The following is a 60,948-nucleotide window of genomic DNA, read 5'->3' on the forward strand; positions in this document are numbered from 1 at the left end:
AAACCCACCCACTTTGTTACACTGAAAAACTAAAGTCTCATGCCTCGACTGTAATAGCAGCAGTTCCCCAAATCTGATTTCCTGACTTGTTTGGATGTCAGGCTATAAAACTCATCAAAAAATGTTAAGACTTTTTTTCATTTTTACCAGGCTATGATGTTCTTCGTGCAGTGGCCAGTGCCTGTAATAATCCAGAAGAGTGAGTTAGGAAAACACACACACACACACACACACACACACACACACACACACACACACACACAGTCTATCTAATATAGCTAATGTAAAGATCTGTTCTGTGAATACACCCATCACTGTGTATGTCTATTTGTGACTGTGGTGTGTTTCTCTGCAGTCTGTCAGCATCAGTACTGCAGGGATTCTCTGTAGCTCAACTCAGACTCTCCCACAGAAGAAAGCCAAAGATCTAGTAAAAGCCTGTAGACCACGTGCAGGCAGAGACAAGGTCGTCCTGACAGAGGCTCAGGTACATACACTCTGATATTTAATCACATTCTGCACACAGAATAAATCAGAGACAGCAAGTAGACCCAAACCTTTACTAGTAAATGAGAAAACACACAATCACACAACACATTCTGTGTTTCAGCTGACCTGCATGTACAACTATGTGCAAGAAGATCTAGTCGAAAGCTTTATGGATGTCCCCTCTGATATGCTTCTGTACTACAGGTGTGGAACATATTCACATACAGAAAATACTGTATTCAAGTATATGATATCAAGAAAAAAAGGTCATATGCTGGCTGTGTGTGTGTGTGTGTGTGTGTGTGTGTGTGTGTGTGTGTGTTGTAGCTACGAGACAATACAGAATGTGAACTGCCAATCATATTTCCGTGCCCTTGGCAGAGCAGATTTCTCAGTTCTTTCTCCTGTCCTTGACAAAACAACCATACTGTTCAACAATGCAAAGGACTGCCTGGTAATACACACACAGTAAAATATTCATAGACCAACACATTCAATATTAGCTCTTAAATCTGCAAATCAGCCATCAAATTATAATCAATTCGTCTCTTATGCAATTCCATTGTTGAAAACAAGTGAAAATAGGAACATGTTCAGGCTTAAACAATAGACACTAAACAGTGGAATCCACACAAGACCCTCCTCATTCTTATAGATTCTGTGTGACTTTTCTTCATGGGTTGTGATGTTGTAGGGTATATCTGGTGTGAGTCTGACCAGGGATCAGGTGGAGGTTCTGGGAAATATGGCCTGCACACTGGACTCCTCCTACATCCAGAACTCTGACCCTTTCATTTTGGAGAAACTGAAGAACTGTGGAGATCTTTCTGATTCTCAGGTCACCGCTGTACAGTCACTGCTCCTCAGTGGAAACACTGCTTATGGGTGAGTCATAGCTTCAAGTGCATTTGTGCACATCTTTCATCTATGTTGTAGAAAATGATTTCATCATTGGTTTTAAAAGGACATAAAACAAATGGAAATGGTGTGTGTCTATAGATTGCATTTGATATTTTTTTGACCTCTGACATTTTTTATTATGAATCAGTAATCCCTCAACATGGAGTGAGCAGACCGTGGAACAACTTGGCATCCTGGTTGTCTATTTCAAATCAGGCCTCTGTGACACAATTGGCTTTGTATGTAAACCGTTTCACCATTGTGTTTGTGATTTATAAACCCAACTTTAAACTTTCTGGACTGATTAAATTTTGTCCCTGTTTGTGCATTGTTGAAGAATGTCAAGAGGAAGTTATTTTCAGTCCTGAGGGAGCAGAAGATCCCACTGATAAAGCTTAGGACATTCTTCACAGAATGCAACTCAGAAAGTACTACAGGTAACGGTATACGACAAGGCAAAACACATCGAGGTACAGCGACACATACTGAGATTGTGTGCTTCACTGAATTCCTTTGTTGTGTGTCTTACAGTGAGCAACATTACAGCAACAACAATTGCAGATGCAGCTTTTCCTTTCGGTTTTAATGCCATCCAGTTTGATCTGTATCTGGACATCACCGTCTTGCAGGAAAACCTGGCAGCTATCACTGAGAAAGTGGTGGACACCAGCCTCCAGACGGTCATTCTTAACAAGTTAAACCAGGTCAGAGACACTAAATACTGGACTGTATAACACAACACACGTGCCTCTCCAGCACGACCGATATCCCATTGATTGGAGGTGTTAATGTTTAACAATAGATAAAATAAAAAAGGGAGGAGAGTAACCATGATTAACTATAAATCATTCTAAAGGTCTAAGCCTTAAGCAGCTATTTTAGATCACTGTTTTTCAATGAAAACGTTTAGAAATGAGTTTATTAGAGGGACAGCGCATGTAGGATGTTTTGGTGACAAGGTGAGGGAGGCGAGATTGAGATGGTTTGGAAATGTGCAGAGGAGGGACATGAATTATATTGGTAGAAGAATGCTGAGGATGGAGCCACCAGGTAGGAGGAAAAGAGGAAGGCCAAGAAGGAGGTTCATGGATGTGGTGAGGGAAGACATGCAGGTAGTTGGTGTAAAAGAGGCAGATGTAGAGGACAGGGTGGTATGGAGACGGATGATCCGCTGTGGCGACCCCTAATGGGAGCAGCCGAATGAAGAAGAAGGAGTTTTTCAATGAAAACGTATAATGAATGTATTTACTGAATTCGTGTAAGCAGCACACAAAAACAACATGCATAAAAAAATGCAGTACTTACACATTTATTGTGAAAAATGAGTCACAAACACATCCACTGCTGCAAATCCTGGTTTATTAGGAAAGAGAACGGTCCACTGAATAATATGCTGTAAAGCATTTTTTGTCCAACCAAACAAGTGTTTATTTATATGGTTATTCTTTTGTTTACATCACCGTACTTTGGGGGTTGTATCATTTGTATTTGTTTCGGAATAACTTTCGCATAAAAAAACACCACCTGGGTGTAAAAAAAAATAATAATATGGCTGGTAGAATATAGTGTTACAAAACAAATAAGCCACCCAATAAAAAAGTCAAGTCAAGTCAAGTTATTTGTATTTGTATAGCGCTTTTCACAACAGACATTGTCTCAAAGCAGCTTTACAGAAATCAACAGTCAAGGTGAATGGTGTGTGTTTATCCCTGATGAGCAGCCATGGCGACTGTGGCAAGGAAAAACTCCCTTAGATGTTATGAGAAAGAAACCTTGAGAGGAACCAGACTCAAAAGGGGAACCCATCCTCCTTTTGGTGACATCAAGAGTTTGATCATAAATCTTTCAACAATACAGAACACCGGAGAGTGAGAACTAACATGAGCACTGGAGTATAAGATTATAAGTAAATGTTCTTTCAACAGTCTTTGGTATAAAAGTAGGAGCTACTGAGCTCAACATTTGTGATCATCACAGATCCAGCATCAGCTTCTCCATGCCAGAGCCTTTAAACACTCCAGGAGGTCCAATGTCAAACTCCACACATGCAGTGGATACAATTGGCACTGGTACGTCTCTAGATGGTTTAGGATGTTTGCGAGTTCGGCATCTACTTCTTTAAAGTCCATAATCTTCATGAGGTGGTACGTTACTGGAGCTGGCCAAACCTCATGATGCCTCAGGATGGGGAGAGAAAGAGAAGCAGTGGAAAGGAATTAGCGTAGCTGCTGTTTATGATATTAACAGCACAAGTTGATAATGTGCAGGTGATCAGATGTTCTGGAGCACAAGGTTATGATGTGATGTGTGTTGTGTGTAGGCTTTGCTAAAAAGATATGTTTTTAATCTACACTTAAACTGGGTGAGTGTGTCTGAGCCCCGAACACTGTCAGGAAGACTATTCCAGAGGTTAGGAGCTAAATGTGAAAATGCTCTACCACCTTTAGTGGACTTTGCTTTTCTAGGAACTACTAGAAGCCCAGAGTTTTTAGATCTCAGGGAGCATGACGGATTGTAGCGTGTTAAAAGACTGGAGAGATTCATGGGAGCCAATCCATTAGACCACATATTTATTAGCTTAGAAATATTTCTAAGGTGAAAGAAGGCTGTTTTTGTAACTTGGTTGATGTGATTTTTGAAAGACAAGTCGCTGTCTAAAATAACTCCCAGGTCTTTTACTGTTGAACTAGTGGTTACAGAGCGTCCGTCTAAATGCAGGTTGAGATGCTGGTGCTACTGTATACTAGTTTTTGGGCCGATGAGCAAAATCTCCGTCTTATCAAAATTTACAAGTAGAAAGTTATGGGTCATCCAATCTCTTATTTCCTTAACACACTCAGTTATCCAAGCTAATTGAGCGTATCGTCTGGTTTAGATGAGATATATAGTTGGGTATCATCAGCATAACAATGGAAGCTAATTCCATGCCTTCTAATAATATTTCCTAAGGGAAGCATGTATATTGTGAACAGCAGGGGTCCTAGAACTGAACCTTGTGGCACGCCATAGTTCACTAGCATTAGCCTGGATAACTCTCCATTTAAATCTATGAAATGGTAACGATCGGACAGGTAGGATTTAAACCAGCTTAATGCCTGTCCCTGAATGCAAATGTAATTCTGTAAGCGATCTAGAAAAGATCATGATCTATAGTGTCGAACGCAGCACTAAGATCTAGTAAAACTAACAGCGAGATGAAGCCTTGGTCTGAAGCTAAAAACAGGTCATTAGTGATTTTAACTAGGGCAGTTTCTGTGCTATGATGGGGCCTAAACCTGACTAAAACTCCTCAAAGATATTGTTCTCTTGCAAGTGGGAACAGAACTGGGCAGCGACAATCTTTTCTAAAATCTTAGACATAAATGGCAGATTTGAAATTGGTCTGTAATTAGATAGAGTGTTTGGATCCAGATCAGGTTTTTTAATGAGGGGCTTAATAACTGCTAGCTTGAGGGATTTAGGGACATGACCTAAAGATAATGAGGAGTTAATAATATTCAGAAGAGACTCACCAGCTGTATATAACACTTCCTTCAGTAATTTAGTAGGAATTGGATCTAACTGACATGTTGTTGATTTAGCTTTGATAATAACATCATACAGCTCTTCCTGTCCTATACATGTAAAACAGTGGAGTTGTGGAGTTGAAGGTAACACTGTCTCAGGAGATGGTCTCAGAGGTTGAACTGCCACAATTGTTTTTCTAATGTTATCTATTTTTTCAGTGAAGAAATTCATAAAGTCTTCACTACTAAATTGTGATGGAACACAATTTTCAGATCCCTGATTTGTAGTTAGTTTAGCTACTGTACTGAAAAGGAACCTGGGATTGTTTTGTTATTTTCTATGAGTTTGCTCAGATGTTCAGCTCTAGCAGCTTTTAGCGCCTGTCTGTAGCTGAGCATACTGTCTTTATACGCAATTCTAAATACCTCCAATTTAGTTTTCCTCCATTTTCTCTCCAGATTACGGGCATGCGTATGACTATTATACCAAGGTGCAGGTGCTTGTTCTCTTTAGTGTGAAATTGAGATAAATCAGGCAGGTTATTTATGAATCTGTCCTTAGTGGTCGGAACAATAGTCCTACCAGGTCGATAACGTGGTGCAACACGGCTAATCCGCTCTACCAGTAGTGTGTACAGTATAAGATAATGGTCTGTGATGTCATCACTCTGAGGTAAAATATCTATATCAGTGACGTCTGCTCCGTGGGATTATTATTAAGTCTAATGTGTGGTTAAAGCGATGAGTTGGTCTGGTGACGTTTTGCTTAACCCCAAAAGAGTTTAATAAATCGACAAATGATAATCCTAGAGCATCGTTTACATCATCTACATGAATATTAAAATCTCCTACAAGCAGCACTTTATCAAAATCAATCAAGAGGTCTGAAAGAAAACAAGCAAACTCTTGGAGAAAATCAGCATAGGGCCCTGGGGGTCTGTACACAGTGACCAGAGCGAGTTTTCTACGTATGTCTGAAAGTACAATTTTAAGGACGAGCACTTCAAATGATTTAAAGCTGAATCCTAATATCTGACTAACATTAAGAGAGGCACTATAAATGGTTCCTACACCCCCCCTATGACCAGTCTGACGGGGCTCATGCTAATAAACATACCTGACGGTGTCGAATGTTTAAACCCATATATTCACCTGGTTTAATCCAGGTCTCAGTGAGACAGAGTGCTGAGAGATTATTATCTGTGATCATCTCATTTACAATCAGTGCTTTGAGTGTGGGTTAGGGTGAGTGATCTAATGTTTAATAGACCAAACTTTAGAACTTTTTTGTGTTTGTTTATCTGGCATTATTCAGTTTTAACTGTAATAAGATTATTTCTGGATCTTGTGTATTTAATTCTTGGTTTTGCTACATGAGGAATAGACACGGTTTCTATAAACTGAGCTGTGTGTGAACTTGTAACTATTTGGTCTGTTGTATTCGTGTTCTCATAGTTGAAGATTTCCTGATGTCTTACCAGTTAGATGGTGTGAAGTATCCTAGAGATGTTATTTGATAGCACTGCTGCTCCAACTCTGCTGGGGTGCAGGCCATCAGGGCGGAAGAACCTAGGACACTCCCAGAAACAGTTCCAGTTATTAATAAAGAGAAGTTTGTGCTCTAGACACCATGACTGTAACCATTCATTTAGAGCTAAAAGTCTACTAAACTTCTCAGCCCCTCGCTGGTAAGTGGGAAGAGGTCCCGACACTATGATCCTCGTTGTGGGCGATGTGCTGCATACCGTCTCCACCAGGATTCTGAAATCCCTCTTTAAGATCTCCGTTTGCTTCAGCCTGGTGTCGTTCGTTCCGGCATGGAGAACAACAGCTCCGAAGTTCTCGTTCAGGATCGCGGGTACCTGCGCAGCGACATCGAGAACACGAGCACCAGGAAAACAGCGAGTGTGCACCTTACCTTTAGCTCCGGTAGCACCGACATGCCAGACGATGGAATCTCTGAGAATCACAGTATCGCGTTTCATTTCGCGGAGAGGGGCCAAGCGGTTCTCGGTCGAGATCTCGAAGGCCGGTGGTGGCGGGGGAGACGTCCTCGACCGGGGCTTGGCTCACGGCTTCCGCTGCTGCCGCATCCAAGGTCCGTGGTGCCCCGGTGCCGGAGTGAAAGATACCTGGGCGGGCCGCCTTGTAGGTGCGCTGGGCCTGGGCAGAGAAACACGCGGAGTTGATGTGCTGGGAGCGTTAGGTTCAACCCGGGAATTTACCTGGGACGAGTGCACGTCCGCCCGGGATGTTTCCAGCGCCGCTTTCCGCTCTCGCAGCTGGGCATGCTTTGCATGCAGCTCGCAAATTTGTTTCTCCAAAGCTTCCATCTCCAACGCCACCGTTTGCAACTCGAAAGAGTCCTTACCTGCGCTCAAAGTCAGACACACAGCCGGCATAGTGCTCATAATCGCAAACAGAGTTAATATACAGAGATATGATAGAGTGAGAGGCAATGTATATAGACAACAACTGTAGTCGAGTTAACTGACTACAGGCACAAGTCAGGAAGACAACAACAATTTAGGATTAAAAGAGAAAAAATGGATGGATAGGTAGGTAGATAGTAAAGTTTGAAAACGCAGAGAGAAATACAAACACGGAACTCACGGCAAACAAGTCAAACACAGGAAACTACGTCACACTAAAACACCATGTGAGAATAAATCTGGCCGAATTAAAAAAAAAAAACAATCAAAGAAAGGTGGAATTTCGGGAGCGTCCACTCTATATGCTATTGCTGTGATGTTTTGTTATGCAGCACCTATAATTTCAAACCTTTTATTTCTAGCCAGTAGCATTGATGGAAAATGTATCCAATGAGTGCAGGATTCTAATGATATATGGGAGGATTTAACCCACGTTGGTGAGTTCTTAGTTTTATTACTCTTTACAAACTCTTAGTGGTCAAAAAGAGGAGCATGTGCACTGTGACCCTACTGGCAGGAAGTGACTGCAGCTCTTGGTTCTCTAATCAAATCAAATCAAATTTAATTTGTCACATACACATACATAGAGAGTACGACATGCAGTGAAATTCTTTTTACGACGGTCCGGCATGAGGGAATGGGATGGGGAGAAAAATAAACCAAGAAAAAAAAAAGGCAGATAAATAAAGTGTATAAACTATATAAAATATAAAATATATAAAGATATATATGAAAAAAAAGTGTATATACAAGTATGCTTATGATAGTAAAAAGTAAAACAGTAAAAATTTAAGATGGTTGGTGTGATTGTCCTTAAAGTGAAGAAGCTCCTCCTCATTCTCTCTGTGTTTGCTTTAAGGGAGCGGAAGTGTTTCCCTGAATGCAACAAAGAAAAGAGTCCATTGTTGGGATGGCTGAGGTCCTTCATAATCTTCCTGGCTCTGGTCCTGCACCGCGTGCTGTAGATGTCCTGCAGGTCAGGGAGCTTGGTGTGGATAGTACGTTCAGATGAACGCACCACCTTCTGGAGGGCTTTCCTGTCCTGCATGGTGCTGTTCCCGAACCAGGAAGTGATGCTACCCGTCAGAACGCTCTCAATGGTGCAAGTGTAAAAAGTCTTTGGCACCTGAGAGGGTAGTTTAAAGTCCCTTAAGCGTGTCAGAGGGTACAGACGCTGCCGGGCTTCTCCACCAGGGTGTCGATGTGACAGGACCAAGACCAATGTGTGATGTGAACACCTAAGTACCGGAAACTGTCCACTCTCTCCACTGGGGTCCTGTTAATGTTTAGCGGTTGGTAGTGGCCACACAGTCATATGTGTACAGTGATTACAGCAGGGGGCTCAGAACACAACCCTGGGGAGCTCCAGTGCTGAGGGTGAAGGTGGATGAGGTGTGTTTGCCCACCCATATGGCTTGTGGTCTGTCTGTCAGGAAGTTAGAGATCCATTGACACAGCGGCAGGACCTTCAACCTCCAACTTTGAGGTTGGCGTTGAGAGAATTATGGTGTTGAATGCTGAACTGTAGTCCACAAACAGCATTCTTGTATAATTCCCTTTTCTGTAGTCCAGGTGGCTCATCGTAGTATGGAGGAGATGAGCAATGGCGTGCGTCCTTAGTAGAACGGTTTGGGCAGTACTCGAACTGTAGAGGGTCCAGTGTGTCTGGTAGTGATGCAGTGATGAAGTCTCTGACCAGTCTCTCAAAGCACTTCATCACTACTGAGGTCAAGGCTACAGGGTGGTAGTCGTAGTCCTGAACGGTGGACGTGATTGTGCCTTGTAGCTGTTCTTAAATGGTGTGTAGCAGTGGTCCAGTGTCCTTTCGCCCCTGGTGGGGCAGGTGATGTGCTGCTGAAAGTTCGGTAGTGCACGCTTGAGGTTGGCACTATAAAAGTCTCCCACCACAATGAGCGCAGGGTCCCGATGCTGTGATTAGTGTAGTGTTGTTGATTCTGCAAAAACAGCTGTTTCCAGCTCATACTAACTGGACTTTATTAAAAAAAAAAAAAAGAAAACAAAGAAAAAATGGACATTCAAAAAGTTGTTTTATTTAAGATGTGCACAAAGCAAAAACCCTGAACAAATCAATAAAAATTTTACTTTTAAGTAAACGTTAAACAACAATTCAAAACAATACGATTTCTTTGCTCTTATGCCATTTTATAAAAAAATAATCTTAAACTTTAAATATTTTTTTAAAATATTTTGCTCTCCATAAAAATATCTCCAGTGAAACACGAGACGTCTCACAGCTTCATCATGCAGCTCTTCAGAAACTCTCCCTCTGTAAATAACTAACTGATGTGACTCTGATTACTCCTCTGCTTTCACACCAGCTTCACTTTGTGATTTTGCTCTGGTGAAAAACATCTGCTGAAATGTCAGATTCTTCTTTAACTCTTCTATTTTCTGTATCTTCTGCTCTGCATTCAGGTTTTTCAGCTTCTGTTTTGTCTTGTAGTTCCATCTTAGATTCAATTCCTTAATTCGCTCCACAAATAAGACACACAGGTTTACCGGCAGTGTCAGTAAACATCTACTCAGAATCCCATCGGTTTTGAAAGGCTTTGTTTTCAGAATCAACTTTTTTTTACCATTGTGAGGGGCTTCACAATTACTGTACAATAGGGTTAAATACATCAACAGAAGCTCGACTTGATTAGCGCTGGAATATTCCCAGGTGATCTAGCGTTCTGTGAAGCGCTGCATTATGGGATCTGTAGTTTGTGTTTATCAGCGCTTCATATCGCCGGGACATTAATAACAATAATAATAAATCTATAGACGTGGCCCGCGAGCCGCAGGCCTTTAGTTTGACACATGTGCCTTACAGTTTTATACGATGTTATACATTTTATTGTCTGTTTGTATTTATAAGAGAAATGCTTGAAATGTGTGTGTGTGTGTATGTGTGTGTATGTGTGTGTGTGTGTGTGTGTGTGTGTGTGTGTGTGTGTGTGTGTGTGTGTGTATGTTGGGATTTAAATGGCCGGACATCAATATGAATGGCCATGACTGTAAAACAATAGCTTGTCTTTCTACTTGGCCATTAATATGAATGCCAAATCAATATCAAAAGCCAAACATGTATAAAAAATAGGTATAAAAACGGTCAGCCATTAATTTGAATAGAGACTGTGTATGAATAGAGTATGAATGGTCACCTGAGTCTAACAGGGGAGGGAAAAAAGGACCAGACATAGTTTCAGATAAATATTTGTAGAAATCTCATTTGTCATGAAAACTTCATAAAATGTGAAATATTTACTTAGGACACATGTTTTGGACAGACCAGGCGTCAGGAACCGGGAGTAAAACAAGGTGTCATTTTTTGATCTTAAATAGGAGAGGGGCGGTACTGAACCTCCTTTTGAGCTCGAGTAAGGCCTTCTCGGTGTCCTGGTTTCACACAACGGTTTTGGTCTTTCCACCCATGAGTGGGATGGTGACCAAACTGAAATTACGAATAAATCACCTATAGAAATTTGAGAATACTAGAAAGCATTAGAGCTCTTTTGTGGAACCTGGACGAGGCCCATCCGTACCCCCAACCGACTGATGCCATACCCCAGGAACTGTACATTGGATAGGTAGAACTCACACTTTTCCAGCTTCAGGTAGTGGTGGTGCTCCCATAATTGTCCTAGGACTTGGTGACGTGACTCCGATGGAGGAACGGTCGAAACACCTCATTCTGGAATACTGCTGGAGAAATCAGTCCTCATCCCCTCTCTCATGGGCCATCTAGAGGAGCTCTAGACTTTCTTGGGAGATGAAATTTCCTGAGGAGCCCGTATCTACTAGGGCCAAAACCAGAAGTGATAGGTCCACGGTACTCTACAACGGGTGTGGGGGTCGGGCAGGACACTGACAAATACAGTGACCAGGATCACCACATCGTCGCGAGGCGATGCTCTCTCTCGTGGTTTAGCCTTCTGGGATTCACAGGCAGCCAGCCAATGGGAGACGCACCTCGAGACCTAGTGCGTCATCATATATCGCCATAGCCATTTTGATGTCTTGGTTAAGCCCCTGACTATATGCGTTGAGTAGGTCAGTTTCATTCCAACTGCTGGTGGCGGCTAGGGTGCGGAAGTGGAGGCTATACTATATAAGGAAGACCCTTGGCACAGACTGAAGAGTTGGTCCGGCGTGGTGAGTGCTATGCTGAACACTTCAGCGAAGTGATGGGACATTTTTTTTGTGATTATTACCATTATTCCAACCCCTTTGGGAGAAATGGTTGAGTCCAAGGGGAGGGGCTTACCCTTTTAAAAAAAAAAACAGTCTCCCACTTCAATTCGGGGTGGGAGTTGTAGGAGTGTTGGTAGTGGAGTTAGTGGAGTCTGAGAGCTATTGAAGTAAATGCACGTTGGTAGGTGCTCCTACTTTGTATATAGTTTTCTTAATTTTCCTCAGATTTTCTATGTTTTCGTTATTTTCCCACTTTTCTTTTCTGGGGATTTGTATATATTTTGGACTTTGCGCTTGAGCATGCTGTAAATAAACGCCGCTTTACACTGAACATCACAGCGAGTATTGCCATCATTTGGGTAGAAGGCGAACCCGTAAGGCCGCTCTACCACATTTGGTGTCAGAAGGAGGATCCAGGAGGCGGGCCTGACACTGAATGTGGCCAAATGTGCGTGGGCCAAGGCTGAGGCCGACTACCTGGGTTACCACTTGGGTGAGGAAGAGCTAAGGCCCCAAGTGGACAAGGTGGAGGCCATTCGCAACAGCCCGAGGCCTACAACTAAGAAGGAGGTCAGGTCATTCTTAGGACTGGTGGGATGGTACCGGCGGTTCATCCCTAATTTCTCCACCACTGCAGGACCGCTGACCACCTGCTGGAAAAGGCAGTGAAGAACCCAATACGGTGGACTGACGACTGTGAGACATCCGTCATCACGCTGAAGGAAAGAATGTGTGCAGAGCCTGTCTTATGCAATCCAGACTTCACAAAGCGGTTCACCGTCCAGGTTGATGCATCTTCGGTGGGCATTGGAGCAGTCTTGATTCTTGAGGGTAAGGAAGGCAACCAGAGGCCAGTTGCCTTCCTGAGTCGGAAACTGCTGCCACATGAAACCCGGTACTCCACCATTAAGAAAAAATGCCTGGCAATCAAATGGGCCCTGGAGAGCCTGAAGTATTACCTGCTAGGAAGAGAATTCACCCTGGAAACAGACCACAGAGCATTAACTTGGATCACAATGCTCGGGTGACCAGGTGGTACCTCTCCTTGCACCACTTCAGAATTGGACATCGTCCAGGGAAACAGAACCTTACCGCTGACTACCTGTCTTGCCACCTGGCAAGCTTGCGGCTTGGAGAGGGGGAAGGTGATGTGACAGAGTGAACCTATTGTCAGCATGACGCTACACACACACACACACTACAATTTTACTTCTCCTCCGTTTCTTGATACTGCACTGTGGGTGCACACACACGCCAGGTAGCACGCCGCTCGCATACACCACTGCATTTGGCCGCCTCCTCAGAATAGAAAGCCGGAACAGACATCAGGCTGGTAGGAGCTGGAGCAAACGCCTCCCAGAGAGCACAGACGAGTTCTTTGACTGGATCCATGATGTGAGCTAGTTGGGGATCCACTGAGGTTAGTTCTTTGCAGTCCGATCTTCTGTCATGGATAGACCAGGCGTCAAGAACCCGGGAGTATTACAAGGTGTCATTTATTGATCTTGAATAGGCAAAACACAAGAGAGTAAGAAATGACAATGCAGGAAACAATAAACTTAACTGAGTTGTGCTTCACCTAAAGCATAGCTAGAAGCATGGGCAACTTAGGCAGTCGTAAGAATGGTAGGTAGTCCGGATGATCTATGGTAAGTAAACTGTAGATCGGATGGCGAGTGAAGGGGAATAGGGACCTTAAAAGGGGTCGAACCAGACATAGGATCAGATAAATGTTTGTGGGAATTTTATTTTTCATGATATCTTCATTCAGTTTGAAATATAATGTATGAGACGTGGCTTTTAACCCATTACCTTTAAATTTAATTCAATTTTATTTGTATATCGCTTTTAACAATGAACATTTGTCTCAAAGCAGCCTTACACAGATAATTTGGTGATAAAAATGAATAAGATGTTTAATTAATTAATAAGAAGTGTAAGTTTGTCCCTGATGAACAAGCCGGTGGCAACTGTGGCAAGGAAAAACTCCCCGAGATGTCATAAGGTAGAAAAATTTGAGAGGAACCAGACTCAAGAGGACAACTCATCCTCATCTGGGTTCCACCGAATGTCTATTTATTACTATGTTGCAGGGTGCAGTGATGGTGATTAGAAGCAAACTGTAGTCCTGTGTCAGTGTAGCAGACTGTTGATATTAACTACAGTCTAAATACATCCTCAAAGCTCACTATCCAGAGGCAGGCCTGGACGAAGTAGGCAGATCCAAAAAGGAAAGAGAGGCAGGAACAGTGGTCACTGGAACCTCAGGAGCATGTTTAACTAGACCAAGAGAAAGAGAGAGAGAGAGAGAGAGAGAGAGAGAGAGACTTTTGACTTTTTTAAAATCTTTGTTTGACACAAGTCATATTAGATGCCAGAGGTCATCAAGTTGACCTGTTAATTTATAATAAATGGAAAATAATTAAATAAATAAAATGATAAATAGATATAAATAAAATCAATGACAGTTTTATGTTGGGGGTGTGTGTGTGATCATTTAGAGTAGTTCTGGTGCAAAGTGCAGTTCTCCCTCTTTTACATAACACGGGGCTTCCCCACAACACCACACAGCCTCAAACACCTTTACATTCCCCACACTCTTAGAAAAATTAAAATCAACCAAAATCCTCGATTTTATTAACTGGGAGAAAATTATGTTAGCATCACAGTCAGTGTTTTGAGCCACTTTCTTCTTTCTGCACAGGTATATTTCCATTTTTGCTTGACCAAAAATAAAATTAATTAGCTGGCACATATACCTGTTTCTCCTAATGTACTTAAAACCAAGAATAAAACACTGTGAGGTAAAAAAAAACATTAAAAACATTAAAAGAACTTGAAATACGTTTTAAAAGCTCAAACAGTGACTGTAACCTGGATCAGTGAGTAAAAGCATGAAAGTCAGTTTCTCTCTGTGAACAGAACGGACCGTCCTGTAAAACATCAGGGTTTAAAATACAAATAAAAGAGTTCACAGAGATTATGCAGTGTATTTAAGAGGCAGAGGCAGCTATTTAAGGTAATGGTGGTTTGTACAGTAACCTCCACTCTGGTTTAAGTAAAGTCAAGTTTATTTCTATAGCGCTTTTCACAACAGACATTGTCTCAAAGCAGCTTTACAGAAATCAACAGTCAAGGTGAATGGTGTGTATTTATCCCTGATGAGCAGCCGTGGCAACTGTGGCAAGGAAAAACACCCTTAGATGTTATGAGGAAGAAACCTTGAGAGGAATCAGACTCAAAAGGGGAACCCATCCTCATTTGGGTGACATCAAGAGTTTGATCATAAATCTTTCAACAATACAGAACACCGGAGAGTGAGAACTAACATGATTACTGGAGTATAAGATTATAAGTAATGTTCTTTCTATGTGACTGAAGCTGGTCAAAACTCAGGATGCCTCGGGATGGGGAGAGAAAGAGAAACAGTGGAGAGAAATTAGCGTAGCTGCTGTTCATGATATTACCAGCACATGATAATTTGCATGTGATCAGATGTTCTGGAGCACAAGGTTATGATGTGAGACGTATGTTATGTGTAGGCTTTGCTAAAAAGACATGTTTTTAATCTGCACTTAAACTGGGAGAGTGTGTCTAAGCCCTGAACACTGTCAGGAAGACTGTTCCAAAGTTTAGGAGCTAAATGTAAGAATGATCTACCACCTTTAGTGGACTTTGCTATTCTAGGAACTACTAGAAGTCCAGAGTCTTGAGATCTCAGGGAGCGTGGCAGATTGTAGCGTGTTAAAAGACTGGATAGATACATGGGAGCCAAACCATTTAGGGCTTTATAAGTGAGAAGCAGTAGTTTGTAGTCCATTCGAACCAGGAAGCCAGTGTAGGGACGATAAGATTGGGGTTATATGATCATATTTTCTTGACCTTGTAAGAACTCTTGCTGCCGCATTCTGAACTAACTGTAGCTTGTTTATTAAAGATGCAGGACATCCACCTAGTAATGCATTACAATAGTCTATTCTGGAGGTCATGAACGCATGGACGAGCTTCTCTGCATCAGATATAGATAACGTTTCTTAGCTTAGAAATATTTCTAAGGTGAAAGAAGGCTGTTTTTGTGACTTGGTTCATATGATTTTTGAAAGACAAGTTGCTCTAAAATAACTCCCAGGTCTTTTACCGTTTACCTAGTGGTTACAGAACATCTGTCTAAATGCAGGTTGAGATGCTAAAGCTTCTGTATACTGGTTTTTGGGCCGATGAGCAATCTCCGTCTTATCAGATTTTAATAGTAGAAAGTTATGAGTCATCCAATCTCTTATTTTTTTAACACACTCAGTTATGCAAGCTAAATCGCCTGGTTTTGTTGAGATATATAGCTGGGTATCATCAGCGTAACAATGGAAGCTAATTCCATGCCTTCTAATAATATTTACAAAGGGAAGCATGTATATTGTAAAGAGCAAGGGTCCTAGAACTAAACCTTGTCGCACGCCATAATTTACTAGCATTAGCCTGGATAGCTTTCCATTTAAGTCTACGAAATGGTAACGATCGGACAGGTAGGATTTAAGCCAGCTTAATGCCTGTCCCTGAATGCTGATGTAATTCTGTAAGCGATCTAGGAAAAGATCATGGTCTATAGTGTCGAATGCAGATCTAGTAAAACTAACAGCAAGATGAAGCCTTAGTCTGAAGCTAAAAACAGGTCATTAGTGATTTTAACTAGAGCAGTTTCTGTGCTATGATGGGGCCTAAAACCTGACTGAAACGCTTCAAAGATATTGTTCTCTTGCAAGTGGGAACAGAACTGGGCAGCGACAATCTTTTCTAAAATCTTAGACATAAATGGGAGATTTAAAATGGGCCTGTAATTCGATAGTGTGTTTGGATCCAGATTAGGTTTTTTAATGAGGGGCTTAATAACTGCTTACTTGAGGGATTTAAGGATGTGACCTAACGATAGTGAAGAGTTCATAATATAACACTTCCTTCAATAGATTAGTTAAAATGGGATCTAACTGACATGTTGTTGATATAGCTTTGGTAATAACATTATACAGCTCTTCCTGTCCTGTACATGTAAAACAGTGTAGATGTGGAGTTGTAGGTAAGATTGGATCAGGAGATGCTGTCAGAGGTTGGACCGCCACAATTGTTTTTCTAATTTTATCAATTTTTTCAGTGAAGAAATTCATAAAGTCCTCACTACTAAACTGTGATGGAACACATTTCTCAGATCCCTGATTTGTAGTTAATTTAGCTACTGTACTGAGAAGGAACCTGGGATTGTTTTTTTTTTGTTTTCTATGAGTTTGCTCAGGTGATCAGCTCTAGCAACTTTTAGCGCCTGTCTGTAGCTGAGCACACTGTCTTTATACGCAATTCTAAATACCTCCAATTTAGTTTTCCTCCATTTTCTCTCCAGATTACGGGCTGTTCTCTTGAGGGCATGCATATGACTATTATACCAAGGTGCAGGTGCTTGTTCTCTAATCTTTTTTAACCGGATGGGGGCAACAGTGTCTGTGTTAATGTCATCATTAAAACCCAAACACTTCTCCATGGGGTGTCCACCCTCCCACTCAGCTTTTTCTTGTTTAAAACCTTAACACAGGCCCTGTCACCCTAACCCTAACCCATCAGTCGAGGTCAGGAGCAATGTCCTCCTCTGTAGCGCCAATCTCACCAACTTTGTAGTCCTTCAGCGGAACATGCTCCTCTGCTTTTAGTGTGGATCACCAAGCAGTGTAGGAGCTGGTTAGCAACGTGCAGGGACCATTGTCCTATACGTGCAGCAAGGTCCTCACCTCGTGACAGGTCTGTCTGCGATGTTCACCAGCTCTCGGAGTGTGAAGATCTTTGAGGAGACTAAAGCTCTGGACAGTGTGGGGGTGGTCGCACCAGAGATGTCCAGCCGACTCCCGTTGACCAGGGGTTCCTCCAGCAGCCAGTGTAATGTTCTGCAGCCCTTAATGCTTTTTTTAAAAAAGTCATTATTTTTAAAAGTCCACAGTAAATCCAGTAACATTCAGTGTGCTACTGACATGTGCAAAAGTCCACTGGCTGCTGTCCTCTATACCAAGTTCATGGGCACGGTTAAGAGTCTCTGGATAAACTAGAGGCGAAAGGCTGCAATTCTGCTGGTGAGATAAACCATCCATGGCCTCCTTCCTCCTTGGGCAGATAGAGGACACTCTGCAGATTTAAGTGCAGACCATCCCAGAAGAAGTCAACGAGCAGGGCCTGGATGTTTGCTAACAGGTTCTGAAAAACTCATTACTCCCCAGGTAGACACCCAAGTATTTAAAACTGCCTTTTTTCCACACCAAGCCTTCTAGGAGTGTCGGCTCCCCACCTCCCCACTCCCCAACTAAAACTGCTTCACTGTTCACTTTCCCCAGTGTTCTTTTGCTGAAGATAAAATTTTGAAGTTTCTTAAAACATCACTTAAAATATTTACATCAAACTGGGATCCCACCATTACTGTCAAGCCGTCTGCATATGCTGACAGGTAAAGTTAAGCATCGGCGTGTGAAATATTAAAACCAGAACGACAACTTCCTAGAATGATTAAAAGAGGTTCAATTGCTAGAGTGTACAGCATTCCTGGCAGTGAACAGCCCTGCCTGATCCCTCTGTACACGCTAACAGGGGCACAAAAAAAGCCATTAACCTCAGTACACTCTCAGCTTCACTGTACAGCACCTTGATCATGGCTATGAAACCAGGGTTGAATCCAAAGCTTTCCAGCACCTTCCACAAACATTCATGCTCAAACCGGTTAAAAGTTTTTTCCTGGTCTAGGAAAATCAAACCAGTTTGAAGCCCAATAGCTTGGAGAGATGTCCAAAATGTCACAAATTAGGTAAGTGTTATCAAAAATCAACCTGGGTCAGGCACACAGTACATCTGGTCATAGTGAATGATCTCCATCACCTTCAACAGTCTCAAGGGCTAAAGCTTTTGACAGCAGCTTGCAGTCAGTGCCCAGTTGTGACACTATGCGCCAGTTTTTCAGGTGGGTCAGGTCTCCCTTTTTGGCAGCAGTGTCAGGACTGCTTTCCTGCAGCATGATGGGAGCTGACCCCCTCTCACACTGTACTGTAGGACCTCTAGCACATCCTGCCCTATAGTTTCCCAGAATGCCTTGAAAAACTCGACAGGGAGACCATCTATATCTGGTGCCCGCCCGTTCTCTATGACTTAGAGAGCCTCCTGAAGCTCAGCTACATTTACATTTACATTTGTGGCATTTAGCAGAAGCCCTTATCCAGAGCGACGTACAAAAGTGCTTTGAGTCTCTAGTAATGAACAAATTTACACTGGTACGCAAGATTACAAACTTAATATAAATATAACTCTTGAATTCTACAAACTTGGAAAGTGCTAATTTAAGTATTTCAGGAAGAGGTAGGTTTGAAGTCGTCACTTGAAGATAGTCCGGGACTCTGCTGTACGGACATCTATAAGTTCATTCCACCACCACGGTGCCAGAACAGAGAAGAGCCTTTAAGTGTACTAACCTCTCATTCTGAGAGAAGGTGGTACCAGTCGAGCAGTGCTGGAGGATTTCAGACAGCGTGGTGCAGTGCGAGATATTATGAGGTCACTGAGGTAAGATGGTGCTGGTCTATTTTTGGCCTTGTAGGCAAGCATCAGTGTTTTAAATCTGATACGTGCAGTTACTGGAAGCCAATGAAGGAAGCGCAGCAGTGGGATGGTGTGGGAGAACTTGGGCAGATTGAACACAAGTCGTGCAGCTGCATTTTGGATCATTTGCCATGGATGAATAGCGTTTAGGGGAAGACCTGCCAGCAGAGAGTTGCAGTAGTCAAGTCTTGAAATGACAAGAGGCTGAACAAGTACCTGGGCAGCCTGTGTGAACAGAAATGGTCAAATCCTTCGGATGTTATAGAGAAGAAATTGACAAGAACGAGCAACATTAGCGACATGTGGAAAGAAGGACAGTTCATTGTCCATAGTTACCCCAAGGTTACGAGCAGTGGCTGAAGGGGAGAGCAGAGAGTCATGAAGTGTTATTTGGAGATCTTGACCTGGAGATGAATCACCTGGGATGACCAGCAGTTCTGTTTAGCTGGGGTTGAGTTTTAGTTGGTGAGCAATCATCCATGAAGATATGTCTGTTAAGCATGCTGAGATCCGAGCGGAAGCTGTGGTATCTGATGGAGGGAAAGAAAAGATGAGTTGAGTGTCATCTGCATAGCAGTGATAAGAAAACCCATGTGAGGATATGACTTCACCTATGGAGTGGGTATAGAGGGAGAAAAGGAGGGGACCAAGTACCGAGCCTTGTGGGACACCAGTGGTGAGTCTGCATGAAGCAGATGTGGATCCCCTCTATGTTACTTGGTATGAGCGACCTTCCAGTTAGGAAGCAAACCTACCCATTCTGTTCCACAGATACCGAGGCTCATGAGGGTTGACAAAAGTGTCTTGTGGTTAACTGTGTCAAATGCTGCTAAAAGGTCCAGGAAGATAAGAACAGATTACAGCTTGGCTGACCGAGCAGCATGCAGTTTCTCAGAAACAGCCAAAAGGGCTGTCTCTGTGGAATGTGCCACCTTTGAATCCAGACTGGTTAGGATCATGGAGGTTGTTCTGTGAGAAAAAGACAGACAGTTGGACAGTGCGTTCCAGAGATTTAGAAAGAAAGGAGAGCTAGTGTCAGCTCCCTGTCCAATTCTCTGGCCACTGACTCTGGGAGCTTAGGCAGGTCTTTGAGGAAGCTCTCCTCCACTACCTGTGCCCCTAAACACTCACTGCTATACAGCTTCGAGAAAAAGCTGACTGTCTGCTTGCGAATTTCATTGGGCTCTGACACAAGATCCCCTGATTTTGTTCACATAGCATGCATGAATCTTTTCTGTTCCATCCATCTCGGTAGCGCATTTAAAGCATGAGCGGACCAGCGCCCCCTGTGCTGTAGTGTCCAGCAGGTCATTTATTTTTTCTTTTTGTGGGCTTCAATATGCCCTCGATGTCCTGTGGCCTCCCAATTCTGGAGTTTAACTAAAATTAGCATATTCTAAAGGTGCGGTAGGCACTCCTAGGTTTTATGTTCTTTTTTCTTATAGAGCACGGAACCACACAGTGATCCGAGATGCCTACTGGAAAAATCAAACACTTTGTAAAAAAAAGTCATTTGATTCTTAAAACAATAAAATAAATTAAGCAATCTAATCTTGCCAAAGAGAGCGTGTTGTCTATGCTGTGGGCCCATGTGTACTGTCTCTGTTTCTTATTTAGATTTCTCCAAATGTCACATAGATTGTGGGCCTCCACCATCCCCCACATGCACTTAAGGAAAGCTAAATGAGGTTCTGCATGGTTACTGTCTAAATTGAGTGCTGTACAATTAAAATCACCTCCCAAAACTAAAAACTCTGCAGTGCTGCAGTTTAAAATTACATTATTGAGTTTGTGTAAAAAACTCTCCACTGCACTGGTGGGAGCATACACACAGATAAAAACAAAAACCTTATTCTCATAAAATGCATTTACTTTCAAAAGCCTCCCATTTAAAAGTTCTTCCACTGTGTAAGAAACAGGAATAAATTTGTGAGTAAAAAGCAAGGCAACACCAAGTGACGTAGCTTAAAATCACCATCCCGTCCCACTCCTTCATCCAATCATCAGCATTACTGCTGTTGCTGTGGATCTCCTGTAGCATAACAACATCTAAATGTTACTGTTTAATAAACTCATATAGTTTTGTTTTTCTTCTGTATTCCCTCGTTTCAATCATGTTAAGGCTCGCAACCTGAAGCCCATTTATTAAAATGAAATACAACCAAAACAAACAAATGCTAAAAAAAGCTCTCAAAGTAAAAACCACCACACTATCAGTCTTCATCAGAGTTCTCCCTATTGACCTTTGTTATCAGCTTTTTTGATCTAACAATTTCTTGGTCTGTAAAAGCCCCTTCTCTTCTAAAATGCTTTATATCATAAACAAACTGTTTCCGGTCTGGGAAAAAATCTTATACTGATACATTCTTTTGCTATTTGGTGGATCTTAAAAACTCTTTAGCGCTATAGAACATGTTCAACGGTTCCTCCAGTGATTCTGACGTCTGACATTGTATCTTTGATGTCTAACTCTATTTCATTACCTTTAACTCTTTTTTAGCTTGCTTTTTTCTTGTCCCTTACCTCGCTTCTTTCTCTTAATAGGTATTTTAAACAGGGGCTCATCTTCCATCTCCACGTCTTCCCCATTTCCTTGAACTGGTGTAATGACCAGTGTCTCCTGGCGACAGCTCTGCACACCTGTGCCTGCCTCTACCAGCGCAGGCAGCTCCAACACTGCTCCAGAGTCCACTGTTAATTTTCCAGTTTCATCTGATTTAACTGGGTCCGGTTCAGACAAGCAGAGCTTCTCTGGGCCAGTTTTAGACGAGCAGGGCTTCTCCCGGTACAATTTGGCCGAGCAGGGATTCTCTGGGGTGTTTATATCATTAGTGGACCTCTGGTATGCAGTGTGAGCTTGGGGCTCACGCTCCCTAGGCCCTGGTGCAGCAGCAGTTACGGGGCTTTCGCCACAAGGGGCTACAGCAAAGCATTACAGTAGTCTTATCTAGATGTAAAAAAAGCATGGACTAGTTTTTCTGCACCCTGTAATGACATCATATTTCAAATTTTAGCAATATTTCTAAGGTGAAAGAAGACAATCCTGGTAATATTATTAAGGAAAGACTCGGGTCAATAATCACACCAAGGTCTTTGACTGTTGTACACACTGAGACAGAAACACCATCAAGAGATGCTACTTAATCAGAAAGTTTACTTCTAGATGCATGTGGTCCTAGTAAAAGTACTTCTGTCTTATCTGAGTTGAGCAGAAGGTAGTTATCAAGCATCCACTGTCTAGTGTCCTTTACACACTTCTCAAAATTGTTAAGCTGATATGCTACATATGTAACCCTTGTTCCCCGAGGGAAAGAGACGCTGCCTAGCAATGCTTTCGGGTACGCCCCTGCGTTGTCCACGCGCTGAACCATGTGTGAAATCTGATCAATAGGCAATTCGTGATGTCATCTGCTGGCGATGTCGCAACAACCAGGAGCTACAAAATGGCTGCGTGGTGGTAGTGTCACTGGCTTCTACAAAGAGAAATCAAATAAAATAAAATAAAATTTTATTTGTCACATACACATACATACAGGGTACAACATGCAGTGAAATGCTTTTTACGACGGTCCGGCATGAGGGAATAAAATGGGGTGAAAAGGAGAATAAAAAAATATATATATAATAACAAAATATAAAAAAAATAATAAGAAAAATAAGGCAGATAAATAAAGTATAAAAAACTATATGAGGATATAAAGATATACATATATATGTGACCGTGTGCGGTCTGGTGTGGTGTAAAGTGTCCATAAGTGTCCGTGTGCAGTAAGGTATGGTGTAAAGTGTCCTTGTGTGGAATGGTGTGGTATAAAAAATAAGAATATAAAAAATATGAAATGTAAAGTGCACTGTGCTGTGCAAGTTCAGTGTCTAAAGTGTCGTAGCACGAAAAGTGTGATATGTGCAGGGAAAAAAGGTCTAATGATGGATGGAGAGAGTGGACCAGTTTTTAGATCCTGGGTGTTTCCTGGTTTAAACTCTGAATGGCCTGCGGGAAGAAGCTCCTCCTCATTCTCTCTGTGTTTGCTTTCAGGGAGCAGAAGCGTTTCCCTGAACGCAACAGAGAAAAGAGTCCATTATTGGGATGGCTAAGGTCCTTCACAATCTTCCTGGCTCTGGTCCGGCACCGCGTGCTGTAGATGTCCTGCAGGTTAGGGAGCTCGGTGTGGATGGTGCGTTCAGCTGAACGCACCACCCTCTGGAGGGCTCGCCTGTCCTGCATGGTGCTGTTCCCGAACCAGGAAGTGATGCTACCCATCAGAACACTCTTAATGGTGCAGGTGTAAAAAGTCTTTAGCACCTGAGAGGGTAGTTTAAAGTCCCTAAAGCATCTCAGGTGGTACAGACGCTGCTGGGCCTTCTTCACCAGGGTGTTGATGTGATAGGACCAAGACAGGTCCTGTGTGATGTAAACACCAAGGTACCGGAAACTCTCCACTCTCTCCACTGGGGTCCCGTTGATGTTTAGCGCTTGGTATGACCGCTCCTGCTTCGTGCTGAAGTCCACGATCAACTCCTTAGTCTTGCTGACGTTTAGGACAAGGTTGTTCGCCTGGCACCATCTCTCCAGGTTTTTAACTTCCTGAAGGTAGGCCGTCTCGTCGTTGTTGGAGATCCGGCCCACCACAACAGTGTCGTCAGCAAACTTGATGATGGTTGTGGATTTGGAAGTGGCCACACAGTCATACATGTACAATGAGTACAGCAGGGGGCTCAGAACACAACCCTGGGGAGCTCCAGTGCTGAGGGTGAGGGTGGATGAGGTGTGTTTTCCCACCCGTACAGCTTGTGGTCTGTCAGTCAGGAAGTTAGAGATCCATTGACACAGCGGCAGGCTGTCCCAGGACCTCCAACTTAGAGGTGAGTGTGGAGGGAATTATAGTGTTAAATGCTGAGCTGTAGTCCACAAACAGCATCTTTGTGTAGTTCCCGTTTCTTTGGTTGTTGACATGACGTCATTGGAGCTGCGCCGAAACATGTCCCAGTCTGCATCATCTAAAGCGTCCTGCAGAGCGGCCACCGATTGGTCAGTACAGCGCACGACCTCCCTCTGAACGGAGCGTCCTGTTTCAGCCTTTGTTTGCAGCATGGTCCGATTTCCCAAACGGTGGACGTGGTTGTGCCTTGTAGCTGTTCTTGAATGTTGTATAGCAGTGGTCCAGTGTTCTTTCGCCCCTGGTGGGGCAGGTGATGTGCTGATAAAAGTTCGGGAATGCGCGCTTGAGGTTGGCACTGTTGAAATCTCCTACCACAATGAGCGCAGCGTCCCGATGCTGTGTTTGGTGTTGCGTTAGTGTCTCATGTAAGTCCAATACTGCAGTGTCCATGTCCGCTTTAGGTGGAATATAAACAGCACTGACTATTACCGAAGTCACAGGGACGCAGGGAGTGTGGCACAGGGATGCAGCCATCCTGTGGAGATAAATGTCACAGCCGGTTCTGCTTCTCCTGGTCGGGGGCTAGGAACGGAGGAGGACAAAACGCCTGCAGCATGACAGGTCGTGCGGGAGCTGTAGGCACCTTAGGTACATACCCAGGTTTCGTGTAAAAAAACACGCTGGTCATGCCAACTCCAGGCGAGACGGACAGACAGAGCCTGTAGATCCCCGATCCTCTTCAGGTAGAAAATCGACATGAGGAAAGCGGTCTTCACCGACAGGTACCTAAAGGCCACCTTGGCCAGGGGCTCGAAGAAGGGCTCGGACAGAGCCGCCAACACAACAGCCAAGTCTATTAAATTAAATTAAAATAAATTCATTTTTATTTGTATAGCGCTTTTAACAATGAACATTGTTTTAAAGCAGCTTTAAACATATAATGTGGTGATTAAAAGTACATTAAAAGGAAAAACTCCCCAAGATGGCATAAGGAAGAAACCTTGAGAGGAACCAGACTCTAGAGGGAACCCATCCTCATCTGGGTTGCACCGAATGTCCATTTGAAGCCGATATATATCTCGGGGAGTTTTTCCTTGCCACAGTTGCTCATCGGGGACAAACATACTTACAAAGAACATATTTACATTTAATGACCACATTATCTGTGTAAAGCTGCTTTGAGACAATGTTCATTGTTAAAAGCGCTATACAAATAAAAATGAATTGAATTGAATTGAATATACAATGTTGCGGGGTACAGTGATGGTGATCAGAAGAAAACTGTAGTCCTGAGTCAGTGTAGGAGACTGTTGGCATTAACTACAGTCCAATCCATCCTCAAAGCACCCATTCTTACTCTGGAATTTCATGGAACCACCCAAAGTGTTGATGAGAAACCGTCCCAAGCTGCACAGAGTGGCCTCCAGTGGAAGAGAACACTATCCAGAGGCAGGCCTGGACGAAGTGGGAAGATCCACGGAGGGGAGAGGAGCAGGAACAATGGTCACTTGAGCCTCAGGAGCAAGTTTAACTCGACAGAGAGAGAGAGAGAGAGAGAGAGAGAGAAGGGGGTGACAGGAAGAGAAGGATATGGATTATTAGGTGTCCTTATTGTTGTATGAAGTTAATGTCACTGTGCAGTTTGGACTCTGGCAAGACTCGCTATGGCAGCATAAATAAAAGGGAGAACCAGAAGGTAACACAGACATGAGGGATCTCTGGGATAAGAGACGACCCACCATACCACCATCAACAAACCTGAGTGAACGTGTGAATGTGAGGGGACGACAGCATACAAATAGCCCAGTTCACCAAACACTCTATATCCATGTTCCCTCCAGATATGAGCCTTTACCTAAGAAAAAAAATCTACTGATTAAAGGTTTGACTGAATAAATGTTTTCAACCTCAACTTGAACACTGAGACTGTGTCTGAGTCCCGAACACTGATTGAAGGTTGTTCCATAACTGTGGGGCTTTATAAGAGAAAGATCTGCCCCCTGCTGTAGTCTTCATTATTTGAGGAACCAACAGATAGCCAGCACCATTTGATCTAAGTAGGCGTGGAGGATCTTACTGGTACAGAAGTTCACTCAGATACTGCGGTGCGAGACCGTTAAGTGCTTTATACGTCAGTAGTAGTATTTTATAATCAATGCAAGATTTGATTGGGAGCCAGTGTAGACTGACTAAAACAGGGGAGATGTGGTCATATTTCCTAGATCTAGTTAGAGGTGGGAAGTAACGGAGTACAAATACTTTGTTACTGTACTTAAGTAGATTTTTCTGGTATCAGTACTTTACTCCACTATTTATTTTCCAGACAACTTTTTACTTTTACTCATTACATTTTTACACAAATATCTGTACTTTTTACTTCTTACATTTTCAAAACCGGCTCGTTACTTTAGTTTTAATCCATTGATTTGGTGAAATTTTTATTATTATTTTTTTCTCACTGCGCGTCGATTTCAGCCGAACAACCAATTTCCTGTTACTGCGCATCTTTTTCAATCCGCTGGTGTATAAAGTCCTGACTCTCACTCACCACAGATGTAGACTAGTTTATGAAGCTTAAAATGAGCAGGCAGAAGGCAGTAAGAAGTTTGGGGTTAACGTGGATGAGACAGAGGGAGTCAGTGATGTAAACATGACTGAGAACAGACACATTCATGATCATCATCATCTTTTCTCTGCTTGTGTTCTATATGTGGATCTTCAGCCTGGATACAACATTTTTATTTGTTTTGTATTATATATATATATATATATATATATATATATATATATATATATATATATATATATATATATATATATATATTTGGCTGTCAAAATAAAAATTATTGTAAATGGCACTAAGTTTTATTAACGCGCTATCAATTCAGCGCGCATTTCTGTTTTTACCATTTTTATAAAAAATGTAAATACATTAATAAATATCTAAATATAAAAGAGGCGAAATTAAAACCTTCGGGAAAAAATACATTTATCCACGACGTCCTTTCTTTACTTAGATATAAAATAAATAAATAAACTCCCGATAAAAATATTTTAATCAGTAAACTTTTGTTTTATTTATGCGCCAAGTCTCAAATCAAACACAAAATCCGCCATGTTTTACACAATTAACCCTCTAGGTGGCGTTTTGTGGGTTTTTCCCTCATAATGGCGACACAAACTACTTTTTACTTAAGTACATGTCAGAGCCAAGACTTCTTTACTTTCACTTGAGTAAAAAAGTTTAATCAGTACTTCAACTTTTACCCGAGTATTTTAAACCATGAGTATCTGTACTTCTACTTAAGTAAAGGAAGTGTGTACTTTTGCCACCTCTGGATCAAGTGAGATCTCTTGCTGCTGCATTCTGAACTAACTTAAGCTTATTTCTGCACTTATTTGCACACCCAGACAGTAAGGCGTTATAGTAGTCTAATCAAGAAGTAACAAAAGCATGAACTAGTTTTTCTGCATCCTGTAACGAAATCATATTTCTAATTTTAGCAATATTTCTAAGGTGAAAGAAGGCGATCCTGGTGATATTATTCATGTGAGCCTCAAAGGAAAGACTAGGGTCAATAATAACACCAAGGTCTTTGACTGCTGTACATGCTGAAACAGAAACACCATCCAGAGATGCTACGTAATCGGAAAGTTTGCTTCTAGCTGCATGTGGTCCTAGTCTACCCAGTGACTGCACTGCAGGCTGGGTAACATAAGCTGCGATAGCGTACACGTAAACCTTCAGGGTTGAAGGAGTCAACCCTGTGGCAAACTGTTCCTGTAAAAACTCCAGAACTGAACCAACCTGGTTTAACACCAAGTCATGAACAACCGCCACCTTGCAGCGTATGACCTCCTCGTGGAGGGAGCTCTGGAATGGAGGATGGTCTCCACTACCTCAGCGGAGAGACCAGCTGCTACAAACTGTTTCCCCTCAGGGGCCACAGCCACAGCCTTTTCAATTCCAGGTGGGGGTCCCCCCTGCCTGCAAGAGGTGATCCCTCCTGGGAGGAATTCCCCAAGAAGGTCCCTCAAGGAGAGACACCAGGTCCACAAACCATGATTTGCCCGGCTATTAAGGTGCTACCAGGAGGACATGGGCCCCCTCCCAGCAAACTCACTCCAGAACTCCCAAAAGCAGTGCGATCGTGGGGAAGGCGTACAGACGTAGCCCCAGACACGTCTGCACCATGCCATTCAGCCCTAACCTGGCTGGGTGAGAGAGAAAGAACCAGACGGGACAGTGCAAAGTCACCTGAGTCGCAAACAGATACACCTGGGCTCTGTAAAACCTCCGCCATATCTTTTCCACCACCTCGGGGTGGAGTCTCCATTCCCCAGACCTCGGCCTTTGTTTAGAGAGGGTATCTGATTTCCAATTTAACTGTCCCGGGATATGAACAGCTCTCAGTGAGAGGAGGTTCCCCTGGGACCACAGAAGGAACTCTGGTGCCAGCTTGTATGAGGGACAAGACTGGAGACCCCCCTGGTGGTTGATATAAGAGACCACTGCAGTATTATCCGTACGGACCAACACAGGGTGCCCCCTCACCTGAGCCTCATGAGTGAGTGGTTCAGGGAGTGGAGATCTAGGATCAGACGCAACCCACCTTCCTTCTTCAGGACAACAAAGTACAGGCTGTAGTAGCCTGACTCTCTGACCGAGGGGGGAACCACCATGATGGCCCTTTTTCTCAGGAGAGCATGCACCTCCTGTTTCAGGACCAGAGCCTGCTCGGGTCCCACCACGGTGGGACACATCCCTCAAGGGAACCAACCCCTCGGGGTTGTCCTACAACCCATTTAGAGCGGCTGGAGCGGTGCCCAACCATTAAAGCCTCCTGAGAGGCGGTGGGCCTCCCCCATCTGCAGTGATCTTTTGGACAGAGGTAGAGGGTGCAGACCGCTGGAGGGAGGCTGCGCCCTGAAACACATCCCGTGGCAGGGCTAACAAGCCGGCCTCCTATCTCTGATCAGCTAGAGCAGCACCCTGCAGCCATCAGGGGCTCCTGAGATGCGGCGGGCCTCCCCATCCGCAGTGATCTTTCGGGCAGAGGTGGAGGGAGACATTGCCTGGAAGGATCTGATCACATGCACATTATCAACTTGTGCTGTTAATATCATGAACAGCAGCTATGCTATTTTTTCTCAACTGCTTCTTTTTCTCTCCCCATCCTGAGGCATCCTGAGGTTTGGCCAGCTCCAGTCACGTCCCACCTCATGAAGATTATGGACTTTTAAAGAAGTAGATGACAAACTTGCAAACATCCCAAATCATCTAGGGACATACCAGTGCCAATTGGATCCCACTACATGTGTGGAGTTTTGACACTGGACCTCCTGGAGTGTTTAAAGGCTCTGGCATGGAGAAGCTGGTGTTGGATCTGTGATGATCACAAATGTTGAGCTATTTTATGAGTTGCTCAGTAGCTCCTAGTTTTATAACCATAAAGACTGTATAAGACTGTAGAAAGAACATTACTTATAATCTTATACTCCAGTACTCATTTTAGTTCTCACTCTCCAGTGTTCTGTATTGTTGAAAGATTTATGATCAAACTCTTGATGTCACCCAAATGAGGATGGGTTCCCCTTTTGAGTCTGGTTCCTCTCATGGTTTCTCCCTCATAACATCTAAAGGAGTTTTTCCTTGCCACAGTTGCCACAGCTTGCTCATCAGGGATAAATACACACCATTCACCTTGACTGTTGATTTCTGTAAAGCTGCTTTGAGACAATGTCTGTTGTGAAAATCGCTATAGAAATAAACTTGACTTGACTTGACTTGACCAGGCTGGGGCCGCCACTGAACGGCCCCCTGGGAGCGGCGAGGGAGGTACCGCTGAAATGCTGCCTTTTAAACTCCTGGAACCTGTCGACAACCGCCGTTACAGCTTCGCCGAACAAAGAGGAGCCATCGGAGAATGCAGCAGCACGGCTAGATCCTTGTCAGGTATATCTGACAAGGTGGGCCACAGATGCCTTTCTGTGGCTACCAGGGCTGGCATGGACCGACCGACAGCCCGCGCCGTGCGCTTGGTCGCCCTAAGGGTTAGGTCTGCAGTGCGACGCAACTCCTTAACATCGTCAGCCCTGGAGCTAAGTCCCTCATCCAAATCCCGCAGCAAGTCAGCTTGGTATGCCTGCAACACACCCATGGTGTGGAGGCAACCCGCAGCTTGACCTGCTGCCGCATAAGCCTTCCACACTAACGGCTAAGTAGCACACAATGGCTTCATAGGGAACACCAGGGCCTTTAGCAAAGATGCTACGCTAGGGGTGGGATAGCTAGCTAGCATCTCCTCCCCATAGCCGCACTCCCTAGCCCTAACAACCCACCGATTGTGTGTATCCTTCCCCATAATGAAATGGGGACACGGATGAACACAAAGTCGATATTTTTGTTTGCCAGCCATTACTTGTACAGACTCACACACAAAGCGCTTACCTGAACAAGCAGAAGCCAGTGTCGCTACCACCACGCAGCCATTTTGTAACTCCTGGTCGTTGCGACATCGCCCGCCTATGACGTCATAACTTGCCTATTGGCCAGATTTCACACGTGGTTCAGAGCGTCAAGTTCCTGAATGGGAAAATACAACTGTGTATCATTAACAAAGCAATAGTAGCTAATACCATGTTTATTAAAAAAAAAAATAAAAATAAGCAGTGGGCCTAAGACAGATTCTTGCGGAAACTTTACCTCAGAGAGTGTGGAGACCTTACCATTTACTAACTGATAGCGATCAGTGAAATAAGACCTAAGGTAAGAGAGCTGTTCCCTTTAGTCCCACAACGTTCTCCAGTCCAGTAAGCAGGAGATTATGATCAATGGTGTGATAAGCTGCACTGAGGTTGAGCAAAACAAGTAAAGGAACAAAACCCTAATCAGAGTCCAATAACAGTAATTTACCCCTTTAACTAGCACCGTCTCTGTGCTATGATGAGGCCCAAATCCTGTCTGATACATTTAAAATGTTTTATTCCTAAGTAGCATAACTGCTGTGCTACAATTTTCTCTAAAATCTTGGAGATAAAGGGGAGGTTTGATAATATAATATTCAAGGATCTCCTCCGTCAAAGAGAAAACTAACATATTTTTAACAGATAAAATTATTGGAGAAGCTCAAAGTGTCTTCTTTTCAAATATATTAAAATTGTGTATGTAGCTGTCAGGGATTCCCCTGCCACGCCCCCCTCGGCCGCTGTCAGAGATGCACCCTGCCACGCCTTCCTCGGCCGCTGTCAGAGATGCACCCTGCCACGCCCCCCTCAGTAGCTCTCATGGTGCCTCATTATCCCGTGCCTGCCCGATCACCGACAGCTGTGACTCGTTAGGATTCAGACTATATAGACTCACGTTCTCGAGTCACAGGCTGTCGGTTCTTGTATTGTCATGCTGGTGATATCCGTGGCTGCTCGACCGCCAGCATTCCCCGCTGGTTTTGTATCCTGGTTCTGTTCCTTCTGGATCACTCTTAGCCGCTGCTGTTTACTTTCATTTCGGACTCTAGGTTTCATTTTTGGATTACTCGTCTCGAGCGGATATTCCTTGTTTGTTTTCTCGCCTCGGCAGCAGTGAGTGTTTATTTGTTGAACTGTTTTGTGTGAATAAAGACAATGCTCGAGTTATTTCCGCTTCCGCGTCGTCAGCCTGACAGTAGCCCACCTTTTTCAGGAACTGTTAACATTTAAATATAGGTAGGGAATTTTCAGCTGTGAGTCCAAAAAGCAGTTATGAAGGCTAAAAGGTTGAATATGATTCTTACATGGCATCCCACTGTCAAACAGGGTTTGTGGGTTGGTATATTATAAATTGTTAATGTTAATTTATTTTGTGTGCATATCTAGATACACCCATCAGGCCTTAATGATGATGTGCTGCAACTACTGGGTTCAACTTCTCGTGTGGCCACAATTGATGACATTAGCAAGTGGAACATTACTACGATTGACACACTGTCCTCTTTGATGGATGTAAATGATGGACAATGGAAAACAGAAAAGGTAATGAAGGGGTGTGTGTGTGTGTGTGTGTGAGTGAGAGAGAGAGAGAGAGAGGTGAAGTAGTTTGGTGCTGACTGATTATTATCAAATTTTATTATATACAAAAAACAGTAAAAAGGGACCATAAATCTGTAATAAGTAAGTGCTACTTATGGTAGCAAGAAAGACCACATGTTTTATTTTAGAATCTTTTATCCATAATAGAAAGACAGAAATACATGTAAATAAAGGTAAGGTTGAGGGAGAGTATTTGTGATCTTTTATCGAATAGACATAGAGATGTAGAGAGAGAGAGAGAGAGAGAGAGAGAGAGAGAGAGAGAGAGAGAGAGAGAGAAAGAGAGAGAGACTTTTTTATGACTAAAAGACAAAGAGCATGTTTAATCCCCTCAGAGAGACTGAAATTTACTAAAAAACTATGTTTTGTGCAGACAATTGATGTACACAACCATGATGATAAAAATGTTATCACTGACAATAGAGGTGGAAATGTATGTGAAGGTATTTTTTAGAAAGCAAGTGGAGCTTCAGGTCTAGTGTTTATTTAAAACTGAATTATTTCATAAATGTTTTTAACCAGTTATACATCAAGCATACTAGCTGACATTTTTATGTCTCCGATACTGTTGTGCTTGCTACAAAAATGCTTGTGCATTTTTTTAGGGAAAAGCTGTAATTATGAGGTATCTGAGCATGGGTGATCACTCTCTGGGAAGTGCTGAAATAAATGTCATTGGTTCCTACATCTGTACATTAGACATCAGTATACTGGAAAATATCACTCCTGAGAACTTAATGTAAGTGCCTGCTCACATGTACCTACATACATACACAAACATGGACAAACAAAATAAAGTATAATCTGAATTTCAATGTTTAATTTTCCTCTTTGCAGGATGGTCCTGTCTCCAGATCTGTCCTCATGTTCCTTTAAACAGAAATCTACTCTGTACACCATTGTCAAGTATTCATTTAGCAACTTTCACAGCAGTGCCACAACATACTACCAGCTCATGATTCCTTACCTGGGTAAAACATTTGCCAATACATAAGCAACATTTTGAACTTTTAGATATAATCTCCCAAAACAATTAAATATTGACCAACACCTGCATCCATGCCACACCACCTAATCATTTATACATGCACATATAATTTTGTCTTTACAACACAAGGATTTAGGTAGCCAGTGCCCATTGCAGGCTATATAGTTGGGCTAATTAATTTTATTTGGCAGGAATTTTTAATCATTCATATAAAATTCACAAAACAAAAAAGTTCCTGTTGTGCATCAATTTCTCAAATCACAAGACTGGTTCAAGGGGACATTAAGGCTGTTCTAGCTCAAATAATATTATTTCAGGCTACATTAAATGTTATGCTACAGGGAATAGCTTGGGGATAGCTATTATGTAAAAGGATAATACTTAAATTGGTAACAGAAAAACTGAGGAAAGATAAATATCAGTCAAAGATTTGACTAGGAGTAACATTACCAAAGTTTATTCTGAAGGCTGAAAATGCTCAGAGACACTTTATCTTTCCTCAGACATTCTTAACATGTTATGTTTGTATTATATTTCATTGTTTGTGTTATGTTTAAGTTCCTTTTGGATCGAAGCTTTTAGTTTTTAAAATATATGTTTTAGGTGGTGCTCCTGTTGAGGACATACAAGCTCTTTCGACTCATAATATCAACATGGACATCACAACATTCTCTAGTCTGAATCCTGCTGTTCTTAAAGTATGAAAAACAATATGAAAATAAATTAATTTATTATATACATTTAGAATAATATATAAAAATATGAGAATAACTGGTTAAATCTAAGAAATTAAATCCATTGTGTGTGTGTTTTTGATAGGCTTTGAATGTAAGAACTGTTCAAGATCTGATCGGAGTAAATGTGGCTGACTTAAAGCTGTTTGAGAACTCTTCGGTAGTTCAGTTCTGGGTTTCACAACAAATCAAGTTTAAATTAGATATGCTGAATCTTGGCATCATCAACACCAGCACCAGTACCACTACCAACACTGTGCTTATTTCCAATGTTTCTCCAACTGCCAACACTGAAATCATCACAGCCTTTGAAAACATCTCCAGTGAAACTGTCAACACACCTTCCACTAGCAATTCTCTAGTGACCCCCACTATATCCCCGATTACAAACTTTGAAATCAGTACTTCTGATAGAGCAAACATCAAAACAATTGCTACAACCAACAGTAGTCTTAACACCAATGCTTCTCTAACTGCCAATACTGAAATCATCACAGATTTTGAAATAATCGCCAGTGAAACTGCCAATACGCCTTCCACTAGCAAAGACCTATTTCCCCCCACTGCATCTCCAAATGCAAACTTTGAAATAACTACTTCTGATGGGGCAAATGTCAACTCCATTGCCTCAACCAAGTTGAATCTTAATACAAATGCTTCTCCTACTGCAAATACTGAAAGCATTACAGCTTTTAAAAACATCTCTGGTGAAACTGCCAACACATCTGCGAATAGCAATTCTCTAGTTACCCCCTCTGCATCCCCAATGACAAACTTTGAAATCAGCACTTATACTGGGGCAAATGTCAACACCATTGCTTCAACCAATGATGAACTTATTCCCAACGTTTTTCCAACCCCATATACTGAAATCATAACAGAGTTTAAGAACATCTCCACTGAAACAGCCAAAACACCTGCCAATAACACTAGCAATGCCACCTTTACCGCTACTGCATCCCCAATTACAAACTTGGAAATCAGTACTTCTGAAATAGCAAATGTCAAGACCATTGCTTCAACAAATGATGATCTTAACACCAATGCTTCTCCAACCTCAAATACTGAAATCATTACAGTTTTGAAAAACATTTCCAGTGAAACTGTCAAAACACCTGCCACTAGCAATTCTCTAGTTACCCAACCTGCTACCCCAATTACAAACTTTGAAATCAGTACTTCTGATGAACCAACTGTCACCACATCTCCATCAACCATCACTGATCTTAACACCAATGCTTCTCCAACTGCAAATACTGAAATCATTACAACTTTTGAAATCATCGCTGGCGAAACTGCCAAAACACCTGCCACTAGCAAGTCTCTAGTTAAGCCTAATCCTTCCCCAATTACAAACTTTGAAATTAGAACTTCTGATGAACCAATTCTCACCACATCTGCCTCAGCCAACACTGACCCTAAAACCAATGCTTCTCTTACTGCAAATACTGAAATCATTACAGCTTTTGAAACCATCTCCAGTGAATCTACCCCCTCTGCAGTCCCAATTACAAACTTTGAAATCAGCACTTCTGACGGGGCAAATGTCAACACCATTGCTTCAACCAATGACGAGTTCAACACCAATGCTTCTCCAACCTCAATTACTGAACTAATTACAGCTTTTGAAAACAACTCCAGTGAAACTGTCAAGACACCTGCCACTAGCAATGCCCCCTTTACCCCCACAACGGTCCCTATTACAAGCAGTAAAATAAGAACTGATGAACCAATTCTCCCCACATCTGCCTCAGCCAACACTGCCTTTCAAACCAATGCTTCTCCAACTAGAAATACTGAAATCATTACAGCTACTGAAATAATCTCCAGTGAAACTGCCAATACGCCTACCACTCGCAATAACCCATTTACCCCCACTGCATCCCCAAATGCAAACTTTGAAATCACTACTTCTGATGGAGCAAATGTCAACGCCATTGCCTCAACCAACTTTGATCTTGAAACCAATGCTTCTCCAACTGCAAATAATGAAATCATCACAGGTTTTAAAAACATCTCCTGTGAACCTGTCAACACACCTGCCACTAGCAATTTTTTAGTTACCCCCACTGCTTCCTCAATTACAAACTTTGAAATCAGCACTTCTGATGAACCAACTGTCACCACATCTCCATCAAAGAACACTGATCTGAACACCAATGCTTCTCCAACTGCAAATACTGAAATCATCACAGCTTTTGAAAACATCTCCGGTGAAACTGTCAACACACCTTCCACTAGCAATGCCCCCTTTACCCCCACAGCTGTCCCTACTACAAGCAGTGAAATAAGAACTTCTGATGAACCATTTGTCACCACATCTCCATCGAAGAACACTGATCTTGAAACCAATGCTTCTCCAACTGCAAATAATGAAATCATCACAGCTTTTGAAACCATCTCCAGTGAATCTGTCAACACACCTTTTACTATCAATTCTCTAATTACCCCCTCTGCAGCCTCGAATACAAACTTTGAAATCAGCACTTCTGATGGGGCAAATGTCAACACCATTGCTTCAACCAATGACGATTTCAACACCAGTGCTTTTCTAACCTCAAATACTAAAATCATCACAGCTTTTGAAAACATCTCCGGTGAAACTGTTAACACACCTGCCACCAACAATGCCCCCTTTACCCCCACAGCTGTCTCTTCTATAATCAGTGAAACTTCTGATAAACCAATTGTCACCACATCTGCCTCAGCCAACACTGATCTGAACACCAATGCTTCTCCAACTGCAAATACTGAAATCATCACAGCTTTTGAAAACATCTCCGGTAAAACTGTCAAAACACCTGCCACTAGCAATGCCCCCTTTACTTCCACAGCTGTCCCTAATACAAGCAGTGAAATAAGAACTTCTGATGAACTATTTGTCACCACATCTGCCTCAGCCAACACTGATCTTGAAACCAATGCTTCTCCAACTACAAATAATGAAATCATCACAGTTTTTAAAAACATCTCCAGTGAAACTGTCAACACACCTGCCACTAGCAATTCTCTAGTTACCCCCACTGCATCCCCAATGACAACCTTTGAAATCAGTAATTCCAATGGAGCAAATGTCACCATATCTGCCTCAACCAACACTGATCTTAACACCAATGTTTCTCCAACTCCAAAAACTGAAATAATCACAACTTTTGAAATCATCTCTGGGGAAACTGCCAAAACACCTGCTACTAGCAATTCTCTAGTTATGCCCACTCCTTCCCCAATTACAAACTTTGAAATCAGCACTTCTGATGAACAAACTGTCACCACATCTCCATCAACCATCACTGATCTGAACACCAATGCTTCTTCAACTGCAAATACTGAAATCATCACAGCTTTTGAAAACATCTCCGGTGAAACTGTCAACACACCTTCCACTAGCAATGCCCCCTTTACCCCCACAGCTGTCCCTACTACAAGCAGTGAAATAAGAATTTCTGATGAACCAATTCTCACCACATCTGCCTTAGCCAACACTGACCCTTCAACCAATGCTTCTCCTACTGCAAATACTAAAATCATTACAGTTTTTGAAACCATCTCCAGTGAATCTGTCAACACACCTGTTACTATCAATTCTCTAATTACCCCCTCTGCAGCCTTGAATACAAACTTTGAAATCAGCACTTCTGATGGGGCAAATGTCAACACCATTGCTTCAACCAATGACGATTTCAACACCAGTGCTTTTCTAACCTCAAATACTGAAATCATCACAGCTTTTGAAAACATCTCCGGTGAAACTGTTAACACACCTGCCATCAACAATGCCCCCTTTACCCCCACAGCTGTCTCTTCTATAATCAGTGAAACTTCTGATGAACCAATTGTCACCACATCTGCCTCAGCCAACACTGATCTGAACACTAATGCTTCTCCAACTGCAAATACTGAAATCATCACAGTTTTTGAAAACATCTCTGGTAAAACTGTCAACACACCTGCCACTAGCAATGCCCCCTTTACCCCCACAGCTGTCCCTAATACAAGCAGTGAAATAGGAACTTCTGATAAAGCAATTCTCACCACATCTACCTTAGCCAACACTGACCCTATAAACAATGCTTCTCCTACTGCAAATACTGAAATCATTACAGTTTTTGAAACCATCTCCAGTGAATCTGTCAACACACCTGTTACTATCAATTCTCTAATTACCCCCTCTGCAGCCCCAATGACAAACTTTGAATTCAGCACTTCTGATGAACAAACTGTCACCACATCTCCATCAACCATCACTGATCTGAACACCAATGCTTCTCCAACTGCAAATACTGAAATCATCACAGCTTTTGAAAACATCTCTGGTAAAACTGTCAAAACACCTGCCACTAGCAATGCCCCTTTTGATTCCACAGCTTTCCCTAATACAAGCAGTGAAATAGGAACTTCTGATGAACCATTTGTCACCACATCTGCCTCAGCCAACACTGATCTTGAAACCAATGCTTCTCCAACTACAAATAATGAAATCATCACAGTTTTTAAAAACATCTCCAGTGAAACTGTCAACACACCTGCCACTAGCAATTCTCTAGTTACCCCCACTGCATCCCCAATGACAACCTTTGAAATCAGTAATTCCAATGGAGCAAATGTCACCACATCTGCCTCAACCAACACTGATCTTAACACCAATGTTTCTCCAACTCCAAAAACTGAAATAATCACAACTTTTGGAATCATCTCTGGGGAAACTGCCAAAACACCTGCTACTAGCAATTCTCTAGTTATGCCCACTCCTTCCCCAATTACAAACTTTGAAATCAGCACTTCTGATGAACAAACTGTCACCACATCTCCATCAACCATCACTGATCTGAACACCAATGCTTCTTCAACTGCAAATACTGAAATCATCACAGCTTTTGTAAACATCTCTGGTGAAACTGTCAACACACCTTCCACTAGCAATGCCCCCTTTACCCCCACAGCTGTCCCTACTACAAGCAGTGAAATAAGAATTTCTGATGAACCAATTCTCACCACATCTGCCTTAGCCAACACTGACCCTTTAACCAATGCTTCTCCTACTGCAAATACTAAAATCATTACAGTTTTTGAAACCATCTCCAGTGAATCTGTCAACACACCTGTTACTATCGATTCTCTAATTACCCCCTCTGCAGCCTCGAATACAAACTTTGAAATCAGCACTTCTGATGGGGCAAATGTCAACACCATTGCTTCAACCAATGACGATTTCAACACCAGTGCTTTTCTAACCTCAAATACTGAAATCATCACAGCTTTTGGAAACATCTCCGGTGAAACTGTTAACACGCCTGCCACCAACAATGCCCCCTTTACCCCCACAGCTGTCTCTTCTATAATCAGTGAAACTTCTGATGAACCAATTGTCACCACATCTGCCTCAGCCAACACTGATCTGAACACCAATGCTTCTCCAACTGCAAATACTGAAATCATCACATTTTTCAAAAACATCGCCGGTAAAACTGTCAACACACCTGCCACTAGCAATGCCCCCTTTACCCCCACAGCTGTCCCTAATACAAGCAGTGAAATAGGAACTTCTGATGAAGCAATTCTCACCACATCTACCTTAGCCAACACTGACCCTATAAACAATGCTTCTCCAACTGCAAATACTGAAATCATTACAGTTTTTGAAACCATCTCCAGTGAATCTGTCAACACACCTGTTACTATCAATTCTCTAATTACCCCCTCTGCAGCCTCGAATACAAACTTTGAAATCAGCACTTCTGATGGGGCAAATGTCAACACCATTGCTTCAACCAATGACGATTTCAACACCAGTGCTTTTCTAACCTCAAATACTAAAATGATGACAGCTTTTGAAAACATTTCCGGTGAAACTGTTAACACACCTGCCACTAACAATGCCCCCTTTACCCCCACAGCTGTCTCTTCTATAATCAGTGAAACTTCTGATGAACCAATTGTCACCACATCTGCCTCAGCCAACACTGATCTTAACACCAATGCTTCTCCAACTGCAAATACTGAAATCATAACAGCTTTTAAAATCATCACTGGCGACACTTTCAACACACCTGACACTAGTAGTATTCTTGTTACCACCACTGCTTCTCCCAGTACAAGTATAAAAAACATGAATTCTTTTGAAACCATGGCCACTGTTACAGTAAGCCCATGCAAAGGTGTAGACAGGTAAGCTGTGGTAACCATTATTGTAATTCAGAAAAAGTAACTTGAGAATGATGGTTTATGTTATTTATTTTCTTCACAGGCAAGCAATTAAGACTACGTTCTTGTATGAAAATGCATCTGCAGTAGTGTGCAACTTCAGTATCACTGATTATGCCTGTTCATCAGTGAGCAATCACTTATTCCCTTGAAAACTACTGAATTGTTGTCTCAATTACATAGATGCTTTAAATATTTTACTACATAAAAATTGTTCCTACTTTGTGTATGTTTGTTTCAAGGTTGCTGTTCTAACCAGTGATGATATAGCAAAAGTTCTAATATGTGAACTGACAGAGGGCATAAAGTACCCAAAAGAAGTTTGGAAACTTTTTTTTGACAATTTGAATGTGCCTCTGAATGAAGCACTGGACAAGGTTTATAACAGGGTATGGAATTTTCAGTGGTACTGTAATATAACCATTTCTATTCTTTGGAAATTACATGTATATTACATGTATCATATTCTTGCAGAACCTCAGCATTGCCTTGGCTGATCCAAGTATACTTAATGCCCTTGGGGAAGTAATAATTAAGAACTTTACCACAGCACAGCTGATAAATGGCACTTTTATTAGCGAGTGGTTCGAGATAAGACTCAGTCTATTTTTATCATCAGTGTCCACAGACTTTTATCCATTCTCAGTTCCACAACTTCAGCTGTGAGACCTATCAAATTGTGTAAGTATGGACATTTAAGAACTTGAGACGTGTTATATAGAACATAAAGTAATTGATGAAAAATCTATTCTATTTTTACCCAACATAGTGTGAAAGCTCTCAGTAGTCAAGAATCACTCATGACAGATAAACAGAAGCAGCTGGTCTTTGTTTCATTCATCTTTCCTTTCCTCTCAAAAGATGGCTCACCAGGTACGTAGTGAACTTTTAGTTGTTGTAATAAAGAAACTAACAGTTTTAAATTTGTTTTCACCTGCTTGAACTAATGATATTGGATCCATCTAGATAGTGGCTGTGTTTCCACAACTTCAGGCAGCAATGACTGGCTTTTAACGAACCTTGGCAGTTTCTTCAATTATGCCACCTTGACAGAGCTGAAGATTTTAAATGCAAATTTCTCTAGTGTGAGTAACATCCCAATTGCACCAACTTTATGTTTCTTGTGGAGTTGCAGCTGACTGTAGTAGTAACAGTTGGTTTCTGGGTTTTGACAAAGAGAACAGACAGCTGCTGCAGCAGTGTCCATTTGTTTTACTTGAAGACCTGGTGTAAACATAATGTGATATGAATGTTTTTTTCCTGCAGGTTGCAGTGTTTGGTTTACTGTCCATTGAGCAGAAGGCTCAGTTCATCTTGCAGCCGGATACAGGAGTGTTGGAAAATGACTTAGTGATTAGAGAGGTGTTTAGCAGTATGATCGCATCTTTTGATCTCAATCAACTTGGCATGTTCTTCACAAACTTCAGCCAGACTGCAAAACAAGTGAGCATCTCTGTTGCCTAAAGACCAGATCACAATTTTTTTCTTTTTTTTTCTTTTTTTTTTTTATCAAAAAAGACATTATTCTGTGCATACTAATTGATGGATGATACCTTGTGATTGCAGATGAACCTCACTAGCATTCCTTCAGCAATTTCAGACACCATTCTGAACATAACACTCTTAGATCTGGTGCCTCACTTCCAACATTTCAGCCCAGAGGACTTTGCCCTGTGGTTCCATAATTACCTTTCCATCTTACTTCCTGGTATTGGTTCAAACACCCTGTCGATCATCCCCATGACCATCGGCTGTGAATCCTACAGAGAGATGTGAGCATCTTTTCATAACACAAACACAGCAAATGATTATTTTGTTACTTTTAGAATTTGAATTTGTTTCCCACTTTTGCTGTATTTACAGAGTGAAAGGACTTGATAATGTGTACCGTGACCTCTCTGCAACACAGTCCATCACTGTTTTCAATTACATACAAGACTATCTCAAGTACCAGTCCAGCCAAGGTTTGTGTGTTTGTGTGTTTATATGCTGTTTCAGGCTACTAGGTAGGCAGTGATAAGATGATGTGATTTCAGGCTGATAATGTTAGGGTTAGGGTAAGTCAGGAGTGTCCTAGATGCTCAATCTGAATTCACCACAGACCTTTTACATCAGTGTCCTCTGTTGCTTCGCAGGCCTGAGTTGCTATGGTGGTGGAAGCTTTTACATGTTCCTGAAACAGTTGTTCCTCAGTTTTGGATTCCCTGACCTAATAGACTTCCTGTCTCTTATCCCAGATGACCGACAGACAGAGGTGTGTTTGCTCTATAACACCAATTGCTTCAGTGCTTCGCTCACTATAGGAAAGCCAATGAGTTAAGCACATCACTATCTGTAGTTAATGCTTTGTCTTTCTTCTGTGTTTTCTAGCTCTTGAGCTCCATCTCTCCAGAAGAACTTGGTGAGTTTCTGAACAGACCGAACACAGTTGTTAATGGTTCCCAGCTCTGCACACTACTTGACAAGTACAGTAGGACCAATCAGTACCTGGAGATGGTAGGCCAGTTTTTATTTCACCTAGATTTTTGTCCATGTAGATTACTTGCCTTTATTCTGTCAGGAATGGCTGATAGAGTAATCACTGTTTCTCTCTACAGGAGCCTGTTTTGTCCTCAGTTCTGGCCAGCCAAACATTGGAGTGTGTGTGGCCTCGTGCTCTCAGTGCCTCAACTCAGGCTGATGTAGAACAGTGGTTTAATGTTATACTGGTTCACTACCTGCCCTACCTCAGATCTCAGCTCATCAGCTCCACCCAGCTCAGTGGTGCCTCTTGTCTGTCATACAGGAAACTGTGAGTTCTTTATTGGATGTTTCATTAAACAGGGTTTTCATCATAAACACTGCCACATGTCTGGTGGCAAAAAACTGACGTCATATAGTAAAGAAATCTCCTGTACGTATGTGTTTGTGAGCAGGGTGTCTATCCTGGGGGACAACTTTAATTTTTCTGCAGCTGATTTCTCCCCAGCTGATGTGTACAGCTCTATAAAAGTGTATCTGAGAAGTGGCAGTAAGAATAACTACATTTTTCTTGTTTCTTTTTTCTAGTTCTCTCTGTACAAGCATTTCCTTTGTTTGTGTGTGCACTACATGGGTGTCTCAACATGTGATTGTGTATTTTGCAGATGCCAGCCCCCGCTGCTATAACTCCTCAGATCCTTTTCTGAACTCCACTGCCTGGTTTGCAGACAACATTGGATTCTTCATCACCTTCATCACCCTCAGTGATCTACAATCCTTTCTATCAGGAAGCATGGTAGTGCACACACACACACACACACACACACACACACACACACACACACACCTGCAATTATCTATATTAGTCATTCAAACATATTTCTGTTAACTACATCACACAATGTACACAGTTTGTAGTGCTGTGATAATGTGTGTTTTATTGTGTCTTTTAGTCAAGTGTGTTCCTGGAGAACTCTGAAAACCTTCAGTTGTTCAACAACCCAGGAATTTCAGCCAGTGTCTTGGAGTATTATACAACACAGTTGTACATCCAGAATCCTGACTTCAGCCCTCTCGGTACCACTCAAACCTCAACATTGAACAAAATTAAATTTATTTTATTTATTCATCCAACCCTTTATAGATTCAAACCCCACATGTAAAATACCATATATACATGCAAATATCTGTGTATGCATTCTAAAAGGTTGTTTGTGTTTTTATAGATTGCCTGCTGAGCTGCTGTGTCAAAGTCCTGCCTCCGTGTTTGTTTTTCTTGGAGATGCAGACATTCAGACAATCCTGACTAGCATCAACATCTTCTGCACAGAAATAAATCCAGAGGTAATCAATCAATAAGACTTGTGTGTTCACTAATCACTTCTTGTGTAGTAGTGCCAGTCACCTCTAACCTTCTTCTCCTTTCAGGTCACAGCGGTGCTGGTAGCAAAGTTCCCTGATATATCTGCAGCCACCATCCAAACATTGGGAAGCCAGTGTGTGGGCTTGACTGTGGGCCAGATAAACTCCGCCTCCCAATGTGATAAGCGGTGCTCTGTCAACACTCAGTATCATCAGTGGCTGGGACCAGGGCCAAGTGAATGCCCTCATCCAGAGCATCATTAGTTCAGGCTTTAATGTAAGCGTACACTGCCCATTTGTCAGGAATGTTGCTCTATGTTACAGAAAGTGAAAGCTTGCCATTTTGATCAAAATCACCATGTCAAAATTCTATTTATGTTTATACATTTACTAACTATACCGTGTTAACAAAAGGTCTGTAATTTAATTTCTTTCTTATTGCACAAGTTCTAAAATTCAGAATCAGAATTTTTTTAAAGTTAAGGATATGATTGTTTTACTCTCACAGATCAACAGTGCCTCCTCTCTGGTATCATTGGGAACACTTATTGGTGGTGTTCCTTCTACAGCCATATCCATCATCCCATCTTCTGAGCTTCTGTCTTTATCTCAGAATCCAACATTCATTGCTAATATTCTATCAGCCCCAGTTATTCTACAACAGACATTTGTCCAAAAGGTATTCACTTTGTTTTACACACACACACACACACACACACACACACACACACACACAAACATATATTTATTACCTTCTCCTATAAAAGTGCAGTAACATGCAGTTGCTTTGTTGAAGTCCGCTCTAACACGTTGTTCCAGGTAATCTCTGTAGACCAAACCTCTGTCATACAAAATGTTCCGGATGCACTAGTGATGTATATTCCACTTGTTCTACTGACATCTCTGAGCTCTGTGGAAGTTTCACTCATCAATAACAAGAGCTGGAGTCATGAACAGGTACCTAAACCCACCCACTTTGTTACACTGAAAAACTAAAGTCTCATGCCTCGACTGTAATAGCAGCAGTTCCCAAATCTGATTTCCTGACTTGTTTGGATGTCAGGCTATAAAACTCATCAAAAATGTTAAGACTTTTTCATTTTACCAGGCTATGATGTTCTTCGTGCAGTGGCCAGTGCCTGTAATAATCCAGAAGAGTGAGTTAGGAAAACACACACACACAGTCTATCTAATATAGCTAATGTAAAGATCTGTTCTGTGAATACACCCATCACTGTGTATGTCTATTTGTGACTGTGGGTGTGTTTCTGCAGTCTGTCAGCATCAGTACTGCAGGGATTCTCTGTAGCTCAACTCAGACTCTCCCACAGAAGAAAGCCAAAGATCTAGTAAAAGCCTGTAGACCACGTGCAGGCAGAGACAAGGTCGTCCTGACAGAGGCTCAGGTACATACACTCTGATATTTAATCACATTCTGCACACAGAATAAATCAGAGACAGCAAGTAGACCAAACCTTTACTAGTAAATGAGAAAACACACAATCACACAACACATTCTGTGTTTCAGCTGACCTGCATGTACAACTATGTGCAAGAAGATCTAGTCGAAAGCTTTATGGATGTCCCTCTGATATGCTTCTGTACTACAGGTGTGGAACATATTCACATACAGAAAATACTGTATTCAAGTATATGATATCAAGAAAAAAGGTCATATGCTGGCTGTGTGTGTGTGTTGTAGCTACGAGACAATACAGAATGTGAACTGCCAGAGGGCATAAAGTACCCAAAAGAAGTTTGGAAACTTTTTTGACAATTTGAATGTGCCTCTGAATGAAGCACTGGACAAGGTTTATAACAGGGTATGGAATTTTCAGTGGTACTGTAATATAACCATTTCTATTCTTTGGAAATTACATGTATATTACATGTATCATATTCTTGCAGAACCTCAGCATTGCCTTGGCTGATCCAAGTATACTTAATGCCCTTGGGGAAGTAATAATTAAGAACTTTACCACAGCACAGCTGATAAATGGCACTTTTATTAGCGAGTGGTTCGAGATAAGACTCAGTCTATTTTTATCATCAGTGTCCACAGACTTTTTATCCATTCTCAGTTCCACAAACTTCAGCTGTGAGACCTATCAAATTGTGTAAGTATGGACATTTAAGAACTTGAGACGTGTTATATAGAACATAAAGTAATTGATGAAAATCTATTCTATTTTTACCCAACATAGTGTGAAAGCTCTCAGTAGTCAAGAATCACTCATGACAGATAAACAGAAGCAGCTGGTCTTTGTTTCATTCATCTTTCCTTTCCTCTCAAAAGATGGCTCACCAGGTACGTAGTGAACTTTTAGTTGTTGTAATAAAGAAACTAACAGTTTTAAATTTGTTTTCACCTGCTTGAACTAATGATATTGGATCCATCTAGATAGTGGCTGTGTTTCCACAACTTCAGGCAGCAATGACTGGCTTTTAACGAACCTTGGCAGTTTCTTCAATTATGCCACCTTGACAGAGCTGAAGATTTTAAATGCAAATTTCTCTAGTGTGAGTAACATCCCAATTGCACCAACTTTATGTTTCTTGTGGAGTTGCAGCTGACTGTAGTAGTAACAGTTGGTTTCTGGGTTTTGACGAAGAGAACAGACAGCTTCTGCAGCAGTGTCCATTTGTTTCACTTGAAGACCTGGTGTAAACATAATGTGATATGAATGTTTTTTTCCTGCAGGTTGCAGTGTTTGGTTTACTGTCCATTGAGCAGAAGGCTCAGTTCATCTTGCAGCCGGATACAGGAGTGTTGGAAAATGACTTAGTGATTAGAGAGGTGTTTAGCAGTATGATCGCATCTTTTGATCTCAATCAACTTGGCATGTTCTTCACAAACTTCAGCCAGACTGCAAAACAAGTGAGCATCTCTGTTGCCTAAAGACCAGATCACAATTTTTTCTTGTTTTTTTTTTTTTTTTTATCAAAAGACATTATTCTGTGCATACTAATTGATGGATGATACCTTGTGATTGCAGATGAACCTCACTAGCATTCCTTCAGCAATTTCAGACACCATTCTGAACATAACGCTCTTAGATCTGGTGCCTCACTTCCAACATTTCAGCCCAGAGGACTTTGCCCTGTGGTTCCATAATTACCTTTCCATCTTACTTCCTGGTATTGGTTCAAACACCCTGTCGATCATCCCCATGACCATCGGCTGTGAATCCTACAGAGATGTGAGCATCTTTTCATAACACAAACACAGCAAATGATTATTTTGTTACTTTTAGAATTTGAATTTGTTTCCCACTTTTGCTGTATTTACAGAGTGAAAGGACTTGATAATGTGTACCGTGACCTCTCTGCAACACAGTCCATCACTGTTTTCAATTACATACAAGACTATCTCAAGTACCAGTCCAGCCAAGGTTTGTGTGTTTGTGTGTTTATATGCTGTTTCAGGCTACTAGGTAGGCAGTGATAAGATGATGTGATTTCAGGCTGATAATGTTAGGGTTAGGGTAAGTCAGGAGTGTCCTAGATGCTCAATCTGAATTCACCACAGACCTTTTACATCAGTGTCCTCTGTTGCTTCGCAGGCCTGAGTTGCTATGGTGGTGGAAGCTTTTACATGTTCCTGAAACAGTTGTTCCTCAGTTTTGGATTCCCTGACCTAATAGACTTCCTGTCTCTTATCCCAGATGACCGACAGACAGAGGTGTGTTTGCTCTATAACACCAATTGCTTCAGTGCTTCGCTCACTATAGGAAAGCCAATGAGTTAAGCACATCACTATCTGTAGTTAATGCTTTGTCTTTCTTCTGTGTTTTCTAGCTCTTGAGCTCCATCTCTCCAGAAGAACTTGGTGAGTTTCTGAACAGACCGAACACAGTTGTTAATGGTTCCCAGCTCTGCACACTACTTGACAAGTACAGTAGGACCAATCAGTACCTGGAGATGGTAGGCCAGTTTTTATTTCACCTAGATTTTTGTCCATGTAGATTACTTGCCTTTATTCTGTCAGGAATGGCTGATAGAGTAATCACTGTTTCTCTCTACAGGAGCCTGTTTTGTCCTCAGTTCTGGCCAGCCAAACATTGGAGTGTGTGTGGCCTCGTGCTCTCAGTGCCTCAACTCAGGCTGATGTAGAACAGTGGTTTAATGTTATACTGGTTCACTACCTGCCCTACCTCAGATCTCAGCTCATCAGCTCCACCCAGCTCAGTGGTGCCTCTTGTCTGTCATACAGGAAACTGTGAGTTCTTTATTGGATGTTTCATTAAACAGGGTTTTCATCATAAACACTGCCACATGTCTGGTGGCAAAAAAAAACTGACGTCATATAGTAAAGAAATCTCCTGTACGTATGTGTTTGTGAGCAGGGTGTCTATCCTGGGGGACAACTTTAATTTTTCTGCAGCTGATTTCTCCCCAGCTGATGTGTACAGCTCTATAAAAGTGTATCTGAGAAGTGGCAGTAAGAATAACTACATTTTTCTTGTTTCTTTTTTCTAGTTCTCTCTGTACAAGCATTTCCTTTGTTTGTGTGTGCACTACATGGGTGTCTCAACATGTGATTGTGTATTTTGCAGATGCCAGCCCCCGCTGCTATAACTCCTCAGATCCTTTTCTGAACTCCACTGCCTGGTTTGCAGACAACATTGGATTCTTCATCACCTTCATCACCCTCAGTGATCTACAATCCTTTCTATCAGGAAGCATGGTAGTGCACACACACACACACACACACACACACACACACACACACACACACACCTGCAATTATCTATATTAGTCATTCAAACATATTTCTGTTAACTACATCACACAATGTACACAGTTTGTAGTGCTGTGATAATGTGTGTTTTATTGTGTCTTTAGTCAAGTGTGTTCCTGGAGAACTCTGAAAACCTTCAGTTGTTCAACAACCCAGGAATTTCAGCCAGTGTCTTGGAGTATTATACAACACAGTTGTACATCCAGAATCCTGACTTCAGCCCTCTCGGTACCACTCAAACCTCAACATTGAACAAAATTAAATTTATTTTATTTATTCATCCAACCCTTTATAGATTCAAACCCCACATGTAAAATACCATATATACATGCAAATATCTGTGTATGCATTCTAAAAGGTTGTTTGTGTTTTATAGATTGCCTGCTGAGCTGCTGTGTCAAAGTCCTGCCTCCGTGTTTGTTTTTCTTGGAGATGCAGACATTCAGACAATCCTGACTAGCATCAACATCTTCTGCACAGAAATAAATCCAGAGGTAATCAATCAATAAGACTTGTGTGTTCACTAATCACTTCTTGTGTAGTAGTGCCAGTCACCTCTAACCTTCTTCTCCTTTCAGGTCACAGCGGTGCTGGTAGCAAAGTTCCCTGATATATCTGCAGCCACCATCCAAACATTGGGAAGCCAGTGTGGGCTTGACTGTGGGCCAGATAAACTCCGCCCCTCCCAATGTGATAAGCGGTGCTCTGTCAACACTCAGTATCATCAGTGGCTGGGACCAGGGCCAAGTGAATGCCCTCATCCAGAGCATCATTAGTTCAGGCTTTAATGTAAGCGTACACTGCCCATTTGTCAGGAATGTTGCTCTATGTTACAGAAAGTGAAAGCTTGCCATTTTTGATCAAAATCACCATGTCAAAATTCTATTTATGTTTATACATTTACTAACTATACCGTGTTAACAAAAGGTCTGTAATTTAATTTCTTTCTTATTGCACAAGTTCTAAAATTCAGAATCAGAATTTTTTTAAAGTTAAGGATATGATTGTTTTACTCTCACAGATCAACAGTGCCTCCTCTCTGGTATCATTGGGAACACTTATTGGTGGTGTTCCTTCTACAGCCATATCCATCATCCCATCTTCTGAGCTTCTGTCTTTATCTCAGAATCCAACATTCATTGCTAATATTCTATCAGCCCCAGTTATTCTACAACAGACATTTGTCCAAAAGGTATTCACTTTGTTTTACACACACACACACACACACACACACACACACACAAACATATATTTATTACCTTCTCCTATAAAAGTGCAGTAACATGCAGTTGCTTTGTTGAAGTCCGCTCTAACACGTTGTTCCAGGTAATCTCTGTAGACCAAACCTCTGTCATACAAAATGTTCCGGATGCACTAGTGATGTATATTCCACTTGTTCTACTGACATCTCTGAGCTCTGTGGAAGTTTCACTCATCAATAACAAGAGCTGGAGTCATGAACAGGTACCTAAACCCACCCACTTTGTTACACTGAAAAACTAAAGTCTCATGCCTCGACTGTAATAGCAGCAGTTCCCAAATCTGATTTCCTGACTTGTTTGGATGTCAGGCTATAAAACTCATCAAAAATGTTAAGACTTTTTCATTTTACCAGGCTATGATGTTCTTGGTGCAGTGGCCAGTGCCTGTAATAATCCAGAAGAGTGAGTTAGGAAAACACACACACACACACACACACACACACACACACACACACACACACACACACACACACACACAGTCTATCTAATATAGCTAATGTAAAGATCTGTTCTGTGAATACACCCATCACTGTGTATGTCTATTTGTGACTGTGGGTGTGTTTCTCCCTGCAGTCTGTCAGCATCAGTACTGCAGGGATTCTCTTGTAGCTCAACTCAGACTCTCCCACAGAAGAAAGCCAAAGATCTAGTAAAAGCCTGTAGACCACGTGCAGGCAGAGACAAGGTCGTCCTGACAGAGGCTCAGGTACATACACTCTGATATTTAATCACATTCTGCACAGAATAAATCAGAGACAGCAAGTAGACCAAACCTTTACTAGTAAATGAGAAAACACACAATCACACAACACATTCTGTGTTTCAGCTGACCTGCATGTACAACTATGTGCAAGAAGATCTAGTCGAAAGCTTTATGGATGTCCCCTCTGATATGCTTCTGTACTACAGGTGTGGAACATATTCACATACAGAAAATACTGTATTCAAGTATATGATATCAAGAAAAAAAGGTCATATGCTGGCTGTGTGTGTGTGTGTGTGTGTGTGTGTGTGTGTGTGTGTGTGTGTTGTAGCTACGAGACAATACAGAATGTGAACTGCCAATCATATTTCCGTGCCCTTGGCAGAGCAGATTTCTCAGTTCTTTCTCCTGTCCTTGACAAAACAACCATACTGTTCAACAATGCAAAGGACTGCCTGGTAATACACACACAGTAAAATATTCATAGACCAACACATTCAATATTAGCTCTTAAATCTGCAAATCAGCCATCAAATTATAATCAATTCGTCTCTTATGCAATTCCATTGTTGAAAACAAGTGAAAATAGGAACATGTTCAGGCTTAAACAATAGACACTAAACAGTGGAATCCACACAAGACCCTCCTCATTCTTATAGATTCTGTGTGACTTTTCTTCATGGGTTGTGATGTTGTAGGGTATATCTGGTGTGAGTCTGACCAGGGATCAGGTGGAGGTTCTGGGAAATATGGCCTGCACACTGGACTCCTCCTACATCCAGAACTCTGACCCTTTCATTTTGGAGAAACTGAAGAACTGTGGAGATCTTTCTGATTCTCAGGTCACCGCTGTACAGTCACTGCTCCTCAGTGGAAACACTGCTTATGGGTGAGTCATAGCTTCAAGTGCATTTGTGCACATCTTTCATCTATGTTGTAGAAAATGATTTCATCATTGGTTTTAAAAGGACATAAAACAAATGGAAATGGTGTGTGTCTATAGATTGCATTTGATATTTTTTTGACCTCTGACATTTTTTATTATGAATCAGTAATCCCTCAACATGGAGTGAGCAGACCGTGGAACAACTTGGCATCCTGGTTGTCTATTTCAAATCAGGCCTCTGTGACACAATTGGCTTTGTATGTAAACCGTTTCACCATTGTGTTTGTGATTTATAAACCCAACTTTAAACTTTCTGGACTGATTAAATTTTGTCCCTGTTTGTGCATTGTTGAAGAATGTCAAGAGGAAGTTATTTTCAGTCCTGAGGAGCAGAAGATCCCACTGATAAAGCTTAGGACATTCTTCACAGAATGCAACTCAGAAAGTACTACAGGTAACGGTATACTACAAGGCAAAACACATCGAGGTACAGCGACACATATTGAGATTGTGTACTTCACTGAATTCCTTTGTTGTGTGTCTTACAGTGAGCAACATTACAGCAACAACAATTGCAGATGCAGCTTTTCCTTTCGGTTTTAATGCCATCCAGTTTGATCTGTATCTGGACATCACCGTCTTGCAGGAAAACCTGGCAGCTATCACTGAGAGTGGTGGACACCAGCCTCCAGACGGTCATTCTTAACAAGTTAAACCAGGTCAGAGACACTAAATACTGGACTGTATAACACAACAGGAAAGAAAAGGTTGTCTCAGCTTTTAGTCATAGAATTCTGAAAATATTTCCAGTTTGTGTATAAATATGATTTTTGCATGGTGTCCCACTGTCAAATAGGGTTTGTTTTTGGGTTGTTAATTAGAAGTCTGTCTTTGTGTGTATGCTAAATTTGCCCACACAAGATTTGTTTTGATTTGATTATAAATTGTTGATTTCGTGTGTGTATACGTAGATTTTCCCATCAGGCCTTGGTGATCATGTGCTGCAACTACTGGGTTCAACTTCTCGTTTGGCCACAATTGATGACATTAGCAAGTGGAACATTACTATGATTGACACACTGTCCTCTTTGATGGATTCAAATGATGGATACTGGGAACCAGAAAAGGTAATAAAAGGTTGTTTGTGCATATGTGAGAAAGAGAGAGAGAGAGAAAGAGAGAGAGAGAGAGAGAGAGAGAGAGAGAGAGAAAGAAAGAAAGAATGAGAGAGAGAGAGCTCATCTGGGATGATTTAGTGAGGGTGAGAGAAAGTATCTGTGATCCTTCATTGATTAGATATAATGACAGAGTTGCAGATAAAACACTTTTGCAGATAAAAGTCAAAGAGCATGTTCAATCCCCTTTAGAGAGACTAGAATTTAAAAAAAATGCAAAAATGTTTTTATTTCTTACAATTGATGTACACAACCATGATGATGAAAATGTTATCACTGACAATAGAGGTGGAAATGTATATGAAGGTATTTTTAGAAAGCAGGCAGAGCTTCGGGTCTAGTGTTAGTTTAATACTGAATTATTTCATAAATGATTTTAACTAGTTATACGGTCAGGGAACCAACCCCAGTAATGGGTTGCACAAGCCAGTGCACTCTTAGTGCCGGTCCCAAGCCCGGATAAATGGGGAGGGTTGCAATAGGAAGGGCATTCAGCGTAAAAACGTGCCAAATCAAACATGCGGATCATGAATACGGATAATCCGCTGTGGCGACCCCTAACGGGAGAAGCCGAAAGAAAGTTTATACTGCAAGCATACTGGCTGACATTTTGTATTTCTCAGATACTGTTGTGCTTGCTACAAAAACGCTTGTGTATTATTTTTTTAAGGGAAAAGCAGTAATTATGAGGTATCTGAGCATGGGTGATCACTCTCTGGGAAGTGCTGAAATAAATGTCATTGGTTCCTACATCTGTACATTAGACATCAGTATACTGGAAAATATCACTCCTGAGAGCTTAATGTAAGTCCCTGCTCACATACACAAACATGGACAAACAAAATAAAGAGATGAAGAATGATCTGAATTTTAATATAAATTTTTTTCTCTTTGCAGGATGGTCCTGTCTCCAGATCTGTCCTCATGTTCCTTTGAACAGAAATCTACTCTGTACATCATTGTCAAGTATTCATTTAGCAACTTTCACAGAAGTGCCACAATATACTACCAGCTCATGATACCTTACCTGGGTAAAACAAACATTCATGCATACAGGAAGACTAAAAAATACATGTTTTTAAAAAGTCTGAATTGTGTCTGAATTTAAGTTAATTGTACATATGAACATGTTGAGGTGTGTGTGTGTGTGTGTGTGTGTGTGTGTGTGTGTGTGTGTGTGTGTGTGTGTGTGTGTGTGTGTTTGTAGGTGGTGCTCCAGTGGAGGATATCAATTTTATCCACTCAGGACATTAACATGGACATCACTGTATTCATTAGTCTGAACCCTGCTGTTTTCAAGGTATAAAGAAGAAAATATTAACCAGAATTTGTTGCTGAAATATTGAATGTTTGAATTAAATATATTAAAATATTGAAAACTGAAGATAAAATAGATAACAAGTACTTTTTTGTTTGCCAGACCCTGAATGTGAGCACAGTGAGAGGTCTAATGGGTATAAACATTGCTGATCTGAAACTGTTTGAGTACTCCTCAGCAGTTCAGTCCTGGGTGTCACAACAGAACCAAACTGATCTGGACACACTGAATCTTAGCATCATCAACCGCAACCCTTGTTATGGTGTAAACAGGTGAGTTTTATTTATGAAATGAAAAAGGACTCAACTTTACAGAAAAAAATGTTTTGAAAAAATAAAACATTCTTCTTGTTTTTCTACATAGTGACCGACTTGATAGTGAATTTGCATCCGAAATGTCTCTACAGTACTATGTAACTTTAGCATTTCTGACTATGCCTGTTCACCGGTAAGTATTTCGTGAATAAAATATCTGTTTCCAGCTTTACTAATGTTATGCAGAAAATGAGTTGACCACAGAAACCTTTGTTTGTTGCCTTTTAAGGTTGCTGTATTGTCATCTGAGGATCTGTTCACTCTGCTCACATGCAAACTGCCAAGCAGCCTGAAATACTCTAAAGATGCTTGAAGTTGTTCTTCCAAACTTTTGCTGGCTCTTTGGGTGACGCATTGCAAAGGTTTTCAAGCATGGTATGCAAATTTGATTGTTGCTTGTCACCCCTGGGTCTCGAATCCAAGTCGCTCAGGAGGTGTTAGAACTCACATGCAGGGACACAGTCGGAATTGACAAGTTCACAGTTTGTTATTAACTTAAGTCATTAAACCAAGAACAGAAAACTTTGGAATGTAAAGTCACATATGGCTCAAGAAACAACATTGGACTTGAAATAGAAAACCGGTACATAACAGCAAAACAAAAGCATCAGGGCACAGGAACATAACAGCATGCGGACCTCACGACATGGCACAACCTGAAACGACATGTTAATAAACCAACAAGAACAAAAGCTGAAGGGGTAACTTAAATACACTGGGGACTAACAAGGAACAGGTGCAAAACATTTAGGACACCGATAGGGACAATGGAATAGGGAGCAGGGAATAGGGAGTAGTGGTCCAGTGGCGACATCTGCAGGACTCGGGGGCAGAGCAGCACCTTTCGGAGAAGGTGATTTAGAGGGCGTCGCAAATGTCACTTTCTCTGGCACTCTTTGTGAGAATTAGGAACAGAACAGTGCTCTCTATGGGACGCTTTGGAGCAAACGCTCCTTTGCGGAGCTCAGGAGTGGTGAGACACCCTCTCTGGCACTCTCTCTAAGACTGTTTGGCACTCTCAGAGGGGCACAAAGGGTGGGCAGCCTCTTTAGCAGAAACAGAGGTGGAGCAATGCTCCCAGCAGGAAACTGAGGCTGGGCAACAACCCCAGTGGAACTCCAAGGCAGGGGAGTTTGTTTGCCGCTGCGGTGGGCGAACCGGCACCTGACCTCCTTTCAAAATGGCGAATAGCTGGGGCAGCAAGCGCATTGGAACTCTCAGATGTCTGTTGTGTTGTTGTTGGTGGAGGATTACATATCCAATCATGTTTGGTCAGTCGGATATGCTTGTGGTTGGGAGAGGAGCATGAGGGTGCACTGGCAGAAGAACAGGTTGCAACCATCGGGATCGGCAGAACAATTTTGGGGCACCGAGACCAGTGGGTTTGAGCTAAACTAATCCCTGTTTTAATTGTGTTTGAGTCTCCAGTAGTCCAGGTTCTCACTGTTGCTTGGCTCATTCTGCCACACCGATTCTAGGATTAAGGGAGTATTACATAGGAGTTGGGACCCAGTGGTGGTAAAAAAATTGGATTTGCAGTCAATGAAATGAATGAATAAACTTGCCATAATCCTGACAGGTGCTGTAGTATAAAAAATGTTTTGTGGAAATATGCATTGAAGTATGTAATCTTTCACTCTGTCATGTAGACAGATAAGAGCATTCAGACTGACCCACATATACTTGATGCTATCTGGGAGGTGATAATCAAGGACTTCACTGCAGCACAGTTGATGAATGCCACTTTCATCAACGAGTGGTTCCAGATGAGGCTCAGACCATTGTTTTCATCAGCATCCACAGACTTTCTATCCAGCCTCAGTTTCACAAAATTCAGCTGTGAGACCTACCAAATTGTGTAAGTATGGACAATGACATTTCTGAACTTCAGATGTGTTATATAGGACATGAGGAAATAATTGATGAGAATATCCAATCTGTTCTCACCAAACATAGTGTGAAAGCTCTCAGTAGTCAAGAATCACTCATGACAGAGAAACAGAAGCAGCTGGTCTTTTCTTCATTCATCTTTCCTTTCCTCTCAAAAGATGGCTCACCAGGTAAGTACTCCCCTTTTAGTTGTTGTAATACAGAAAACTGACATTTTTGAATTTGTTTTCACCTGCTTGAATTAAGGGTGTTTCTTTTGTCTGAATAAAACTAAACAGGCCAATTTAGAATGGTGTAATTAGTTGAACTAATGATCTTGGTTCCATCTAGATCCTGGCTGTGTTTCCACAACTTCAGGCAGCAATGACTGGCTTTTAACGAACCTTGGCAGTTTCTTCAATTATGCCACCTTGACAGAGCTGAAGATTTTAAATGCAAATTTCTCTAGTGTGAGTAACATCCCAATTGCACCAACTTTATGTTTCTTGTGGAGTTGCAGCTGACTGTAGTAGTAACAGTTGGTTTCTGGGTTTTGACAAAGAGAACAGACAGCTGCTGCAGCAGTGTCCATTTGTTTTACTTGAAGACCTGGTGTAAACATAATGTGATATGAATGTTTTTTTCCTGCAGGTTGCAGTGTTTGGTTTACTGTCCATTGAGCAGAAGGCTCAGTTCATCTTGCAGCCGGATACAGGAGTGTTGGAAAATGACTTAGTGATTAGAGAGGTGTTTAGCAGTATGATCGCATCTTTTGATCTCAATCAACTTGGCATGTTCTTCACAAACTTCAGCCAGACTGCAAAACAAGTGAGCATCTCTGTTGCCTAAAGACCAGATCACAATTTTTTCTTTTTTTCTTTTTTTTTATCAAAAAGACATTATTCTGTGCATACTAATTGATGGATGATACCTTGTGATTGCAGATGAACCTCACTAGCATTCCTTCAGCAATTTCAGACACCATTCTGAACATAACACTCTTAGATCTGGTGCCTCACTTCCAACATTTCAGCCCAGAGGACTTTGCCCTGTGGTTCCATAATTACCTTTCCATCTTACTTCCTGGTATTGGTTCAAACACCCTGTCGATCATCCCCATGACCATCGGCTGTGAATCCTACAGAGAGATGTGAGCATCTTTTCATAACACAAACACAGCAAATGATTATTTTGTTACTTTTAGAATTTGAATTTGTTTCCCACTTTTGCTGTATTTACAGAGTGAAAGGACTTGATAATGTGTACGTGACCTCTCTGCAACACAGTCCATCACTGTTTTCAATTACATACAAGACTATCTCAAGTACCAGTCCAGCCAAGGTTTGTGTGTTTGTGTGTTTATATGCTGTTTCAGGCTACTAGGTAGGCAGTGATAAGATGATGTGATTTCAGGCTGATAATGTTAGGGTTAGGGTAAGTCAGGAGTGTCCTAGATGCTCAATCTGAATTCACCACAGACCTTTTACATCAGTGTCCTCTGTTGCTTCGCAGGCCTGAGTTGCTATGGTGGTGGAAGCTTTTACATGTTCCTGAAACAGTTGTTCCTCAGTTTTGGATTCCCTGACCTAATAGACTTCCTGTCTCTTATCCCAGATGACCGACAGACAGAGGTGTGTTTGCTCTATAACACCAATTGCTTCAGTGCTTCGCTCACTATAGGAAAGCCAATGAGTTAAGCACATCACTATCTGTAGTTAATGCTTTGTCTTTCTTCTGTGTTTTCTAGCTCTTGAGCTCCATCTCTCAGAAGAACTTGGTGAGTTTCTGAACAGACCGAACACAGTTGTTAATGGTTCCCAGCTCTGCACACTACTTGACAAGTACAGTAGGACCAATCAGTACCTGGAGATGGTAGGCCAGTTTTTATTTCACCTAGATTTTTGTCCATGTAGATTACTTGCCTTTATTCTGTCAGGAATGGCTGATAGAGTAATCACTGTTTCTCTCTACAGGAGCCTGTTTTGTCCTCAGTTCTGGCCAGCCAAACATTGGAGTGTGTGTGGCCTCGTGCTCTCAGTGCCTCAACTCAGGCTGATGTAGAACAGTGGTTTAATGTTATACTGGTTCACTACCTGCCCTACCTCAGATCTCAGCTCATCAGCTCCACCCAGCTCAGTGGTGCCTCTTGTCTGTCATACAGGAAACTGTGAGTTCTTTATTGGATGTTTCATTAAACAGGGTTTTCATCATAAACACTGCCACATGTCTGGTGGCAAAAAACTGACGTCATATAGTAAAGAAATCTCCTGTACGTATGTGTTTGTGAGCAGGGTGTCTATCCTGGGGGACAACTTTAATTTTTCTGCAGCTGATTTCTCCCCAGCTGATGTGTACAGCTCTATAAAAGTGTATCTGAGAAGTGGCAGTAAGAATAACTACATTTTTCTTGTTTCTTTTTTCTAGTTCTCTCTGTACAAGCATTTCCTTTGTTTGTGTGTGCACTACATGGGTGTCTCAACATGTGATTGTGTATTTTGCAGATGCCAGCCCCCGCTGCTATAACTCCTCAGATCCTTTTCTGAACTCCACTGCCTGGTTTGCAGACAACATTGGATTCTTCATCACCTTCATCACCCTCAGTGATCTACAATCCTTTCTATCAGGAAGCATGGTAGTGCACACACACACACACACACACACACACACACACACACACACACACACCTGCAATTATCTATATTAGTCATTCAAACATATTTCTGTTAACTACATCACACAATGTACACAGTTTGTAGTGCTGTGATAATGTGTGTTTTATTGTGTCTTTAGTCAAGTGTGTTCCTGGAGAACTCTGAAAACCTTCAGTTGTTCAACAACCCAGGAATTTCAGCCAGTGTCTTGGAGTATTATACAACACAGTTGTACATCCAGAATCCTGACTTCAGCCCTCTCGGTACCACTCAAACCTCAACATTGAACAAAATTAAATTTATTTTATTTATTCATCCAACCCTTTATAGATTCAAACCCCACATGTAAAATACCATATATACATGCAAATATCTGTGTATGCATTCTAAAAGGTTGTTTGTGTTTTTATAGATTGCCTGCTGAGCTGCTGTGTCAAAGTCCTGCCTCCGTGTTTGTTTTTCTTGGAGATGCAGACATTCAGACAATCCTGACTAGCATCAACATCTTCTGCACAGAAATAAATCCAGAGGTAATCAATCAATAAGACTTGTGTGTTCACTAATCACTTCTTGTGTAGTAGTGCCAGTCACCTCTAACCTTCTTCTCCTTTCAGGTCACAGCGGTGCTGGTAGCAAAGTTCCTGATATATCTGCAGCCACCATCCAAACATTGGGAAGCCAGTGTGTGGGCTTGACTGTGGGCCAGATAAACTCCGCCCCTCCCAATGTGATAAGCGGTGCTCTGTCAACACTCAGTATCATCAGTGGCTGGGACCAGGGCCAAGTGAATGCCCTCATCCAGAGCATCATTAGTTCAGGCTTTAATGTAGCGTACACTGCCCATTTGTCAGGAATGTTGCTCTATGTTACAGAAAGTGAAAGCTTGCCATTTTGATCAAAATCACCATGTCAAAATTCTATTTATGTTTATACATTTACTAACTATACCGTGTTAACAAAAGGTCTGTAATTTAATTTCTTTCTTATTGCACAAGTTCTAAAATTCAGAATCAGAATTTTTTTAAAGTTAAGGATATGATTGTTTTACTCTCACAGATCAACAGTGCCTCCTCTCTGGTATCATTGGGAACACTTATTGGTGGTGTTCCTTCTACAGCCATATCCATCATCCCATCTTCTGAGCTTCTGTCTTTATCTCAGAATCCAACATTCATTGCTAATATTCTATCAGCCCCAGTTATTCTACAACAGACATTTGTCCAAAAGGTATTCACTTTGTTTTACACACACACACACACACACACACACACACACACACACAAACATATATTTATTACCTTCTCCTATAAAAGTGCAGTAACATGCAGTTGCTTTGTTGAAGTCCGCTCTAACACGTTGTTCCAGGTAATCTCTGTAGACCAAACCTCTGTCATACAAAATGTTCCGGATGCACTAGTGATGTATATTCCACTTGTTCTACTGACATCTCTGAGCTCTGTGGAAGTTTCACTCATCAATAACAAGAGCTGGAGTCATGAACAGGTACCTAAACCCACCCACTTTGTTACACTGAAAAACTAAAGTCTCATGCCTCGACTGTAATAGCAGCAGTTCCCCAAATCTGATTTCCTGACTTGTTTGGATGTCAGGCTATAAAACTCATCAAAAATGTTAAGACTTTTTCATTTTACCAGGCTATGATGTTCTTGATTGCAGTGGCCAGTGCCTGTAATAATCCAGAAGAGTGAGTTAGGAAAACACACACACACACACACACACACACAGTCTATCTAATATAGCTAATGTAAAGATCTGTTCTGTGAATACACCCATCACTGTGTATGTCTATTTGTGACTGTGGGTGTGTTTCTCCTGCAGTCTGTCAGCATCAGTACTGCAGGGATTCTCTGTAGCTCAACTCAGACTCTCCCACAGAAGAAAGCCAAAGATCTAGTAAAAGCCTGTAGACCACGTGCAGGCAGAGACAAGGTCGTCCTGACAGAGGCTCAGGTACATACACTCTGATATTTAATCACATTCTGCACACAGAATAAATCAGAGACAGCAAGTAGACCCAAACCTTTACTAGTAAATGAGAAAACACACAATCACACAACACATTCTGTGTTTCAGCTGACCTGCATGTACAACTATGTGCAAGAAGATCTAGTCGAAAGCTTTATGGATGTCCCCTCTGATATGCTTCTGTACTACAGGTGTGGAACATATTCACATACAGAA

General features: G+C 41.8%; 2 protein-coding genes and 3 long non-coding RNA genes across 5 annotated transcripts; all 5 read left to right on the forward strand.

Moving 5' to 3' along the window:
- Nucleotides 1–41,096: 41,096 nt before the first annotated feature.
- On the forward strand, nt 41,097–43,247 carry LOC124394433. The gene is made up of 7 exons (XM_046862672.1): nt 41,097–41,448; nt 41,572–41,777; nt 41,869–41,969; nt 42,141–42,259; nt 42,376–42,501; nt 42,603–42,796; nt 42,921–43,247. Exons 1-7 carry the CDS (start codon nt 41,251–41,253, stop codon nt 43,051–43,053), a joined length of 1,077 nt encoding a protein of 358 aa, XP_046718628.1. The 5' UTR covers nt 41,097–41,250; the 3' UTR covers nt 43,054–43,247.
- Nucleotides 43,248–44,026: 779 nt separating this feature from the next.
- Nucleotides 44,027–44,822, forward strand: LOC124394661. The gene is made up of 3 exons (XR_006927537.1): nt 44,027–44,104; nt 44,336–44,506; nt 44,647–44,822. It is a non-coding gene; the product is annotated as an uncharacterized LOC124394661 (long non-coding RNA).
- A 1,417-nt stretch (nt 44,823–46,239) lies between these two features.
- LOC124394606 lies at nt 46,240–46,990 on the forward strand. Its single transcript, XR_006927534.1, has 3 exons — nt 46,240–46,347; nt 46,529–46,705; nt 46,824–46,990. It is a non-coding gene; the product is annotated as an uncharacterized LOC124394606 (long non-coding RNA).
- Nucleotides 46,991–47,125: 135 nt separating this feature from the next.
- Nucleotides 47,126–48,500, forward strand: LOC124394494. Its single transcript, XM_046862796.1, has 4 exons — nt 47,126–47,509; nt 47,626–47,751; nt 47,853–48,046; nt 48,174–48,500. The coding sequence occupies exons 1-4, from the start codon at nt 47,333–47,335 to the stop codon at nt 48,304–48,306; spliced, it is 630 nt and encodes a 209-aa protein (XP_046718752.1). The 5' UTR covers nt 47,126–47,332; the 3' UTR covers nt 48,307–48,500.
- Nucleotides 48,501–49,236: 736 nt separating this feature from the next.
- LOC124394563 lies at nt 49,237–50,070 on the forward strand. The gene is made up of 3 exons (XR_006927522.1): nt 49,237–49,357; nt 49,590–49,760; nt 49,895–50,070. It is a non-coding gene; the product is annotated as an uncharacterized LOC124394563 (long non-coding RNA).
- The last annotated feature ends 10,878 nt before the right edge of the window (nt 50,071–60,948 follow it).

Source organism: Silurus meridionalis, chromosome 1 (genome assembly GCF_014805685.1).
Source record: "Silurus meridionalis isolate SWU-2019-XX chromosome 1, ASM1480568v1, whole genome shotgun sequence".
In the NCBI taxonomy this organism is placed as follows: domain Eukaryota; kingdom Metazoa; phylum Chordata; class Actinopteri; order Siluriformes; family Siluridae; genus Silurus; species Silurus meridionalis.

What these genes read in the sequence shown, in the direction of transcription:
- LOC124394494 (XM_046862796.1), top strand. Translation starts at nt 47,333, where the DNA reads ATGCTCAATCTGAATTCACCACAGACCTTTTACATCAGTGTCCTCTGT. An exon ending in CCAATCAGTACCTGGAGATG is followed by an intron (nt 47,752 to 47,852) that starts GTAGGCCAGTTT and finishes TTCTCTCTACAG; the next exon opens with GAGCCTGTTTTGTCCTCAGT. An exon ending in TGTCTGTCATACAGGAAACT is followed by an intron (nt 48,047 to 48,173) that starts GTGAGTTCTTTA and finishes GTTTGTGAGCAG; the next exon opens with GGTGTCTATCCTGGGGGACA.
- LOC124394433 (XM_046862672.1), top strand. Translation starts at nt 41,251, where the DNA reads ATGAATGTTTTTTTCCTGCAGGTTGCAGTGTTTGGTTTACTGTCCATT. An exon ending in TCAGCCAGACTGCAAAACAA is followed by an intron (nt 41,449 to 41,571) that starts GTGAGCATCTCT and finishes TTGTGATTGCAG; the next exon opens with ATGAACCTCACTAGCATTCC. An exon ending in CCAATCAGTACCTGGAGATG is followed by an intron (nt 42,502 to 42,602) that starts GTAGGCCAGTTT and finishes TTCTCTCTACAG; the next exon opens with GAGCCTGTTTTGTCCTCAGT.